The sequence below is a fragment of the Lepus europaeus genome, chromosome 15 (assembly GCF_033115175.1).
Source record: "Lepus europaeus isolate LE1 chromosome 15, mLepTim1.pri, whole genome shotgun sequence".
Classification (NCBI taxonomy): Eukaryota; Metazoa; Chordata; class Mammalia; order Lagomorpha; family Leporidae; genus Lepus; species Lepus europaeus.
The window spans coordinates 74,766,370-74,838,159 of record NC_084841.1 but is presented as its reverse complement, the minus strand read 5'-3'; the positions used below and the strand labels follow the sequence as shown (position 1 = coordinate 74,838,159).

The 71,790-nt window shown below is 45.4% G+C and overlaps 1 protein-coding gene across 1 annotated transcript; it reads left to right on the top strand.

The window, feature by feature from the left end:
• The first annotated feature begins 49,484 nt into the window (after positions 1–49,484).
• Positions 49,485–70,622, top strand: RGMB (repulsive guidance molecule BMP co-receptor b). Its single transcript, XM_062212363.1, has 3 exons — positions 49,485–49,623; positions 54,245–54,753; positions 67,228–70,622. Exons 1-3 carry the CDS (start codon positions 49,500–49,502, stop codon positions 67,894–67,896), a joined length of 1,302 nt encoding a protein of 433 aa, XP_062068347.1. The 5' UTR covers positions 49,485–49,499; the 3' UTR covers positions 67,897–70,622.
• The last annotated feature ends 1,168 nt before the right edge of the window (positions 70,623–71,790 follow it).

Here is a 71,790-nt window from a genome sequence, read left to right as displayed (position 1 = left end):
CCTTGCATGTTCCTCTGAAGAGAATTCATGTTTTTATGGAATTAAAATTAGCACTTCTCAAAATGTTTCAGAACTCTTCACATAGATTAGGTCCCAGGTATACTCATCCCATGGAGGGCTCTTGTAGTGAAAACACAATTAAGATGAGCAGCACCAGGGCCAATCATGAATACTTCAATTCTCACCTCTATTTGCTACCTGCTGTTACTGTCTGATCATGATTTTATTCAACACAATGTTTCCCCAATATTCAAGTGAAAATATGGAAGGTGAAGCATAATTTTTATTTACTGAGTACCAAGACTGAGTGCAGATACTATAAGCCCATCTAGTCAGTTTAGAGAAATGTTCGTATCTCCCAGGGAAGTCTAATAAAATAATCTGTGTTGTCCAGTTTGCCATAAAAGTGTATGTAGAAAATATTGGACAGAAACTTAATATCCACCATTTATGAGTAAAGACCAATTAAAGGAAAATTTGGAAGCCTCTATGCGTTGTGGTTGTATTTATGGCTTTATGCCATATTTTTGAAATAATAACCAAGATTCTTTGGATATTATGAACCACCCATTTTACAGACGATGAAATCAAACTGAGGAAGTTTCATCATCTCTAAAATCATTTAGAACAAAGTTAAAATAAGTCCATTGTTTTTTCTATTACACCACCTTTTTAGTTTCATATTGGCTTTGGGTGGGCTATTTTTATATTCAGAACATGTAAAAATATCTAATCTTCTCATCTTGAAGGTAGCTTCACCTTACAGAAAAATAGTGTAGTGAAAAATCATCACTTGGTTCTGTGTTTTGCAACTCAACAAAAATTAATTTAGGTATTGATCTTTGCTTTATGGTCCCTTGAAAATCTTTAGCAACATAAAAAATTAGGGCTGCCTATGCCCAAAGAACAAAATTTCTTTCATTTGTAGAAGAACGTCAATAAATATGCATCAACTTGATTTGCCTGTTTAATTTGAACCTATTATTACATATCCTTGGTTGCTATGTTTTTCAAGCTAGGAAAAAAATGACTTGAAGCTTTCAACTTTTAAATATTTTATGGAAAGTTCAACGTGCTTTTTGTGGTGAAATACAAAAGACAATGACAACTTGACCTACCAGTAAATAATTTTGTATTTTACTTTAATTATGACTCACAAGTCTTCAATTCCAAGCTTAAGAAAGACCTACAAAAATAATTGGTAGCACTTTTCTCTGCCATTAATGCATCATAGATTGAGTATTGTCTTATGTCACTTAAAATCAGTGTTAACAACTGGCCACATTGGAGCAGTGTAATACATCTGGGAAATGTCAGTCATCAACTATTACCTTAAAAAAGCGTGCCTTGTGTGGTATTTTGAGATGTAATTGATGCTGTCCTCTCTGCTTACACACCCTTGTCTCTATTTCCCCATGGAGTTTTTAATAGAATTATAGATGCAGCCAAATGATACAGAAGTTCCTAAGTAGCACCTCAACAACCAGAATTACTTGGCTTAGTTAATATTGTAATTACAATAATCCTTTAATCCTGAGGTTTTTCTGGGTACTTCTCAACTGCCTGAAGTAGAAAAACTTACAATTTTATCTAATGAATGGAAAAAATAATGTAGGAGTTTGCATTAATTATTTATCTCATGGGCAGCTGCAGCTTCTCTCTTGCATCAGGTCCTCGTTACAACAATCTCCAAATGAATTTGGGGGATATTTTTTGGCCTATCATTGTCTCTTTTTTTTTGTCTGCTTTTTTAAAATATTTATTTATTTGTTTGTTTGAAAGGAAGAGTCATAGAGAGAGAGAAAGAGAGAGAGAGAGAGAGAGAGAGAGAGAGAGAGATCTTCCATCCACTGGTTCACTCCCCAAATGGCTGCAATGGCCGGGGCTGGCCAGGCCAAAGTCAGGAGCCAGGAGCTTCCTCCAGATCTCCCACATGGATGAAAGGGTTCAAGGAGTTGGGCCATCTCCCGTTGCTTTCCCAGGCACATCAGCAGCGATGCTGGATCAGAAACGGAGCAGCTAGGACACAAATCGGTGACCATATGGATGCCAGCAGATAACAGGTTAAACTGCTGTGCCACAGCACCAGCCCCTGCCTGCTTCTTCTTAAAGGAAAATGCATTGGACATTTTCACTTCTGCTTCCCTCATTCTAATCCCAATGCCCAGCATGGAGTACACATAAGACAGATTCAGTGAAAGAGTGTGAGATATTTATCACAATATTCATATAACTTCTGCTATGGAATATCTACTTTAGCAGCAGAGGGTACACAGGGTCAACACCTGGTCCTGAGTAGATGGACAATACAGTACAAGAATGGTTCATGCATATCAGTCATCTTGCAACATATATGAGCCAACTTCCACTTGTGATTGATTAGATGCTATAGTTACAGTGTGAGTTGAACAATAATTTCTTCAGCAGCAGTAAAAGTTTTGAAGTTCTGCCCTTCTTATTTTAAGCAACAGTAAAATTCTAGTATGATAAACAATGCATGACATTTGTGGTGCTCATTGTGCTACTATTTGCTTTGATTCCTAAATTTTATTCACTTAAGGCTTTTGTCATATATTTAGATGTTGAAATAGCAGCATTTCCTCAGAAAAAGTTCTGATAAAGATAGGTTTTGAATATTAATTCCTGATGTATCAATAATGCATTGGATGACCCTGATGGAATGAATTAATTTTTTTTCTTGTTGACTGGAATAATTTTGGACCTCTTGTCTAAAAGTGTGAGAAATGAACAAACCCACTTTTTTAATTTGCCACAAACTACATGAATGCAAAGTTAGAGAGCAAAAAAAAAAAAAAAAAAAAGTTCAAGAATTAGGGCAGGCATTCGGAGCAGCAGTTAAGAAGCCTCTCTGGATGCCAGCATCCCATACCAGAGTAGCTAGGTTCAAGTCCCAGCTCTGCTTCTATTCCGGCTTTCTGCTAGTGTGCACCCAGGATGGTGATGATAACTCAAGTCTCTGCCACTCGTGTAGGAGGCCCAGATTAACTTGCTGGTTCCCAGTTTTGACCTAGCTCACCCTCAGCTATTGCAGGCATTTGGGGAGTGAGCCAGCAGATGGAAGATTTCTCTTTTTGTCAATCTCTGTCTCTTTCCAATAAATAAATAAGATTTTTAAAAAAAAATATAAAAGAATTCTGGCAAACAATTTTTCATGGGAAATTATGGCTGCTAAAATTCTCTTATGATCTTAGTCTTCACATAAGCACTGTTCTTCATTTCAACTATTTTGATTTACAATCTTTTAAAAACACTGATATTCATATTATTTTAGTCAACAGAATTTAAGTGAATATCAGATCACCCTTCTTCTGGTCTTATGAATCCAGGTCACCAGAGTTATCTCTGTCAACTTTCACAGAGATGTGGCAGATACATACTGGATCTATGCTGATCAAGGCAAACTCTCCAAATTATTTTTAAATTTTACCCCCCAATGGCAGCTTTGATTTCATTCTGTCTCAGAAAAGACAGCTCCATATCAAAACCACCACTCATTATGAATGTTGGCTAGGTACAGCCAATGTCTTAGTATAGACAACTATAACCATGAGTAAGCCTGCAATATTTCAGTTGCACTTTATTGAAATGATTTTTTTATAAGCCAAAACAAGGACAATTAATTAAGCAATGTCCTTAAAGACTCCCGAACTTCAGTAGAATTTAATCATAGATGTTTTGGGGCCGGCACCATGGCTTACTTGGTTAATACTCCGCCTGCAGTGCTAGCATCCCATATGGGCACCAAGTTCTAGTCCCAGTTGCTCCTCTTCCAGTCCAGCTCTCTGCTGTGGCCCGGGAAGGCAGTGGAGGATGGCTCAAGTGCTTGGGCCCTGCACCTGCATGGGAGACCAGGAGGAAGTGCCTGGCTCCTGGGTTCGGATCGGCATAGCTTCGGCTGTAGCAGCCATTTGGAGGGTGAACCAACGGAAGGAAGACCTTTCTCTCTGTCTCTCTCTCTCTCTCACTAATTCTGTCAAAATAAAAATGAAAAAATAAAATCATAGATGTTTCTAAGACTACAAAGTAAAAAATTATTCCAAATATATTAAAACAAAAATATATTAATAATAAACCTATTTCCTCAGAGTATTTGTAATAGAAAACAGAATTATGTAACAAAGTACATGCAGCATCTAGACCATGTCTAGTGAGAATTATTTATTGTTCAGAGCATAGTGTACTTTTTACTTGTGTCAAGATGTAGCTGGTAAATTTATTTTGTATGTTGTAGAAAGATAAAGGGAAAATCTTGGTTATCATTTAGAATTGAAATCCAAATACATCTTTGTACATCACTGGGTCTTGCTCCCAGTCACACTCTTTTCTCCCCTTATATGAGGGGACTTCATGAAAAATGGAATTTAAAAATACATCTATTTTGGCGCAAAAAAAATTGAAATCCATGTATAGCTTTTCATAATATTCATTTTCTGTGAACTGCTTGAAGATCACTTGTGTGCATATATTTTGGTTTATTTTTGTGAAATAATTAGCTTATCTTTTTTTTTAACTTTTATTTAATGAATATAAATTTCCAAAGTATAGCTTATGGGTTACAATGGCTTCCCCCCTCCCATAACTTCCCTCCCGCCCGCAACCCTCCCCTTTCCCGCTCCCTTTCCCCTTCCATTCATGTAAAGATTCATTTTCAATTCTCTTTGTATACAGAAGATCAGTTTAGTATATATTAGGTAAAGATTTCAACATTTTGCCCATATAGCAACATAAAGTGAAAAAACTACCATTGGATTACTAATTATAGCATTAAATAGCAATGTACAGCACATTAAAGACAGAGATCCTACATAATTTTTTTTTCAAATTAATTAATTTTCTATGCCATTTCCATTTTAACACCATGTTGTTTTTTTTTCATTTCCAATTCTCTTTATATACAGAAGATCACTTCAGTATATAATTAGCAAAGACCTCATCAGTTTGTGCCCACACAGAAACGCAAAGTATAAAAATACTGTTTCAGTACTAGTTATAGCATCACTTGGCTTTAGACGACACATTAGGGACAGATCCCACATGGGGTGTAAGTACACAGTGACTCCTGTTGCTGATTTAACAATTTGACACTCCTGTTCATGGCGTCAGTAATCTCCCTAGGCTCTAGTCATGAGTTGCCAGGGCTATGGAAGCCTTTAGAGTTCGCTGACTTTGATCTTATTCCGATAGGGTCATAGTCAAAGTGGAAGTTCTCTCCTCCCTTCGGAGAAGGGTACCTCCTTCTTTGATGGCCCCGTTCTTTTATAAAAAAATTGTTTTATTTTTTTATTTGAAACACAGAGAGAGATTATCCACTTACTGGCTCATTTCCCAAATGTCCATGACAATCAGAAGCCTGGAACTCAATCTAGGTCTCCCATGTGGGTAGCAGGGACTTAAGTACTTGAGCCATCGTCTGTTGCTTTCCAGGGTGTGCATTGGCAGGAATCTGGATCAGAAGCAAAGCCGCTAGGACTTGAAGCAGGCATTCTGATGTGGAATGCAGGTGATCCAAGCAGGGGCTTACCTACTGCACCAAAAACCTGCTCCTAAACTTATCTTTTAATTCCATTTTCCATGGTCTTTTCGAAGTACCTTTATGTGCATAGCTCAACTTGACCTTAAACTGTCTTGAAGTCAACACCAGTTCTGCACATGAAGGGAGAAACTGTGCCTTTGATCAGAGGCCCACACTTTCACAAGAGGGAGAAAGTAATGAAAAAGAAGGGTTACACAGCTGTCAGGAGGAAAATATTTTTAAAATACCAGAAATATGTAGAAAATCTGAAATAAAACATCCTGAAGCCATTTTTAAGGCTCATAGTTATAGTTCTAAATCATTACTGAAAAATATATTAAGTCCAAAGCATTTTGAGTGGATTTTTATTGTTAATTCATGTTGAACCATCCTGAAAAAAGTTTCAGAGCGATCTCCTGTCCTGCTTGCCCAGGAAATACCTGGGTTAAAGAAAAATCAACTTCATCAATAAACATATGCACTCATGTGCCAACATAAAGGTGGCAAACTATTAGATTCTCTCAAATCTGTACAAAAACAACAAATCTAGCAGCATACAGGCCTCCTAGCTGTCTGCCTCTCCTCACACTGGGGTTCTTTTACTGACAAAAAGCTATGATTTGTGCAACCAAAAAATGTCAGTTCCTAATTCGGATGAAACCGAGATGAATTATACATGGATCATTAGAAGCAGTGTGGTCCACAGTGAATGAAGGACTCAACAAAATTCAACCACCAACTGGCTGAGTGCTTGGAGCGAGTCAATCACCAACCCATGGCCTCAATTTAAGCATTCCAAAAGTGGGAACGTACAGAGAGATAATTATTAATGTATGCCTGCAAATTACTTTGAGCTACTCTTAGTAAAAATATCAAAGAGAAAGCAGTCCTAATGTCTATAAGCATTATAATTTAGTTTCCTTTTCAGCCTAAGCCTAAATGCAGTTCTCATATTTTTCCTAGCCCCCTGAGTCGAGGTTGCCCCACTTTTCCTGTCTGCTATATTCTCAAAATGACCATTTCTAATGATTTGTTGGTCATTTCTTACAGAATAGTTTGCACTATCCCCTAGCTAGATAGAACAAACAGGAGTAGGAAGAGTTGTCTCTGTCATTATAACATTAGATCAAGAAGTGGAAAGGTTCCAGACAAGGTTAGAGATTAGGGATGCAAAAGGAAAAAAAAAAAAAACTGGAATAAAGAATCCCCCAGGGGACAAAGCCGCTGCCTGCAGTGCCGGCATCCCATATGGGCACCGGTTCTAGTCCCGGCAGCTCCACTTCTGATCCAGCTCTCTGCTATGGCCTGGGAAAGCAGTGGAGGATGGCCCAAGTCCTTGGGCCTCTGCACCTGCAGGGGATACCCCAGAGAAGCTCCTGGCTTCTGGCTTTGGATCTGTTCAGCTCCGGCCATTGAGGCCATCTGGGGAGTGAACCAGTGGATAGAAGGCTTCCTCTCTCTCTCTCTCTCTCTCTCTCTCTCTCTCTCTCTGCCTCTGCCTCTCTGTAACTCTGCCTTTCAAATAAATAAGTAAATCTTCTTTTAAAAATGTATTATCACAAAAATAAATAGTTCCCTGATATTCTCTGGAAGCTCTGTGGCTGCCTCTGATTTTAAATTCTGATGTCCTTATGAATATCTAAAATCCCAGAGAAGGAATCAGCGGCACAGCCAATTAAGCCACCACTTGTGATACAGGCAGCCCATTTGGAGTGCTGTTGAGTCCCAGGTGCTCTGCTTCCAATCCAGCTCCCTGCTAATGCAGCTGGGAAATCAGCAAATGATTGGCCCAACTACTTGTGTCCCTGATACCCATGTAGGACCCCAGGATGGAGTTCCAGTCCCCTGGCTCTGGGCAGGCTCAGAACTAGATGTCATGGGCATTTGGAGTGTGGACTAACAGATGGAAAATCTCTCTGTCTCTCTGTGTCTGTGTATGTCTGTGTATCATTCTGCCTTTCAAATAAATAAATATTATAAAGTAAAATAAAGTCACAGAGAAATTCAGTCGTAGACTGAGGCTGGGACTAGGTATAGCAGAAAAAAAAAAAAAAACAGAACCTGGAGATAGACACAGAGAGGTAGTTCAGCTGAGAAACCAAATAGCTGAGAATCACAGAGTTCTCAAGTTCTACACTGGACTAGAATGGCAGTCATCAGATGAAATACTATGCATGCAAGCTGAGCCTGCACCTGCATTCCCAAACTGTCTTCTTTGGGGAATACCCACGGAATATTGTATGAGTACTAAGAAACCAGTGGACTTGAAGTGACTGAAAAGATCCAGTCTCAATGATATTTTAATTTAAACCATAGCAGAGAAATTTAACTTGAGCTACAGAAAAATGTAAGACAAATAAAATGTTCAGGAACCAAAGTCTGCTTATCTTGGGCATTCTGCAAATGGCAAACATTGGGTTATAGTAAATCTTATGTCATTTATTTGAGACCGATAGTCTACATTTTGAATGTGTACCACCATCCTTTCATAAACATCACAACCAGGCTGTTAAAACTTTTTCTTCCCTCATCCTCCTACCAACAGAAAAGCTGAACAGAAAAAAACAACCTGGGCAATGATAGGTAATTTAATTTATTTGTGTCCATGTTTCAGTATGAAATGTTGAGACCGAAGGAAGTGGGGGATGGGGAGGGGAAGGTTTAAAAATAGTAATGAACAATGCATGCCTGTTGAGGGTCTAGAATGGCCAGCCACTGACCGCTAAGGCTGCCACCCATAACTGGAAATATTGAAGCGGTCCAATTTTGAGTACTCTCATCCCTAGCAGAAGTCCATGGAATGCCAGCTGTCATTGTTTTGGCATGGACAGTATTGGTTCTTCTGCTGCCAAGCCCACACATCTCCTTTGCCTCCCTCAGCTATTTTTAAAAGCCTGCTCTCCTTACAGCTCTCCCTGCTGCCTCCGAGGTGCAGTCCTTTCAAGACTTCCTACCTAACTTGTTCATGCTGCAGAGAGAATGAGCTACAATTGCTGAACATGAGAGGAACTGTCCTTTTTCAAAAATTCTAAAGGCAATATAAAAAGATTCCAGGACATGTTCTTGGCCCACGTGTAGCCCTGTGGGACAGACAGTGTACCACAAGGTATCACAAAGAGCTCAGGGAATGCTGTCAGCAGCACGGTGATGTGAATGGCGCCTCCGGAAGTTGTAAAATCGGGGCCTCTGTCTGCGTTCATAGAAGCACAGAGTCTAAAAATCATAACACTGGTTCTCCCTTCTCAAACATCTTCCTGGACTGCTTTTAAGTTTTTAGAATTTCTTTACTTGGGAGGCAACGAGGAAGAGAGAGACGGAGTTGGCAGAGAGAGAGAGTGTGTACCCACCTGTTGGCTCACATGCCCACAATAGCTGGAGCTGGAGCTGGACCAGGCCACAGACAGGAGCCAAGAACTCAATCCAGGTCTCCCACGTGGGTGGCAAGGACCAGTTACTGGAGCCATCACCACGTCTGTGTTGGCAGGAAACCGGAGTCAGGAGCCAGATGTGAGTATGGGACAGAAACACTGCAAGGTGGAACACCACAAGTTTCTTAACCATTAGACTTAATGCCCAACCCATTGTTTTCTTTTAAAAAGAAGTGTGTAAATCACTCGTTTCATTTCAAGTTGTACAGAGGATTTCAGTAGAATACAATTTCCATATTCTTTAATGATACATTTTCAAAAGAATTAAAGAAAGACAAATCTTAAATATCAAAGTACTTCAAAAAGAAAAAAGTGTTTAGCTTATTTGTTTTGTTTTTCAGTTGATATATTCGGCAGAGCTCAATAATAAACCTCTTTATTTTTAATGTGCAAATGTACAAATTGCACTTTCTGAACAGAACATTCCAATTTTGTAAATATTCTTCACTAGCTTATTATGTCGAGTGACAGTTTTAACACTTCAAGTTAGATCATTTCAGAGTCTAAATGGTTCTCCTCACATCTACTAATCTTAAAAGGAAATGATTGAACTTTGTATTGGGTTTAGTTTTGCCTTTTCCAAATCAAGTTAAATATAGGTCAATTATTTGTAGATGCTGTTGTAAATTTGAAACGATCTCTCCAAACCATGACCCCTGTTATTTTTAAGAGAGTAAAGGACTCTGGAAGTGATAGTCTCCTTTCCCTACCCCCTCAAGCAATCCTGAGAATAAAGTCACAAACAGCTCAAAAATCTCATAGCTCCTCCCCAATCTGGAGGAAGTAGTCAGGTGAGAAGGAAAGGCAACGGACGTAGAATATCCTTCTAGATTCAAACCCTTTTCTCCCCAGTAGAACTCCCTGAATCACCAATCTGTTTGTCTCTCACTTAAAGAGAATCAGAAGATCCATATAGTGACTTCACCAAAATAATTGTCTCCCACCACAAATGCTTAACTGAATTAGAAAAGAAAAGGGAAAAAAACAAAAATACATTAACATTCTAATCGACCTGGTAAAAGAAAATTTAAAATCCTACAGGAAGATCATCTTCTTTGTTGCCATTAAATAGCACCAGGATCACCAAAATGTTGACCTGTAGCCCCATGCCCCAAACGAAGGCAGAGAGAGAGAGAGAAAGATGGGTACAGTGAGGGCTAATGGAAATGAAGGTGCTGCAGAGCCAAACTGGGACATTTGTTCTGACACAGGGTAACAACACTCTGGAGCCCAGAAGCACCTCCCAAGGGGTGGGATAGGCATCTGGTAGCAATCATCTCCATGGGGACACTGGAGGACTCGAGCTATATCCCATGACTCAATGGATTCCCTGATCCAGGACCTTCTGCTAGGTTTCATTACCCCAGTGCTCAGCCCTGTTGGGTAGGACCCTGAGAACACTCATGCACAGTTATCTTCTCCATGTACCACTAGGCTCACACGGACTGTGGCGTGTTGGGCTCTCACCAAAGGACAGAACACAGCTTGACCAATGCTGGTTCCTCAGTTCTTACCTCACCAGCAGAGGAAATTCATCAGCCTGGCTCCCACATTCAGAGTGTTCCAAACCAGAGATAAGCACAAGTGTCCTTATTTTTGCAGACAGCTTCAATTTTCTAAATATTTCTTCTGAGTCCACTGCCTTCCGTTGATTTGGGGAAAAGGGAGTGAACCACTCTCCCTAACCAGCTCTCCCCTTATTTCCTATGAGTTAGAGAGGAAAAGAAAAACCACAATATTATCTACTCCTAAACAACTCCCTCCAAAGAAGCCACTTAAATCTCTAGTCTCCTCTCACAAAGACTATGGTTGAGTGGTATGCACAGATCTCTAGAGTAACATCTCAAACACATGCTACAGAGATATAGCCAGCACAACAGGTTTGATCACAAAGGTCTTAGCATTGGCACGTCCAGTGTTCTAAAGAATCAGAGAAAATCCTACCTATTGTATAAGCTATTTGAAATCCTTTGTCTGTAACATTTGTTTGTAGCCACATATTTGCATCTTTTTAAAAAAATTGGATAATAAGCTTTCTTTTTTTTCAACTTTTATTTAATAAATATAAATTTCCAAAGTACAACTTTTGAATTATAGCAGCTTTTCCCCCCATAACCTCCCTCCCACCAGCAACCATTCCATCTCCTACTCCCTCTCCCATCCCATTCTTCATCAAGATTCATCTTCAATTATCTTCATATACAGAAGATTAACTTAGTATATACTAAGTAAAGATTTCAACGGACTGCACCCACACAGACACACATAGTATAGAGTAATGTTTGAGTAGTAGTTTTACCGTTAATTCGCATAGTGCAACACATTAAGTGTAGCCACATATTTTCAATTGGCCTAAGTCACATTTGTTAAACCAGCACATCTTGCTTGTCTTCAAATATTAAGAATAGCATAGTACATAACTATGCTATGTTCTCATAGAAGGACTATAGGTTTCAGTCTTTTGATTTAACGAGTCACTTAAGTATCAAACAAGAGATTCCTTTTTTTTTTTAGGAAGTTAAAAAAATCAATTGTTGGTAATTTTACTGATTTTTAATGCCATATAAACTGAATTTTCTTCCATCATTTCATATTTTCTTTTAAAATACCAAAAGAGGCAAGACCTGTTAAATGCCATATAAACTGAATTTTCTTCCATCATTTCATATTTTCTTTTAAAATACCAAAAGAGGCAAGACCTGTTAAATTATCTTCGAAATGCCAGGCTTTCTTTTCAAAACTAAGCAAAAAGCCACTGTGGAAGACACTATGGAGATACCTCAGAAATCTGAATATAGACCTACCATATGATCCAGCTGTCCCATTCCTGGGAATTTACCCAAACCAAAAGAAAACAGCATATGAAAGAATTATCTGTGCCCCCATGTTCATTGCAGTACAATTCACAATAGCCAAGATATGGACTCAACCCAGACGTCCATTAGCTCTCGACTGGATAAAGAATTTACGGTATATACAGACAATGGAGTACTACTCAGCTGTAAAAATAAATGAAATCCTGTCTTTTGCAACAAGATGAAAGCAACTGGAAACCATTCTATTTACTGAAATTAGCCAGTCCCAAAAAGACAGATACCATATGTTTTCTCTGATCCGGGGTAACTAATAGGGTACTTGAAATGTAATATATTGGAGTGAAATAGACATTTTGAGATTCAATGATTGTTTATAGCCCTTGTCTCTTCCATTGAGGAGCAGTGGTTGTTATATATGTATGTATGTTTGTATGTAAGTATATACATATATATGTATATATATAATATTTGTTGAACTATTTTACTTAGTGTAGAACAGTTAACCTTACGATCATTAAGTAAACTGAAAATAGATCCTTGTAAAAGTTAAGAGTGAGAATGTGAGAGGGAGGGGGAGGAAGGGTTGGAGCATGAGTGAGAGGGAGGGTTGGGTGGAAGTGTCACTGTGTTCCTAAATCTGGATATATGAAATACATGAAACCAGTATAACTTAAATAAAAAATTTTTTTAAAAAGTAAAAAATTTGAAAACTAAGTAAAAGCCTTGTATCTGGACCAGGTGCAAAGGCTTACATCCACAGGCTTGCAGGTAACATTGCAGACAAAAATTAAGGAAGCACATCATCGATCTGTGCCACATGACTTTTAGTAAGGCAATCGCTTTCTCCATGCCTCATTTTCTCAAGTATGCAAAAGGTATGCCAGAGACCCCCTCAAAATGCCTATCCCCCCTCCTCTTTCCAGGAGGACAATGAAATGTGGTGTATGGCTGAGTTCTCAACAATATCATATGAGCAACAGGGATGTGCAGTGTGCATGTTCATCTCAGCACAATCTCCCGTGGAAGCTCCTCTATGCTCTCTCGTCTTCCGACTCTAGAACAGAGGTGACCCCTAGGGAGACTTTGGCAGCCCTGCTGGCTGAAAGTAAGCCATGTGCTTCTTTCTTTCCAAAGATACAAACACTGTCTGGACCACTCTGCTGCAGTGCTGGTGCCCTTGATGAACCCCCCAAGTGAGCTGGCTCCCCAGATAAATTCCCATGCCTGTGTGGCCCTCATGCCTATCTCTGCAATTTGCATGAAAGGCCACAGCCTCTCTGTAGTGTCTGTTTTTCTGAATAATCATGACAGGACAGGCCACACCACCTGGAAATGGGAGCCCTGTAGGGTGAAACTTGACCATAGGGAAACATGAAATAGGGACGATTCAGGACAAATAATTATTCTCCTTCTTCCCTTCCAGGGATAGCACCAAAGTTTCATTTTTTTATTGTAGGAGCTGGCTCTGTGGTGTAGTAGGTTAATCTTCCACCTGTAGTGCCAGCATCCCATATGGGTGCCGGTACTAGCCCTGGCTGCTCCTCTTCCAATCCAGCTCTCTGCTATGGCCTCGGAGAGCAGTGGAGGATGGCCCAAGCGCTTGGGCCCCTGCACTTGTGTGGGAGACCGGAGGAAGCTCCTGGCTCCTGGCTTCAGATCGGCGCAGCTCCAGCCATTACGGCCATTTGAGGAGTGAACCAGTGGACAGAAGACCTTTCTCTCTATCTCTCCTTTTCACTGTCTGTAACTCTAGCTTTCAAATAAATAAATAAAATCTTTAAAAAAATAAAAAATAAAAAAAAGATTTTTTCTGTAAATCCTCCAGAGAAGTCTTGAACACACAGCTATGTCTCATAGTAGAGCTATATAGCCAGTGCAGAAGTCTTGCACGGTATGATCATGTCACTTTCGGCTTTCCTTGGCTCATCTGATAAGACGTCAGAACCTCTGCCAGTCAGTGTGATGATTCGACCTCCTCACACAGGCTTCTTATAGGACAAATACATTTCACATCGTGCTTGAGCCACCCTGTGTTCTTGAAGTTTAGAAGTTGGACTTGATCCCATGCTTTCCTGAGTGATTAAGTAACTCATGGCTGGAATTCACATCTCAGCTTTTGGCTTATTTGTAGGGTGACCTTGGAAAGATTATTTAATATCTGTGGCACAGCTTCTTGATCTATAAAATGAAGAGTCACAATTTTCTCTATTAATGAAGATTGTGAGGAAGAATAAATGAGGTAATATATGAAAACCTCTTAGAGTAGTTCCTAGCGCAGAGTAAGTGATCAATAGCTAATGACTTTTATTATCATCATTATTGTAAGGTTTGCTCCAGTTATAATTTTTTTATGATTCTTTGACAGTTCTACACCACCATTCAAAAGAACATAGTGGGCCGGCGCCGCGGCTCACTAGGCTAATCCTCCGCCTTGCGGCACCGGCACACCGGGTTCTAGTCCCGGTCGGGGCACCGATCCTGTCCCGGTTGCCCCTCTTCCAGGCCAGCTCTCTGCTGTGGCCAGGGAGTGCAGTGGAGGATGGCCCAAGTGCTTGGGCCCTGCACCCCATGGGAGACCAGGATAAGCACCTGGCTCCTGCCATTGGATCAGCGTGGTGCGCCGGCCGCAGCGCGCTACCGCGGCGGCCATTGGAGGGTGAACCAACGGCAAAAAGGAAGACCTTTCTCTCTGTCTCTCTCTCTCTCACTGTCCACTCTGCCTGTCAAAAAATTAAAAAAAAAAAAAAAAAGAAAAAAAAGAACATAGTGGTCCTTCTGCCTTTGTTTTATGGCTTTTCTCCCTCACATTTTCTCCCTGACAGTGTTCTCTTCAAAAGGGGAACCTGTACAATCATTGGTAGGACAAACTCAAAATACATATATTATGGACATCTCAGAGTAAAAAGTTAGGTAATTCTGGAGCCGGCATTTTTGCTCAGTGGGTCAAGCTGATGCCTGCATCCCACATGAACACTGTTCAAGTCCCAGCTGCTCCACTTATGATCCAGCACCCTGCTATCACACCTGGGAAGGCAGCAGAAGATAGCCCTAGTGCTTGGCCACTGCCACTTACATGGGGGACCAAGTTGGACTTCCTGTCTCCTGGCTTCAGAATGGCTCAGCTCTGGCCATTACAGCCATCTGGGGAGTGAACTTTCAGATGGAAGATATTCTCTCTCTCTGTTTCTCTCTCTCTATCTCTCTCTAACTCTGCCTTTCAAATAAATCAGTCAATCCTCTTTTTTAAGTAGTCACGTAATTCAATGACACACATCCTCAAGTTACTTACTTCAGCTTACATAATTAGCACAGCACTCAGACTTCTGTAGATAGCTAATTATTAATTCCTACTGTTTTTACCTTGTCCCTTTGTCCTCTACTAGAGGAATAGGAAAAAAAGATTCCTCCTTACTCTTTAGAGAGAAATTCTGTACATTTAGATTCTTCTAATATAATCCATTTCTAGGTCAAAATTGTACCTTTAATGGCCACTCCAGTCTTAGCTAAACAAGTGGCCCTGCAACACTCAGGCCTTCTGTGCTAGGTTCTTTCTTCCAACATGTCTTGAAGAAAATGTCCAGTGGGGACTTTTCTACCTCTTGTCTCCATTGCTTTCCCTCCTGTGGCTCCAGCTGTCTTATTCCTTTTTTACGTACCCGCTGTATTTACTGTTCTTTATTCCCTGTTTGTTGGTGTTTCTTAGACTCCTGCATTCCCATATGTGCTGTTTCTATTCTAGAGTGGGGATATTCCAACTGTGTGTATTTCAGGGACAGAGTTATTTTCATCACGGAAGTACACTTCATGTATTATTTTCTGTGATTTAGTTCTTTTGTTTGAAGAGTCAAACTGGTTAGCAGTATTTCGATGGAGAATATATTTATCTTACTACTCAGAATATTTGAAGCAAGAGCAATGTGCTGATAACTCTAGGTCCATAGCTCTCAAAACATGAATTTTAAATGAACAGAAACTTTCCCTGTTGTGAGAAGGCGATGCACTTACTAAAAGGAGCAAGGACACAAATGAATGTGCTGCAATTCTGATTGTGCAAAAAGAGTGACAGAAATTTCTAGAAGGACTGAGAGGCCACTGCGTCTTCTGCTTCCTTCCTCACCACTCCTGATACCATGCTTCTGCTTTGGTTCTGAGTCCAGGTTCAGCAGCCATCTCCATACATTAGCCATGTTGTTTTCACATGTAACTTAAATTGTTTTGAGTTTCAACATCCCACTAAAAAATGTTAAGAACTATCTACTTCCACAGGTTGTTGAGAGGATCAGATATGATAATATATTTAGAATTTTCTAACAAATGACCTCTTATATGGTACATACTCAACAATATAACATGTGGGTTCCCTTCCGGTCCTTGATCTTCATCTGTCTGTAGATAATTGACACTATGAGTCAGAATGGAGTATGATCAGAAAAGCTGGAACATATCTGAATGCAAGTAAGGAAGTAAACTATTCTCACCATTTATGTTTAAGGGCCCTGTGGGGAACTGGACTTCTTACACGGGTCTGCTTTGGCAATTCTAGCATTTCTGTAAGGAAGTCAAACCCTACATGAATGGGTTTGCCCTCTTTCTAGGTAGGGAAGGGTATAATCTGGCCTGGAAATCTCTCTATTTTTTTAAATCATTGAAAATTTCTGCATTTACTTCTCAAAGATGAAGTCAAATGCATTAAGAGATGCCAAACAAGTAGAAAAGGGACTGCACTGCAAGATGCTTTCTCATTATTGACAACTAAATGGAGATGGAAATGAAACCGCGGTGGGGGGGGGGGGGGGAGGCTGGGTGTAGACCAGTTAGTCAAGTGAAGGGAGAGTGATTAACATTCTAAGCAATTTCTAACCAAGTCAAAGCAGGGTTTCACTATTTGCTAACAGTCCCTGGGGCCCTTGGTCCAGTTGGGTTTTGTTGTTGTGCTTGTTGTTGTTTGTTTGTTTGGTCATTTATGTATTTATTTATTTGAAAGGCAGATTTACAGAGAGGGAGGGAGAAACAGAGAGATCTTCATCGGCTGGTTCACTCCCAAAATGACTGCAATGACTGAGGTGGGGCCAGCCCAAAGCCAGGAGCCAGGAGCTTCATCTGGGTCTCCCACTGTGTTCAGGGACCCAAATATTTGAGCCATCTCCTGTTGCATTAGCATAAGCTGGATCAGAAGTGGAGCAGCCACAGCTTGCACTGGCACTCATATGGGATGCCAGCCGCACTATAACACCAGCCCCAGTCCAGTTAGTTTTGACAGGTTCTAACCAGACTCCTCAAAAAATTAAGCCAAAAGCTACTTCCTGTGCTACAAACAAAGCATCTGGGGCTTTTTAGCTTTCATATTTTTAAATGGTAAAAAAAGGAGTTGGGTAAGCAGTAAGGTAGAGAAGTTAGTTAGTTATGTCTTTGTATCAATGTCTGCCTGGTTGAACTGTGTGTGTAGATGTATAACATCATCCCCATATATAATCTAACCATCCCCATCTGTATGGAATTATACAATCACAATACAAAAATGCTTCAAAAGACTGCAATGTATGATCATGTCTCCAACAGGTCAAGCAGTCCTATACCAAGTAGTGTCTAAGTTATGCACATAGCTGATGCTCTTCTGCTTTCAGATCTAATAACCCAAATGATGGTGAATAAATCAAAAATCGCTTTTATTCATGAGATTATGCCCATTCCAATTCAATTAATATAAAACATTTATTGTATTCTTTTATCATGTGCAAGGCAAGAGCATGTGTATAAGGTGTTCATTCAGTTTACTCAAGTCAAACCTGTTTGCTAGTGAAGACAAGTAGGTGATCCAGTTCATAGAGAACTGTTATCTGATCACAAAGTGATTATTTAACTCTGGAACTATAAAGACAGTCATTCCTTGGAGAGAAGGAAGGCCAAGCAAGAGAGGCTGACTCCATTAGACAACCCCATCAAGCTCTCTGCCTCCACCCAACTGATAGAGAAATTCAGATCCCTAATCAGTTGCCTATAATTCTGAGCTTCTGGAAGCTTCAGTGAGGTAGAAAGTGTTTCTGATTTATTGCCATGTTTTGACAGTGGCCTTGGTGGCAGAACCCAGGAGCTTGGCTTCTAACCTTCACAGGGCAGCTGCTATTATTCTATTGCCTTGTGCTCATCAGTCTTATTGTTTCTAGGCTGATACTTTATAAACCTTATATTCCCTGCTTGCAGCTTCCTCTAAAAAAAGTCACTTATAAATACTTCTGAAAAAATGCCTATTGCTGTAAATAATTTTATATTAGATGAATCTTGGCTGCCCAAAAATAATAGAAGGGAAAAGAAAAAGAAACCTGGATGGAGTCAGCATTATGCTGCCACCTGCAATGCTGACATATGGGAGCTGGTTCCACTCCTGACTGCTCCACTTCCAACACAGCTCTGTACTAATGGCAAAAACAGTAGAGGATGACCCAAGTTCTTCAGCCCCTGAACACACACAGGAGACAGCAATGAATCTCTTGGTTTCAGTCTGGCCTAGGCCTGGCTATTGTGGCCATTTAGGGGGTGAACCAGCAGATAGAAGATATCTCTCTTTATATATATATATGTATATATATAATATATTATATAATATAATATATATTACACTTTCAAAAAAAAAGACAGAACTGAGGAGTTGATAGATTTTGTTGCCTACATGTTAAAAATACAGAGGTTTCCCTTTAAACTTTCCCCAGTTTCAGTCACCTGCAGTCACCTGCAATCCAAAAATATTAAATAGAAAGTTTCAGAAATAAACTGTGTAAGTTTTAAGTGAATTTTATCATATTGCTATGATTGTCCTTATTATTGGTGATTGTTTTAAATATTTTTTAAAGATTTGTTTATTTATTATTTAAGAGCTAGAGTTACAGTGAGAGAGAAAGAAAGAAAGGTCTTCCATCCACTGGTTCACTCCCCAGATGGCCACAAGGGCAAAAGCTGTGCCGATCCAAGGCCTGGAGCCAGGAGCCTCCTCCAGGTCACCCACAAGGGCTCAGGGACCCAAGGACCTGGGCCATCCTCCACTGCTATCCCTGGCCACAGCAGAGAGCTGGATCAGAAGAGGAGCAAGCCGGGACTAGAACTGGCACCCATATGGGATGCCGGCACTCAGACCAGGGCTTTAATCCACTGCACCACAGTGTCGGCCCCTGTTTTAAATATTTTACTGTGCCTAATGAATAAATTTTATAATAGTTATATACATAGAGAAAAAGGCATAGAAAACATAGGGTTCTCTACTCTCTGAGGTTCCAGGCCTTAGAGGAATGTTGGATTGGAGGAAGCACTGTATGCTTCTCTCCCTGAAGTCAGATAGTTGATATGACATTTTTTAACTTCTAAATTTCTAAGAACTTGTCCCTTGGTTCTCTAGTGTATCTACATGTGCATAGCTATGAAGCACAACCTCTGAATGGAGCTGCTAATGGCATGACTGTAAATATGAAAAGCTAATGAGAAAATAAGCTGTAGAAATGGGAGAATGGATCGTATCTGAGGTGAAATTTATTTTATCAGAATAAAAATGAACTTGAAATAGTGCACATAGGATTTAAAAGTGCAATGAGGTGCAATCCCCATTTAATAATAAGACATCATGTCTTCTGTATATAAAGCTAATTAAAGCTGAATCTTAGGCCATTACAGGCTCACTAGGCTAATCCTCCGCCTGCGGCACTGGCACCCCAGGTTCTAGTCCCGGTTAGGGCGCAGGATTCTGTCCCGGTTGCTCCTCTTCCAGTCCAGTTCCCTGCTGTGGCCCGGGAGTGCAGTGGAGGGTAGCCCAGGTCCTTGGGCCCTGCATCCGCATGGGAAGCACCTGGCTCCTGGCTTCGGATCGGCGCAGCGTGCCGGCAGCAATACACCAGCCATGGTGGCCACTTTGGGGGTGAACCAACGGAAAAAGGAAGACTTTTCTCTCTCTCTCTCTCTCTCTCTCTCTCTCTCACTGTCTAAATCTGCCTGTCAACAATCAATCGATAAATCAATAAATAAATAAATATATAAAAACTGAATCTTAATGAAGAATGGGATGGGAGAGGGAGTAGGAGGTGGGATGGCTTGTGGGTGGGGGGATGGTTATGGGAGGAAAAACTGCTACAATGCAAAAGTTGTACTTTCAAAATTTATATTTATTAAATAAAAGTTTTCTAAAAGAAATAAAGGAAGGAAGGAAGAAAGGAAGGAAGGAAGGAAGAAAATAAACTTTATTGATGTAAAAAAAATAAGACATCATGAAGCCAAAATTGGTAGAAAGGATGTAAGGTCAAATTCATGTTAAAAAGAACAAATCAGGGACCCACTGATGATCTGGCTCGCTCCTGTCAGATCTGACTCTCCAGCAGATAACAACGACAGTCACGTGCTGCATGATTATTCCAGTGAGGGATGGACCACACACTCATAAACCACAGGCTATAAACCATTCTGAACACTATAGATGCCTTGAAGCCTACAAAGTCTCAAATGATAAAACTATCAATTAGGTATTCTTTAAACTATGAACATATTCTTCAAGCAAAAAGGCTAACTAAGAACATTTTTAGACAAAAGGAAACAAAGCAAAAAATCACCAGCAGGTCTGCAAGGCATGAAACAATGAGGAAGGGGGCAAGCATTGTGACAGAGGTAAAGACACTACTCACAACTCCCACATCCCATATCAGGGTGCCAATTCAAGTCCCAGCTGCTCCAATTCCAATCTGTCTTCCTGCTAATGCACCTGGGAAAGCAGTAGCTGTTGGTCCAAGTATTTGGGTCCCTGTCACCCACATGGGAGATCCAGATAGAGTTTCTGGCTCCTGGCTTCAGCTTGGCCCAGACCTCGATATTGCAGCCATTAGGGTGTGAACCAGTGACTGCAAAATCTCTCTGTCTCTCTGTCTCTGTCTCTGTCTCTGTCTCTCTCTCTCTCTCTCTTTCTCCTGCTCTCTGTCACTCTGCCTTTCAAATAAATAAATATGTACAAAAGAAAAAAGAAATACTAAAGGATGTTTTTTCTGCCGAAGGAAATGAAAACTTTAGGGAAGAATGAAGAAAATGAGAAAAGGTAAATCCCCAGGTAAATATGAGTATCTCTTCCTTCTAATTTCCTTAAAACACATAACTTATTTGAAGCAAAAATAGTAGCAGTAGCTTGTGGAGTTTAAAAATACAATGGAATACAAGGATGGGGTAAATAGACCTCTGTTACTGAAAAGTTTTTTTTATTTCATGTGAAGTGATACAATATTATCTCTAAGCAGATAAGACAATGAAAAGCTAAGGATGTATATTATAGAGTAATACAAAGATTACAACTACAAAATTATTCTAAAATTATCTGAACAAGCACAAATAAGCAGAAAAGGAAGAAACAAACAAACCACAAGGAATAAAATACACATAATGAAATAGTAAGCCTATATTCAACTAGAACAATAATTCCATCAAATATTAGTGTTTTAAATAAATAAAAGACAACGATTTCCAGGATAAATAAAATTTTTAAAATCTAAAGAGATTATAGATTATATTAAAAATAAAGATCACAAATGAAACATGTTAATGAATGGAAAAAGACACACTGTGCAATTGGAATGCATAAGGAATCTGAATATGCTGTAATTACCAGACAAAAGACATCAAGAAAAAGATGTTCTGAAGGATTTAGCTCATCAGGAAGATATAATAAGAGTTTCTCAAAATACATAAAGCAAGAACTGAGGGGCAGGCCTGGTGGTTCAGATGCAATTTGAGATGCCTGTGTCCTATATCAGGTATCTGGATTTGATACCCAGCTCTGGCTCCTGACTTGAGTCCTGCTATTGCCACCCTGGGAGGCACTAATGATGGCTCAAGTAACTGAGTTTCCAACTCCCACATGGGAGAAGTCGATTGTATTCTCCATTTCCAGCTTCAATATGACCCAACCCCTGGCAGATGCAGGCATTTGGAGAGTGAACCAATGGATCAGCATGTCTTCCCTCTCTCTTTCTCCTTCTCTCTCTCTCTCTCTCTCTCTCTCTCTCTCAATATCTCTCTCCCCCCCTCTGCTTCTCAAAGACACTTTTAAATAAATTTTTAAATTTAAAAACTTATAAAGAAAAGGGAAATAAAAATTCTTCCATCTTATTCAGTGATTCTAATATGTCTCATAGCAAGTGATAAAGCAGACCCTCCCAAAAAGTTTAGTGCAATCATATTTGGTCTGATTAACACTGTCGGACACATGGATCTAATTGGTACCCAAGAAAGCAACTATAAATATGTGATTAAAACCGTAAGACAAGGGAGGATTATTTTCTTTCTTCTCTTTTTTAAAGAATTATCTATTTATTTGAAAGCAGAGTTACAGAGAGGCAGAGGCAAAAAGACAGGTCTTCCAACCACTGGTTCACTCCCCAGATGACCACAACAGCTGGAGATGAGCCAATCTGAAGACAGGAGCCAGGATTCTTCTGGGTTTCCCACACAGGTGCAGGAACCCAAGGGCTTGGGCTATCTTCTACTGCTTTCCCAGGCCATAGCAGGGAGCTGGATTGGAAGTGGAACAGCCAGGACTTGAACCAGCACTCATATGGGATGTCAGCACTGCAAGCAGCAGCTTTACCTGCTATGCCACAGTGCCAGCCCTAAGGGAGGATTATTTTCAATTCAGGAAAAATGTATATCAAGATAGAATTTTTTTTAAAGATTCATCTTATTTATTTGAGAAGCACAGTAACAGACACAGAGGGAGAGACAGATAGAGAAGTCTTCCATCTGCTGATTCACTCCCCAAATAGCCACAACAGCTGGAACTAGATGAATCCAAAGCCAGGAGCCAAGAGCTTCTTCTGGGTCTCCCACATGGGTGCAGAGGCCCAAGGACTTGTGCCATCTTCCACTGCTTTCCCAGGCCATCAGCAGGGAGCTGGATTGGAAGTGGAGTAGCAAACCAGCATCCATATGGGATTCCAGTGCCAACGGCAGAGGCTTAATCCACTATGCCACAACGTCAGCCCCCAATTTGGAATTTTTTACACAGTTAAAATCATTTAGGAGTGATGGTGACAGAAAGGTATTTCAGACATTCAAAAACTCTGATATGTCACTATCCACAGGCCCACACTGAAAGAATGATTAATACTTTACCCAAAAACATAAAAGCAACACAGGCTAATGAAATGTTAGCTATTACGATATCAAAATAATAATAAATGTGTGCATTCTGAATGGTAAAATAAAGCTCTACATAAGTATTATATCAAGGAAAGATATATGATGTTTACTTAAAGTACACTAATACCTTTGTCATGTTCAAGAAAATAATAGAAACTGAACAATAGAAACCTGTTTCTAAAAAGATCATACTTAAAACTTACCTTAATATTTTAAGAGTCACACTAAATAAAAATACAATTAAAGCTTTCAACGATCAAAGTAGAAAAACTTTACAGTCTAACAGAAAGCAAGTGTGCGCTCATCCTGTGAGGCCCACACTGTTGGGATGCTGGGCTGCGGTGTTCAACAAGAAGCACCTGAGATAGTTTCAGTGCTCAGGCACAAGCTTTTAAAGGGCAGGCAAAGGGGAGTAGCCAGTTCAGGGTAGCAACACTGATTCTACAGGATAGAGCTGATACTGGCACTGCTATGCTTCTCCGATCAGCTTGAAGGTCACGAAGCCCACGTAGCCTTCCAGGTGTCCTTATGGGTCTGGACCACATCCAGCAGCTATTTATCTAGCTGACAACTACAAGGCCTCTCAACAGGAAGTGGGGGTGGGAGAAATGTACCTGGGGCCCCTGCCACCTGCCAGCAGTCAGGTCATGTGTGGGTCTCACTGTGCTGAGTCCTCAACCAGGGTTTTTCCCGGGGGGCATGGTGTCGCCTCTTGACCTCCTGCATAGACTAAGCAGACAGTCTTCCAGCCAGGCACAGGATCACCTACAAGCAAGAATGAACAAACAAAAGAACATTACCACAAAATACAAAGATAGAAGAAATGAGTCCAAACATTCAAATTATAAAAATTAATTGGTCTTTCTTTATTCATCTGCATTCCACTTTCACAACACCTAAGCAAAGCAAATTCAAATTAAAGAATTAAAACTAACTGAAAAGAAATGGAAATACTATCCAAATACTAGTCCTGCAATAAGCTTGAGTAACAATGGTGATACCCAGCAAAGGTCAAAGGTCATTAACCAAGATTAAAAAAACTCTATAGAGTAGTAAAATGAGCAGTCTTCCAAGAAGATACACTATTCATTAACTCATGTACACTTAGTAGCATACATAAATGAGAGGTTTTCCAAAAATCCATGAGAAATGCATATCATGAAACAATTATGAGTTTTTTAAAAAATAAGTTGTATCAAAATAAATGTATCTTAAAATTTCATTTTTCCATGAAAGAAATAAAATCTTTCCCTCATATAAAGCAAAAAATTTAACTACTTTTATTAGAAACACACATTAAGAGGAACTTGTTTCCACTGTAATCTCAGGAACTGACTAGTTGTGGGACCCCAAATACATCAGTTAAGTTCAGTTCCCTCTTTGTGAAATGAAATACTCATGCTTGTCTTACTGAATGCAATATATTTCTTCAATTTTTATTTACATATTTTATTTATTTTAAAGGCAAAAGCTATTCAGGAATCTCCTTTCCACTAGTTCACTTCTCAAATGCCTGCAACAGCCAGAGTTGGGCGAGGCTGAGGCCAGGAACTGGGAACTCAATCCAGATCTCAATCCACATATATGGCTAGGTACACACACACACACACACAGTTGCACATATGTACTTATATATGTTTCCGTGTAGTTATATGTATAGATACTAGTAAACATGAAAGAAAAATATATGTTACAAGATCTTGGAACCATCAGTTGCAGAAGCCAGTACAGGAGGAAATAGATAAGTAAGATAGAGGAGCACAAAGGCGTGAATGAAAGGGCTATTTGCACAGATCTGTATCCAGGGGGCACAAGGAAAAATTAAGATAAACAAAAAACCATACTTTTTGTAGCTCACTCTACATAAATCATATAGTAAGGAGCAGGTAACCTTCTTGGCTATTTTATAAAGAGGCTGTTATCAATGTTAAGACAGGCATAATCCTTTGCTCTAATGTGTTCCCTGAAGCCTTTTTTTTTTTTTTTTAAAGTAGGTTTTGGCTGGATTGTGTCAGATCATGCCACAAGTCATTTACTTTTGTGGAAGCTTTGCTAAATTTCGAAGCCCAGGATGAGCTATATAGCAAAAATCTGTAAAATTTGACAGTTTATATGACAGATGAAAGAGCAAAGATCCACCTTCGGTGCGCCAAGAACAGAGGGAGTTAAATAGTGATGCACTTCGTGGAGACAGCTGTTGAGCTCTTTCCCCTCCCTTTGATCTGTCACCAGTGTGTTTGACACTCCTGCAGCTTAACAGATAAACTTTGCGATTCCCAATATCTCCTCGGCCCCTGGGATTTTTCACTGAAAATCTGTTGTTGGAAAGGCTGAGGACTTGCACAAAATGGCTTAAAGTGTCGGGTTCCTGGGAGCCAGCATTTAAATCACCTTCTCTGCCTACACCACTTCTGGTCCAGCTTCCTAAGGGACAACAGATGATGGCTCTAGTACTCGGGTCCCTGCTGTCCATGTGGGAGACCCGGGCTGAATTCTGGGCTCCTTAATTCAGCCTGACCCACCCTTGCCTATTGCAGGCATTTGGGAACTGAACCAGCAAATTAAACAGTTTTCTCTGCCTGTCTCTCCGTGCTGCTCTGCTTTTCAAGTAAATAAAAATAAATAGATGAGGCTCCAGTGCTGTGGCATAGCAGGTAACAGCTGCCACCTGCCTTGCTGGCATCCCATTTGGGTGCCTGTTAGAGTCCCAGCTGCTCCACTTCTGATCGAGCTCTCTACTATGGCCTGGGAAAGCAGTGGAAGATGGTCCAAGTCCTTGGGCTCCTGCACCCACGTGGGAGACCTGGAAGAAGCTCCTGGCTCCTCGCTTCAGATAGGCACGGCTCCAGCTGTTGCAGCCATCTGGGAAGTGAGCCAGTGGATGGAAGACTTCTCTCTCTCTTTATCTCTGCCTCTGTAACTCTGCCTTTCAAGTAAATAATAAACCTTTAAATAAACAAATATTTAAATAAATAAATAAACATTTTTAGGGGCCGGCGCTGTGGCACAGCGGGTTAACACCCTGATCTGAAGTGTCAGCATTCCATATGGGCGCCAGTTCAAGTCCTGGCTGCTCTACTTCTGACCCATCTCTTTGCTATGGCCTCGGAGAACAGTGGAGGATGGCCCAAGTGCTTGGGCCCCTGCACCCACATGGGAGACCCAGAGGAAGCTCCTGGCTCCTGGCTTCGGATCGGCGCAGCTCCAGCCATTGCATCCAATTGGGGAGTGAACCAGTAGATGGAAGACCTCTCTCTCTCTCTGCCTCTCCTCTCTATGTAATTCTGACTTTCAAATAAATAAATAAATCTTTTAAAAAATAAAAATAAAAAATAAACATTTTTAAAAATCAGATTTCTGGCTCTGAAAAAAGCTACCATCTAAAGCCGACAATATTAATAAGGCCAAAAGATTAAAGTATGTCAGTGCAATACAAAAAAATTACTTACTTAAAGATAAAAGAGGTTAAATATTTCCTTGCCTGTGAATTTCTAAAGTAGGATTTATATGTTTTTCAGGACCAGTACAAAGTAGGTATTCAGTTCTCTGTTGTTGGATAGAATTGAATTAAGAAGGTATTAGAGTGCTTAGCCAGATCTAATGTGAAAAGGAAAATACTAGAAAATCCACACGGTGCAGAGAATTGGAAACACCCACATCCACCCATGTTCCTCCTGGCAACAAGGCCCTGACATCAGCTCTCCTTCCCTCTCAAACATGGGCTCCTGCCAAGACCCCACACCCAGCTTGGGGTTGGGGAGAGTGTGTGACACACATCTGAGCCAATCAGCATGTTACAATACCCTGGGCCATATTTACTGGCTCAATGATCGACACAGCAACCAATGAGAAACAAAGACATGCTTCTGCAAATCCAGAGACTAAGGTTCTTGCTCTTTTTTTTAAGGTTTATTTATTTGAAAATCAGAGTTAGAGAAGGGAAGAGAGAGAGAGGTCTTCCATCCGATGGTTCACTCCCCAATTGGCCACAATGGAAGGAGCTGCGCTGATCTGAAGCCAGGAGCCAGGAACTCTAGGTCTCCCATGCGGGTGCAGGGGCGCAAGCACTTGGGGCATCTTCTACTGCTTTCCCAGGCCATAGCAGAGAGCTGAATCAGAAGTGGAGCAGCCAGGTCTCAAATCAGCACCCATATGGGATGCCAGCACTGCAGGTGGCGGCTTTACCCACCATGCCACAGCACCGGCCCCAGTTCTTGCTCTTATGTATGACATTTAAAAACCAGATAACAAAAGATTGACAGCTGCTGATGATCATGAATGAAGTCAAAAGTGAATTAAGACAAAGTGGACACAGAGATGGTAAGAGGTTCTCCAGCCCCAACTGGCTCTCGTTGAGCCCCTGCATTCAGCTAATCTAGATATCTGCTAGTTTGTGGTTCTGGTCTACTGTTTGCCGTGGCTCACTTGGCTAATTCTCTGCCTGTAGCGCTGGCACCCTGGGTTCTAGTCCTGGTTGGGGCACCGGATTCTGTTCCGGTTGCTCCTCTTCCAGTCCAGCTCTCTGCTGCGGCTCGGGAAGGCAGTGGAGGATGGCCCAAGTGCTTGGGTCCCTGCACCTGCTTGGGCGACCAGGAGGAAGTGTCTGGCTCCTGGCTTCGGATCGGCGCAGTGCGCTGGCCGCAGCGGCCATTTCGGGGGTGAACCAATGGAAAAGGAAGACCTTTCTCTCCATCTCTCTCTCTCTCACTGTCTAACTCTGCCTGTCAAAAAAAAAAGACAAGCAAAGGGAACCAGAAGAATTTTTCTCTGTGTCACACAATTTTTAATTTTCTCTGCTCTCACTAGATCTTATTACTATACCTCTTCTTTGCTTCTCTCATTTGAGAATCACAAGTGTCATCTTTATTTTTCTGTGATTCTGTTCATTTCACTCTCCAATGGACTGGAGATGCAAAATTGTCTTATTCATGTGTAAGCCTGTCTCTCCTCAGGAGCTCCCTCAGGAGAGCAATTACAGCTTATTCATTTTGTATGCATAGTACCTATGTGCCTTAATTTTTTGAAACATAGTAGGTATTCACAATAATTTCTGATATAAGGTGGTGCTATGGAGAGGTTATGAAGGAAGCGCATATAGATTCAGACTAGCTACTTATTTCTATTGCAGACCACCTGGCTGGACACCTCGGTAGCCTCATATATAAAGTAGGCAGAATAATGTTATCTTCCATGATGCCATAAAAATAGTGTTAGATGACTAACTTAAAAAAGTCCCCAACAATTATTCTTTAATCACATTTCCAATAAACAAGCAAAACATAATGAAATGTGGTGGAGGGCTAGTCAAAAGCAAAGAGAAAATCAAACTGAAGAGATACCGTGAATGCAAAAACAACATATTTTGGCAAAGGACTAAATAGAGTGAAGAGTGCAGATAATTAAAAATCACAAGATTTGAAGATGCAGGGATGCCAGTGACAACTTCATTATATTGCAGAAAATAAGCAGAGCACATGTCATCAGCTTGTTAGCAAATCCTCCTCCAAAGTTCCAACAATGTAACTGGCATTAGCAAAAGTGAGCTTATTTAACTACTGAGAATGTGTTGATTAGTTGGACTCTAATTCTCTGTTGGGGCCTCCATTAACCATTCCAGTAAATAATTGCCCAAATTAGTGGTAAGCATTGTATTCATCAGTACACAATTTAATGAAAATACACAGCGTAAGGTAAGAAAAAAAGCAACTGCTGACACCCAAAGTGAGATCATGCTACCCCACAGAAATCACTTTAGTCCTTACTGGAGACCATTCCCTGCCGAATCACCTGAGTCCCAGGCCTTTCCACTGAACCCATATGGTGATGTTTTCTGGCTGGAACCACCAGGAATAAATCTAATATCAAAGTGAAGTGGTGTGCGGCATGAGTGGGAAAACATTTTTCTGCCAACAGCCATTTGGTTATTAATAACAGCATTTGTGGGCCATACAAAATTATCAACTCAAAAATTAGCCTGCTGAGGCCAGCGCTGTGGTGCAGCGGGTTAATGCCCTAGCCTGAAGCGCTGGCATCCCATATGGGTGCCACTTCAAGACCTGAATACTCCATTTTTGATCCAGCTCTCTGCTGTGGCCTAGGAAAGCTGTAGAAGATGACACAAGTCCTTGGGTCCCTGCACCTGCATGGGAGACCCAGAAGAAGCTCCTGGCTCCTCGCTTCAGATCAGCATAGCTCTGGCCGTTGCAGCCATCTGGGGATTAAACCAGTGGATGGAAGACCTCTCTCTCTTTCTTTGCCTCTCCTCTCTCTGTGTAACTCTGACTTTCAAATAAATAAATAAAATCTTAAAAAAAAAAAAGAAAAAAGTGACATCACACTTTAAAAAAAAATTAGCCTGCTATAAATATACTGAATTTCAATTTGCCATGGCAAAGCCAGACCAAATGATTTCACCGGACTTATACAGCCCACAGGCCAGAGATTCCCCATCAAGTAAGTTAACCCAGTGACGTCTTTTTTTTTATTACTAGAAAAGAACTAAACTCATTATGAGAACATATTTCCACTGACAGTGTGGGTAGTGTTAATACAGGTCAATGTAATCATTTGTAGATTAGCTAGAGTATTAGCCACATCTCTGTTCAATCAACATTAATCTGTGTACCCAGATTTAGACAAAAAGTATAGCATATTGGCTGTAGACTCTTTGATGAATGGATATTTATGGATGGCTGACTTTTTTTAAGCTTGAGTTCATAAGTTTATACAACCAAACTCATTTTAATTTTGTTGGATGGAACACTTTCCAAAATAAATACTTAATACATGACTCTTTCAATGCAGATTATTAGAGATACAAGTTTATCGTTATAATTAACAATCATTAAAGACTTAAATATTTGAATGTCTTTTATCCTAGTATTTTCACTACTAGAAATTGGCTTTCACATAATAAAGTTGTCCAAATACTTTACTATAAGAACATTCATACAAACTTGATTTCATAAATGATTTATTTATACAGTGTACACTCAAAAGCCATTAAATAAGTACAGATACATGATTCATGAAATATGCAGTATTCACAATATTTTTACTAAGTGAAAAATGACAATGAATAAATCACATTAATTTTTATTATGATAATTATGTAATGATACAATGATATCCTTAAGATCCATCGGTGAGCATAGAGCTGTTTGCTCTCCAAAAATCCCAGGAGCCATTATGGCCATTTTCAGGGCTTGTGCCTGGTTCTTGAGATGCTTTTGCCTTTCCTCATTACTATAAGGCTGTTGGCTCTGTCTTCTCAACATTGACAGTGTACCTGTTCATTGTCATAGACGCATGAGATAGAACAGATGTCACCTTCTAAGTGTTCCAGTCACCTGTAGACAACCCAGCCAAGATGCCATCTAGCTGAAATTGGCGCCCACTCCCTTACAACAGTTCACTTCTTCCAGCTGCCTATTCCTCCTCTCAGTTTTGTCAACTTCTTATCTGTATTAAATCACAATCATCTTTTGATCAGTCCTAACTTTTGAAGCCATTCGTATCTAAACCCATTCCAAGTTATAGGTCTTCTAATATCTGAAAAGAACTGTCTCAGCACCCAAAGTTTTTCTCTTTTCCTTCATTTTTCCTTCATTCAATGAATTTTCCTTCATTTTTCATTCATTCAATATATGGTTACTAAGCCCATACCAATGGTTACTAAGTTCGGCACTACTCTGGATATTGGGAAGAAATAATAATACCAAAAGGGGCTGGTGTTGTGCTGCAGAATGTTAAGCCACTGCCTGCGAAGCCAGCATCCCATGTGAGTGCTGGTTCGAGTCCTATCTGCTCCACTTCCCATCCAGTTCCCTGCTAATGCACTAGGAAAGCAGCAAAAGATGGCCCCAGTGCTTGGGCCTCTGCATTCACACGGGAAATGCAGATGGAATTCCAGGTTCCTGGCTTCAGCCTGACCCTGGGTGCAGGCATTGCAGCCATTTGGGGAGTAAAACAGCAGCTAGAAGATTCTCTCTCTCTCCCTCTCTCTCTCTCTCTCTCTCTCCCTCTCCCTCTCCCTCTCCCTCTCCCTCTCCCTCTCCCTTCCTCCCTCCCTCCCTCTCCCTCTCTCTCTCTCTCTGCCTCTACCTCTCTGTAACTCTGCCTTTCAAATAAATAAACAAATCTTAAAAACACACACACACACACAAACAACTAAGATCTCTGCCCTCATCAATCTTATGTTCTAGAAGATAATGAATGAGAATAAATAAGCAGGTAAGACATCACAAACACAGTAAGGATCAGGAAAAACTAAACAAGCTTTTGTCCTGGAAAGGTATAGGGAGAAACTGAGTGCATAGAACAGGTTCTCTATCTGAGTAGAGACCTGACAAGTTTCTCAGGGGGGGAAAGCCAAGAGAAAAGCCCCCAGGGCAGAAAGAACAGCCAGTGAATTCACTGTCAGATAAGAAACTCTCTTTGTGATCAAGGAATATGAAAGAGACAATTGTGGCCAGGGAGGTGAGAAATGGTGAGAGATGGGAGAAGTGGGAGAGGTGGGAGAGGTCCCCAGCTCTGGATCCTGCAGAGGCTTGGCCAAAGTCTTTCATTTCCTGCCACATACAATGGTAAGTCACACACATGATAGTGATAAAACCTGATGCACATTTTTTTTAATCACTCTGGCTTGCCTAAACACTAGGAATTCCTGTAACCATTTCTCAGAGGAATGATTGCTTCTCTAATCTTGCTCCAGTTTTTCTACATTCTTCTGCGGAAGGGAGCCCAGAACTGAAAGCCGTGCTTTGAGGATGATCTAATCATTTACAGTAAGCTGAAATAATCACCTCTCCTCCTTGGAACGTTCTTCATTTACTGCAGCTGAAGAGTCAAGATTTCTTTCATGGTTTCCAGGGTTAGAAACCAAAAGAAAGAAGAAGATTGTTAGAAACAAAAGTAAATAAGCTCTGCTTGAGGTGGTCCTCAGCCTTGCTAGAAACACCTGGGGAGCTTTTGAAAAATCCCCGGTGTCCAGACAATATCCCAGACCAATTAAATCAGAACCTCTGAGGGTATGCCTTTAAAAGTCCCCAGGTGATTTTGTTAGGCACCTCACAGCCAAACCCATGACAGAATGCCTAGCACTGTACTTTCCGAACTTCAATGTACAGAGGAAACATTTGAGGAGCTTGTTAAAAAGCAGATTCTGATTCAGAATCTAAATAAATTTCTAAATAGCTTCCAGGTGATAGATTTGCTGCTGGTTTAAGAAGCAAACTTCGAATAGCAAGGTGATTGGCCCAAAGCTTCCCATAGCATGCACCCAGTCACCTGGAGGGCTGGAGGCTGGATCCCACCTCCTGAGATTGTGTTGCAGAAGGTCTGGAGAAAGTTCTGAGAATTTGCATTTCTAACAAGGTATGGGGCCATGCTGGTGCTGTTGATCCAAAGACTACACTTTGAAATCCATGAAGCCATTCAACAGGAGAAGAAAAAAACATGAACCACAGGCTCTCTAGTCTGGAGAACAGACTTTATCATTTCAACTTTCATTCCCCAGAAAGCTTTCATCTCTTTCCACTCCCCCCTCAGTTCCATCTGGACATACTGTTACTGTATGTTCAGCACAGGAAAATGCTAGCTAAAAGGCATTTTATTTTGGAAAGAAGAAATATGACAACGACAGGCCAGCAAATGTGCATTGAATAAGGAGAGGGAAATGAATCTGAAACACTGACACTAACCCTGAAATGTCTCATCACTAGGACAAGTGTATGCTAAATTTTGAATTATTTATTTCTCATAGATTTTTAGCTGTAGCACACAACCAGCGTCCCTGCTTAGTAAAAACTTGAATCTTCTGCATTTTGAGTGTCCATTGTGCACCTGCCTGTCTGTTCTCTTGTTTGTTTTGTCCCAATGCATATGTGTCTCTTTCTTGGGTATAGGATGCATAATGCAAACTAATAAAAATATATGTTACTGAAGTAGGGAGAGTAGAGTTCTGTAAACAGAAAATAAGGTGAATTGTTCTTTAAGCACCAAGCACTTCAGTAAGCATATTTATGAAAAATATTCTGCCCTTAGGCTCATCTGCATACCAAAAAGGTGACAGATATATTATACCTCGTCATTTATATATATTTCTGCTGTGACATTCTCATTTCCTTTTTCGACATCTTGTTCCAGGATAATTATTTAGATTTTATGAGTAAAGCGTGTTTAAAAGAATGAACCGGAAGTCTGTTTTCCCTATACAAACCTTACTTAATAAATATTTTTTATTGATGTCCAGAAATTTCAAAATAATATTTGATCAGCTGTCTATAAAGTAGATATTTAAAAACTACCCAGCATTCTTCCAGGAATTCGTTAATAATTCATACAGGCCGGCGCCGCGGCTCAATAGGCTAATCCTCCGCCTGCGGCGCCGGCACACCGGGTTCTAATCCCAGTCGGGACGCCAGATTCTGTCCCAGTTGCTCCTCTTCCAGTCCAGCTCTCTGCTGTGGCCCGGGAGTGCAGTGGAGGATGGCCCAGGTGCTTGGGACCCTGCACCCCACTGGAGACCAGGAGAAGCACCTGGCTCCTGCCTTCAGATCAGCGCGGTACACTGGCCGCAGCGGTCACTGGGGGTGAACCAACAGAAAAGGAAGACCTTTCTCTCTCACTGTTCACTCTGCCTGTCAAAAAAAAAAAATTCATACAGTTATGATATAACCAAAGCCTTTGTGTAAAACCCTAAAACAATTATGGCACAATTCACCTCAAAATAGCATGGATTTTTACAGCTCTAAATTATAGTATGAAGCTGCTAACTGCGAACTGCATACTTGTCAAATCAGTTGGGAAGGTAGGTGATGGGAAAGCTCCAAGTATTCTATCAATTACCTATTATTCTCAGAACAAAGAACAATAATAAAGGTACATTGAAACAATGTAACAGATTTCTTCTCATTTAATTTAAAATATAGAATAATTTTTTTAGATTTATTTTATTTATTTGACAGGTAGAGTTACAGACAGAGAGAGAGACACACAGAGAAAGGTCTTCCTTCCGTTGGTTCACTCCCCAAATGGCCAGCACGGCCAGCACTGCGCTGATCCGAAGCCAGGAGCCAGGTGCCTCCTCCTGATCTCCCATGGGGTGCAGGGCCCAAGCACTTGGGCCATCCTCCACCACCTTCCCGGGCCACAGCAGAGTGCTGGACTGGAAGAGGAGTAACCAGGACTAGAACTCGGTGCTCATATGGGATGCCGGCACTGCAGGCAGAGGATTAACCAAGCGAGCCACTGCGCTAAGCCCTAGAATAATTTTTAAGCTTCCTGATTAGAAACATCCTCTGGAAAATAACAAAAACAACAGCAAAGCTCCTTCAAGCTGCACTTTATTGTTGTTGTTTGTAAAACAGAAGCAAAAGATTGACTTAGAGACTCACTCATAACAAATCTATTCTGGAAGACTTACTTATAATAAATCTACTCTGGCAGAAACTAGAAGTTTCGCATCAGAAAATGGGATGTGATTGACATCTTGCTTGACATCACTCTTGACAGTTTAGGAAAATCATTGAGTTACCATAGTCCTGTGCATAGGAGTATAAAAAAAACTAAAGAATATTCCAAAACTTGGATTCAGTGTGTCAAACGTTAGAAAAGTTTCATGATTTCTTTATTGGCTCACTTACCAGGATTACCCACTGCTGACTGGCTGCAGAAATCATGGCTGGACATGCATCCCCAAAGTTACCAGATCATGGGTATTGCAGGTGCACACAGTATAATTGTTTTGTTGTTTGTTTGCTTTTAAGTGAGTCTGTCTTTGAGGACAATGCTTGGGAACAATTAACATTTTGGTGACAAGAAAAGCAAAATGACCAAAGGCACCTGCAGCCTACATAGGTTTCCACAGCCAGTACTGTTTGTCATTTGTTCTGTGTCTTACATCCTGGAAATAAGAGAAACTAAAATTAAATGTTTGGTTAGATGACATTGCTATAAGATAGCATACATTTGGCAAAAATTCAAACCCAAAAAGTAATTATAAATGTAAGTTACCCTGACCAAGAGGAAAGGCTACTTAAAGTTCCACAGAGGTGCTATTGGAAGCCACTATTGTTTGATGTTTTCATTAAAAATGGAGATGTTAATACTCATTAAATTTATGAAAGATTAGGAAAGTTACAATGTCTTTGAACATTAGAGTCAAAATAGGATACAAGCCTGCAAAGTTGTAAGAATTGATTTAAAACAATAAAAACGATCAAAAAAGGCAAAGTGTGAAGTGGTTAATGTAGAATATGGTGAGGGGCCGGTGCTGTGGCATAACAGGTGCAGCCGCCGCCTGCAACAACAGCATCTGCTATGGGAGCCGGTTCGTGTCCCTGCTGCTCCACTTCTGATCCAGCTCCCTGTTAATGTGCCTAGGAAAGCAACAGAAGATGGCCCCAGTGCTTGGGCCCCTGCATACATGTGGGAGACCTGGATGAAGCTCCTGGCCAGGCTTGGCCTGACCCATTTCTGCTTGTTGTGACCATTTGGAGAGTGAAGCAGCAGATTGAAGAGCTCACTCACTCTCTCTGTCTCTCTCCCCCCCTCTGCCTTTCAAATAAATAAAAAATAAGTACTTTAAAAAAAAAGAAAAAGAAAATGGTGAGTACTACAAAACCCTAATAAGAGCAGTACACCAAAAAAGCATAAGAAAAATGAAAGATGTCAATCATATGTCACTAAAAAAGAAATGCTGTAATACATTTTCTTATTCATCAAACATAGCATTTAACACAATTGAAAGAATTTCACTTGCATTACTTTGGTTTAGTACCAAATGAAATTTTCAGTTCACTCTGGGAGTATTATATAATCAGAGACAGACTAATTATATAATTCAGCAGAGACTAGCAGACTTAATAAAAGGCTAAGAAAGAAACACCTTCACTGCAAAAGGTACAGGAATTTGTTAGTCTAGAAAAGAAGAAAGTAAACAGAAAATGATAGAACATTTGTATAATAAATATAATTGGGAAGTAGTACAAGGTACAATGAGTAAGAAATTTTTTAGAGTCATTGAAATGAGTTTGAATCCTACTTTTCACCTTTCCACCATCCACAGAAGATACTCATAAAAGCATGATTGGGTAAAAGAGTTTCCTCAATTTTCTAAATTCCCTTATCCATAGAATGCAGAAAATAATAGTATCCAGGATTATAAAATTGTTGTGAGAATTGAGATAATATCTTTATTACAGAGTTTACATTGCTTTATGAGTCTTATTTTCTTCACAAATTAAGAGATTTTAGTTAGTGGCCGGCACTGTGGCATAGCTTGTAAAGCCACTGCCTACAGTGCCGGCATCCTGTATGGGTGCCAGTTCGACTCCCGGCTGCTCCACTTCTGATCCAGTTCCCTGCTGATGCACCTGGAAAAGTATTGTAAGATGGCCCAAGTGCTTGGGCCCCTGAACCCACACACATGGGAAACCCAGATGAAACTCCTGTCTCCTGGCTTCAGCCTGGCCCAGCCCTGGCTGTGGTATACATTTGGGTAGTAAACCAGTAAATGAAAGATTTCTCTCTCTCTCTCTGCCTCTGCTCTCCCTCTCTGTAACTCTGCCTTTTGAATAGATAAGTAAATCTTTAAAGAGAGAGAGAGATTTTAAATGATACTTTTCTTTTTTTTAAGATTTTATTTATTTATTTGAAGGTAGAGTTACAGACAGTAAGAGAGAGAGAGAGAGAGAGAGAGAGAGAAAGGTCTTCCTTCTGTTGGTTCACTCCACAAATGGCCACAATGGCCTGAACTGTGCCAATCCAAAGCCAGGAGCCAGGAGCTTCCTCCGGGTCTCCCCTGTGGGTGCAGGGGCCCAAGCACTTGGTCCACCTTCTACTGCTTTCCCAGGCCACAGCAGAGAGCTGGACTGGAAGAGGAGCAACCGGGACTAGAACCGGCGCCCAATGGGATGCTGGCGCTGCAGGCAGAGGATTAACCTAGTGCGCCACAGTGCCAGCACCTAAATGATGCTTTTCTAACACACACACACACACACACACCAAAAATAGTCAATGATAGAATAGATCCCAGGGCCCTCACTGTGGCTCAGTGGGTAAAGCCACCTCCCGCAGTGCCGACATCCCATATGGGCACAGCTTTGAGTCCCGGCTGCTCCACTTCCAATCCAGCTCTCTGCTATGGCCTGGGAAAGCAGCAGAAAGTGGTCCAATTCCTTGGGCCCCTACACCTGCACGGGAGACTGGGAAGAGGCTCCTGGCTCCTAGCTCCTGGCTTCAGTTCAGTGCAGCTCTGGCCAAACGGCCAATTGGGGAATGAACCAGCAGATGGAAGACTCTCCCTCTCTCTCTTTCTCTCTCTCTGCCTCTCCTTCTCTCTGTGTGTAACTCTGGCTTTCAAATATATAAAAAATCGTCAAAAAAATAGATCCCAAATGTGGCTTATTTTAAAGTCATCTTTTCCCCCCAGAAAATAAAGGGAAGGGTCAATTTCAGATTCCTAAACCTGCAAGCAAGGTTTATTTATAATATCTGTTACATTTCACAAATGCCCTTAGGTGTTGGATTTCAGTTAACACTTATCTTTTGTATCTTTTATGCTTAAATCTAAATTCTAGCATTTCCAAATTCACTACATTCTTTCTACCTAGAAACCTCTTTATCCTCACCCCTCTCATCCTACAAAATATAATTTGCAGTCTATTTTTTTTAATCTCTCCCCTTAGGAATCCCCATATCTTATAATTTCATTAACCACTTTGATCAAACTTTGTGTTGAACACCATATGAAACATATAGTTTTCTATGAGGAGTATTGGGAGGGTTTGGGGAAAAATCTAGACCAAGAACTTGTTGTGGTGTAACCAGATGCACCATTTCATGTATTTTGTTATGTGTAATTATCAAAAAAGGTTTTTAAGTATCTCTAAGAGAATCTATTAATTCAAGGAGAGGTTTTTCTAGGTGTCTACAAGAAAAAGAATATATGACATGTATGGGGAGGTGAAACATGAAATAATTCCTGGCGGGCACCTAGCAGTCTTTACTGAATCATGAACCCTATCATTGAGATATGGAATATCTGAAATGTCAGATGAAACCTCCAATTATATGAAAATGGATAATTTAGCAGCACGAATGTTGTCTGTAAGATAATTCTAATTGAGAAACCATTAAAAACTCAAGGTTACTAATTAAAGGAAAGTGTATTAAATCTGTTCTCCCAAGATTAAACCATACATTTTATAAGCATTCAATCAGACCAAGAAAGTTCTTTCAAATCTTGACAAGTGCTAGTGGCAGAATCTGAGTTGAGAATAAAGGAGACTCTTTAGTTGTTTATTTGAAAGGCAGAGTGAGAGAGAGAATCTTCCACCTACTAGTTCACTCCCCAAATAGCTACAATAGCCAGAACAGGGCCACGACAAAGCCAGGAGCCACATGAGTGACTTGGTCCATCTTAGTTGACTTCGCAGGCTCTTTAGCAGGAAGCAGGATGGGAAGCAGAGTGGCCAAAGACTCTAACCAGTGCTCTGGTATAGGATGAGGGTGTCACAAGCAGAGGCTAACCCGCTGTGCCACAATGCAAGCCCCTGCCTTCCTGAATGCACAGTATGGTTAATGACAGGTACAATATTGTAAAGCAGGTCTCTAGAACTCCTTCTCCTTGCTCACCTGAAACGTTACACCTATTGATCAGCAGCCCTCCATTTCCCTCTCCTCCCAGCCCCTGGGAGCATCATGCCTTTCTTTGGTTCTTTGGATTGTATAGCCTTCCTGTGAGTGGAATCATGCAGTGTTTATTCCTCTATGACAGGCTTATTTCATTCAACCACATTTTATTTTCACCATATACCTGCATATTTCAGAATGTCCTTCTTTTTGAAGGCCAAATAATATTTCATGGTATGTATGTATTTTCATTATCCATTAATATACCAACAGTCATTAAGTTTCTTTCTACATCTTGGGTACTGTGAATATAGGAGTGCAAATATCTCTTCAAGATCCTGAGTTTAGTTCTTTCAGATAAAAACCCAAAGTAAGTTTGCCAGATCATATGCTGGCTCTTTTTAATTTGGGGGGAAACCCCATGCTGTTTTCATAATTTCTGTAGCATTTTGCATGCCCACCAACAGTGTGCAGGGTTCCAATTTCTCACATCCTGGTCAATATTTGGTGCCATATATATTACATATATAATATATATAAAGCTGTATATATATTACACACACACACACACACACATATATATATATATGTATGTATAACTGCAGTCTTGACAACTGTGAGGTGATATTTCACTGTGGTTTTAATTTGCAACTCCCTGACGATAAGTGTCCTTGAGCCTCTTTTCATACATATATTGGCCATTTGTGTGTTGTCTTTGCAGAAATATCCATTTGGCTTTTTAGCCCCTTATTTAATCAGGCGATTAGCGTTTTTCCATTGAGTTGTAGCAGTTACTTACATGTTATGGAAGTTAACCCCTCATCAGAAAAAAATGGTTTGCAAATAGTTTCTTTCATCCTGGAAGTTGCCTTTGTGTTTGTTTACTGTTTTCTTTGTTGCATAGAAGTATTTTAGTTTGATGTGGTCCCACTTGTCTATTTTTGCTTTCGTTACCTGTGCTTTTGTTGTCATAGCCATGAAATCATTGCCAAGACCAATGCCATGGAGCTTTTCCTCTGTTTTCTTCTAGCAGTATTGGAGTTTCTGGTCATGTTTTAAGTCTTTAATCTGTTCTGAGTTTTTTTATGTTCAGTTAACATATGGGACCAATCTCCTTCTTTATAGTGGGTATCTAGTTTTCATAATACCATTTCTTGGGGAGACTATCTTTTCTTTATATTCGAGGATTTATTTCTAGGATCCTTATTCAGTTTCATTGGTCTAATTATCTGTTATTATACAAATAGCATGGTGTTTTAATTATGGTAGCTTTGTAATATATTTTACATATATACATATTTCATAATATTAAAATTTTCTACCTAAGTTTCCTCATCTATAGAAGAACAATAATCTGTTCTTCAGAGAGAGGCCGTGAGGGAGCAATTAGTTGAGAGCCAAACACCATGTGGAGCTCCTGATTGTAGCTAAAAACTACTTCCATTCCTTATTTCTCTGAGGTTTAGAAACAACCAAGATCTTCCTCACTCAAATGCCAAATGTAATTAAAGGATTCTGCCTTTTGTTAAAAATCCTCCAGGAAATGGTACTTTATGCCCCCCGCTTTCTGTTCTGTTCCTTGAACAGTCCATGAGTGCTCCTTCCTTGAGACCTTGACTTCTGTTGGGAATCCCGGCCTTGCCCCGTGTTCTTACATGATTATTGTATTCAGGCCTTTACATGGTATCTCAGAAAGTCCCTTCCAAAAATGATGGCTCCAGAGCTGTGATGTGTCACAGCAGATTCAGCCACTGCTTGAGAAACCAGCATCTCATATTGGAGCGCTGGTTCAATGCCCGGTTGCTCTACTCATAATCCAGTTCCTGCCAATGCACCTGGGAAGGCAATGGAAAATCACCAAAGTACTTGGGTTCTTGCCACCCATGTGGCAGACCAGGATGGAAGTTCTGGCTCCTGGTTTCAGCCTGACCCAGACCTGGCTGTTGTAGCCATTTGGGGAATGAACCAATGGATGGAAGCCTTCTCTGTGTCTCTCCTCTCTCTCTGTCACTTTGCCTTTCAAATAAATAAATGTTTAAAGAATGGTAGTCCTTTCTCATCCCTTGCTACTCTGTGTCATATGCTGCCATAGCAACCTGTTCCTTAAATTCTATAGCATTATTGGAGGTGCTTTGTTTATTGATTGTTTCCTATGGACATCCATGGAGCCTTCTGTGTTTGGTTAACAGCATCCCCAGCATGTAGAGACCCACTGGGTTCAACAGTGGATATTCAAAAAACATTGCTGAAGGAAAGAAGAGTAGACTTTCTATTTGCACACGACAGAGTACAATCTCCTTTCTTTGGCAGGGAATGAGGATGGTGACTGCTTACCAGGAGGCCTGGGGGCAGCTCCTTTGCCAAGCCCCCACTCCCTAGGGGGCAGAGGGAAGGGAAACCACCTATTTCACACGGATGCCTGGACCAGTCATGCATTCCTCACATTCTTTGTTGATGGACAGTCTCAGCTGGGACAGCTGAGGAGCACATTAACAACCCAGCAGCAAGAGCCCCAACCCCTGAGAATCTCCTCCTACTCCCAAGCTCTCCTCTTCTTTAAAGACAGTCTCCACGCTGCATGCAGCCAGAATTCTCTCATGCAAACTTCCTGTGAACATGCACAATTCTCATGCCTTGTTCCTTCTCTGGCTTGGGTCTAACCTTGCATCTGGCATAAACGCTACCTGGGCCTTCTTGTGTGACTCAGAAAATTGAAATGATGTGGTGACAAAATAGAAGAAACAGAGATGAAAAGGAGGCTGCTCAACACTTTTGTACTTCTGACTATTTGAACTGACTTCTTTGGTCCCATTATTGTTTCAATTTATTAAGTTAGGTTAGTTAGGCATAAAAATCTATCATCTGTATATTCTAATACACCTAGATGGGGTTTTTTTTCTATTTAAATTCTTAATTGGTAGTATTGGTGATTAGAATAGAGGTTATCAATTTCACATATGCCTTAATTTCAGGATACTTTAAGGATTCTGGCAATATTCCATTCTGTCATGTTTTTATCATGTTCTTGATACTGTGTATATGGGTAAGTGCAAGATTAAAGATTTTGTGTCTAAAAGAAACTATGAATTATGACAGTCTAAACTGGTATACAGATGGGCACCATCACATTTATTTATTGCTCTAAAAAGATTCTTTTCCAATTTTGTAAAGTTCATTTTTAGAAACCAAATGCAATATAAAAGTGTGAAAGTCCTTGAAACATGTTTTTCCCTCTAAGGATGCATATTGAAGACCTAGAAAAAACATTGTGTCTCCCTGCGTGTCTGTGTTTGGGGGGGGGGGGGTGGAGGGTGCCTGTAACAACTCCAACTGTAATCAACAAATACAACAGGGAAAGACCAGCTCTGCTCTTTCTTGGTGAGCTCTTTTACACTGTGCTGCATGGCTAAGAGACTCCTGAGAAGAGCTTCTGTAATAGTTAAGAGAAAAAAATTTCTCCCAATGCTTCAAGGATTTTATTGCCTATTCTCTTTTTTACTCACTTATTTCTTTATAAATGTTGACTTTACTAATTTAACATACATTCGTTTACTTATTTTAATGTGTAACTATGTGCAAAAAACCTGCAGAATCATACTTCAGAGTTGCAAGATTTCTTGTGAAAGTCAGACACACTTTACTGGGTTTTTGTTTTTTAAGATTTATTTATTTATTTGAAAGGCAGAATTGCAGAGAGGCAGAGGCAGAGAGAAATTTTCCATCTACTGGTTCACTCTCCAGATGGCCGCAACAGCTAGAGTTGGACCAATCTGAAGCCAGGAGCCAGGAGCTTCTTCCAGGTCTTAGCAGAGATCTGGATCAGAAGTGGAGCAGCCAGGACAAACCGGCACCCATATGGGATGCTGGCACTACAGGTGGCACTTTACCCGCTATGCCACAGCGCAGGCCATGCTATGCTGTTAGAATGTGATAGTTTTCATCTTCTGAGAGACATTCTTTTATTTCTTTGAATTTTCCTGGTTCATTGGCTATGTGCCCAGGACTTTCACTTTTAAAATTCACAATTTACCAGAATTCCTTATGTTACCTTAATTATCACATTAGTTGATGGCTGAAGGTAATTTTCTTGTATCCTTGTACAGAGGGAAAAAAATAAAGCAAATCCTCACCCTTTTAAAAGTGCAAGTAGGTCTTAGATCCTTTATGTTTCTACCCAATTTATACACTGATCTTATAAAGTGAAAAAAAAAAAAACTTTCATGAACTTTAATAAGATTTGACTAAGTAAAATATTTTTTACAAAACCACATTTAGAAAGCGGAATTCTCTCCCACTATTATATTATAAAATACTTTTCCTTACCACTTTTATTAGCAGTACTACTAATATTTATAATAGCGTAATTTATTAACAATAATCCTCAAACAGTATAAGCAAATAAAGGAATTATTAAGGAGGATATCAATTTCTACAACACATGCAAGGAAAGCAAAACAAGGACTAGAAAACAGATCCACATGTTTCCTGCTGAGATGAGGCCCACAGTTTGCACAAATAAAAACTTAGAAAAAGCAAGCCAGTTACACTCTCAGCAGCTGGGAGGTCGAATTATCCACTAGCTGAGCTTCGTACAAGCTCAAGTTCTGTCGTCTTTGCATGGATACTTGGAAACTGGTGCAAGTACATATTGTATTAGCAGTTTCCTTACAGTCAATAGAGAAATGGTAAGTCGATTTCACTGAAAAATGACTTTTTGCCTCTCTTAGAGTCCCATTTTTGGCTTACTTTGATTAGTGTGAGAGAAAAAAAGAAAAATCAAAACAACATGATGGGGGAAAATTGTAGTGCACTGAGCAAGATAAACAATTTGAGAATAAAAACAAGCCAGGTCTTTTTACTTGAACCTTACTGGAACATTTGAGGTGGAATTAGAAATATAAATGTTTTAGCATACATGAATGGGACAATGGGAATGTTGAGGTTGATACAAATGAAGGTAACTGTGATACAGTTAGTAACCATGAATTGTATTCTTGAAAATCAGAGAATGGAGCCGGCGCCGCGGCTCACTAGGCTAATCCTCCGCCTTGCGGCGCTGGCACACCGGGTTCTAGTCCCGGTCGGGGTACCGATCCTGTCCCGGTTGCCCCTCTTCCAGGCCAGCTCTCTGCTATGGCCAGGGAGTGCAGTGGAGGATGGCCCAAGTCCTTGGGCCCTGCACCCCATGGGAGACCAGGATAAGCACTTGGCTCCTGCCATCGGATCAGCGTGGTGCGCCGGCCACAGCGCGCCTACCGCAGCGGCCATTGGAGGGTGAACCAATGGCAAAAGGAAGACCTTTCTCTCTGTCTCTCTCTCACTGTCTACTCTGCCTGTCAAAAAAATAAAAAGAAAAGAAAATCAGAGAATGGTTATTAAGTATCCTCACATAACACTTACCTTAATCCCCGCCATATAGCCATGCCACAACGTATACATATTTCAGTCACGTTGTGCACAATATATATGATTTTTGTCAACTACATTTTTTAAGGAAAAGCAATATAATTACACAAGCTCACAATATTTTCCCACCACTATCATTAAATGAAACTTTTTAAAAGCGTGCCTTGCTACAAAAATGAAAAAAAAAAAATCCTGAAATTCTGCTGTTGAAATTAAGCGAGGCATCTGTAGTTTAGAAATTAGTACTTCCATTACGAGAGTTCACCCTTTTACGCCTTTGCTGCAGCGAAGAGTCCACAGGAAACAGAACTGCAGGTCAAAATTCCTATGTGGGCTCTGAGCTGAAACCCCTGAGAGACATCATGAGATAAAGGAGAAATGCGATGTGTGCTGTGATGAATGCATTCACATGGTGACTGACAAGTTAGCATCCAGGTTCCACTGACCAAAATCACATGGAGATGGACGGGGCAGAAGAGGTTCGGATGGCTTGCGCCCATCGTCCAAAGCCAGCAGAGCCGGGAAGTGGTGGATGACTGGGGCTGCATTAGAAGCATCGGCTGGGCTGGCTCCCTGGGCTGGCTTTGAACTCTTGTTCATCATTATTTTATGCTGCACTCCACTTTGTATTGGTGGAAGGGAAAAGAAAAACACAGGAGACTAGCTTTTAGCTTCTAAATCAAAGCTCTGCTTTGCTGATTGCCGGAGTGGCTTTTCAAAGGCAAAGCAAGTGGGGGCATTAGAATTCCTTGTTTCTCTAGACCAAGAACTGAAGTACCGTTATTTTTTTAAATTCTCAGTAGCAAAAAAGAACATATTTCAATGTATCTTACATTTACCTTGAAGCAGCCTCTGTGGTGGTTCCTTTTTTTTTTTTTTTCCAATTTGATTGGCACTTGCGGAAGATAAAGCAAGGTGGGAAAACACTTAAAAGGGAGCCTGCAGAAGGGTGCGAGGAGGCGTGCATTGTCACGGAATCTCAGAACCGAGAGGAGCTGTGCCCCTGGCACACCCTGACTCAATCCCGCACGCAGGTGCCCGGGGAGTCAGGACGGCCCCTCCCTCGGATCGCCCTCGTGGACTGCCCGATGCTGCCCCCAGCGGCAGCCCGGAGAAGTGCGAGGAGGCCGCGGGGCGCGGAGCGGGCGCGGGGAAGCTGCGGGAGGGTCCCGCAGTCCCCTCCGAAGGGAGCCGCTCGCTGGCCCCACGCAGCGGCCCTGGAAGTTCGGCCCCGGCCAGGAGAGCAACGGCTTTGTTTCCCGCGCCGCGCCGTCCGCGCGGCGACTGTGGTCCCCGGAGCATTCCCCGGGGCTGGCTCCAACTCCCAGCGCTTCCTCCTCTCCTGGTTCCCACAGCTTGGCCCCGGACTCGCTCGTTTATTTATGTTTGGTTATTTAAGAGGCTGAAAGACAGAGACGGCCGGGCGGCCAGGCAGGCGGATCTCGCATCTGCTGCCTCGCTCCCGCACTCGCCCGCACCCAGGAACTCGCTCCGCGTCTCCCGCGCGCTGGCGCAGGCACCCAGCCACCTGCTAGCTCAGGTCCACGCCGGGGCCGGCCGCGGGGACCCGTCCGCGCCCCCAGCCCCCATTCGGAGACCCTCGTGGGGAGAGAGCGCGCGGCGGGAGAGGCGCGGTGCCGGCGCAGGACCCGGCGTGGCGCGGGCCGGGCCGTGGCGGCGGGGGTCCTGCGTGCACCGGCGCCGTCGGGGGTCGCGCCGGCAGGGGGCGGTGCGGCGCGGGGCGCGCTTCCGAGGAGGGGGCGGCAGGCATTTGGCTCCTCGCCCTCTCCCCTAGGTGGCAGAGCGGGCGCAGCCCCCGGCCCCCGGAGCTCGCCCCGAGTCGCCTCGCCGGGCGAGCGCCCCCCACCCCGAGGCGGAGCCTCCCCGCCGGCGCCCCGGGCCCCGCGACCCCCCACCCGCGCCCGGGCCGCGTGGCTTGCGGCTTATTTTCCCAGCTGGCGGGCGTCGCGCTGCAGACAAGGGAATGCCTGTGGTGAGTTGTTTATTTTGTCGGAGTTTGCGGTGGGCCGGGGGGCCCGCGGGGGGCGGGCGGCGGGCAGCGGCCGGCGCTGCTTGGCGTTAGCTCTCCGTCCACCTGTGTGGTATAAATCAACCAGCCCCGGGGTGGCGGGGGGCCGGCGCGGGAAGAAGCCCCCTGTCCCCCCTCGCGGACCCGGGGCACCACCTTGGCCTCTCCGTCTTGCTCGCGGGCGCGCCCAAGGGCAGGCGGCGCCCGGGGCCGGTGGACAGCCTGCCTGGGACCTCCACCCCTGGGGCCGGACCCCGTGCCAAGAGGGGACGGGGGGTGCGGTGGGGTGGGGGTGTCGGCTCGAAGGGCGCCCGCGACATTTGTGGGCACTTGCTCTGGCGGCTTCTCCGGGGCGCTGGGTACCGCGAAGTGGGGATCCTGCCCCCCCACCCAGGGGGCTGCTGGCCGTCGTAGCCGCGGCTTTGCTGTCTTTGCCTGGAAGGGGAAAAAAAAAAAAAAACCTAACTACATTAGCGAGCTGGTAAAGCTTTTAAGGCCTTCTTGGGAGTGAGTGGCTGGCTAATGAGAGGTTAATTTTGTTTCGAAGGCAAGGCTGCGCTGGTTTCCTGAGATAAATGGACAGGAAGCGCATTACCTCCGCGCGCTGGCAAGCGGCTCCCAAATGCTTTTTGCACCTGCCGCTTCGGGCGGTGCGGCCCGCGGGGACCGCGGGGTGCGCGCGGGGGGCGGGCTGCGCGCCTCGCTCGGCGCGGGAGCCCGGCACCACCGCCCGCACCCCCGCACACACCTGCCTCGGGGGGCGCCGCGCTCACGCCGCGCTCGGGGGCTCTTCTCTCACCCCCAGGTCCTGCGTGTTCCGGAGCTCGCGGGCCCCCTGCAGCAGCGGAGGGGTTAAGCATGACGTAAGTACGAGCCTGGAGCCCTGGGGGCCCGGGCCGCCTGCGCCCCAGCCCGCAGCCGGGGAGCCCTCCCAGGGGGGTCGCGAGCCGGGCCCCCAGCCCCTTAAGTCCCTGCTAGGCAGGCAGAGGTGGACGGTTTGTTAACTCTGGGGCTGGGGGAGACCGGCGAAGGCGGCAGGTGCAGGTGCAGGCTCAGGAAGCGGCGCCGCATCGCGCGCGTGGAGTGCACGCCCTGGCCGCGGTCGGCTTTGCCGGGGTCCCCAGAAAGTGCGGTTCTTGTCTCGCCCCCAGACCCAGTACAAGTGGCGAGGAACCGGGGGGGATACTTGCGAGTTGCACGACTCCTTGGAGTTTTGCAGGTTTTTTTTTTTTTTCTGATTAAAATAGCAAACTTGCTCAAAGTCGTCGATGGCGTGTGCGGTGCGGGCCTGGCCCACGGCTGCTCCTCCGTGGGGTACAGGCCGCCCCCTCTTCCCCGGCACGGACCCGCGAGGCCGTGGGCGGACCCAGCGTCTTGAAGACGGGGGACCACCTTGCGGTTTCGTTGTGAAAATTAGCATTTTTCTTCTAGCGGCTGAACGCTTGTGCGGCAATAAAAAGTGGATTGTTAGGCTTATAAATCCTGAGCTTGTCAGATTTTACAACAGGAGCAATAAAGCGCCTCGCAGCGGCCCGGGGCCCCGACGCCGGGCTCCGCCGCGCCTCCGGGGCGCCCTCTGCCGGCCGGAGACTTGGGGCGCGGCGGGGAGCCCCGGCTCGACCTGAACCCCCGAGCCGCCGCCTCTCGGCCAGGTGTCCTGAAGTGTGGCCAACAAAATGGGGGGCTCCCGCCGTAGGGCTCATGAAGAGGAATTTTAAAATATATATATATTTTTTTACTGTCAAGGCTTTGCTAGCAAAGCACTTGCAGACACACAGCGTCCTGTTCGACCATGCTATTTTTAAAGGACATTTAGCTGCATGTCACCGAGGTGACTGTAGATAGGAATTGAGAGAGAGGGTACTTTTTTTTTTTTTTTTGGCTCTAATCGTTTTGGGTGCGCGGCCTTATCTAACGATTTCAGGGGCTCCCCTCCCTCCGCGCCCCTATCAAAAAGCCATTTCTGCAAGGCAACCCCGGAGCTATCGTCAGGAACGAGAAGCTTGTGCAGAAGGCTCGGCTAGTGAAAAGGTGTGTTTGCCGCCTGAGTCACGCCGCTGTGGCATAGCAATGAAAAAGTTAGAGCAGGGACCCAGAGGCTCGAGCAGCGCGCAGGCCGGTGGGGCGGACGGCTGCCACCACCGCCCCCAGCCCCGTCACCCCGCTCCCCCGCCGGATCCTCCGGCGAGCTAGCCGCGCGTCCGCGGTGCACAGGAAACCTCTAACCGGAGGTCCCGAGCTACGTGGCGGGCAGGGCTGCCAGCGGCGGCCCGGGGCCCGGGAGCGCTACCCACCCGCGGACGGCGGGCTGCGACCCTCGTCGGGCCCCTCTCCTAGAGCGAGCGGCCGGGGTGCGTTTTCTCCACCTCAACCCCCCATCCCCGCCATTGCGCTCGGGGGCTCACGCACGGGAGGCGTGAGGAGAAGCCAGCGAGCAGCGCCCGCCCGCCCGCCGCGGCGCGATCCCGCTGCCTGCAAACGCACCCCGCGTTCCTCCCGCCGCCCCCGGGAGGGTCGCCCCCTCTCAGACCCCCACCACCGCCGCAGCCTCCTCGCCTCAGGAACACCCCGGGCCGCAGCACCCGTCCTGCCGGCTGTCGCCGAGCGCCCGCTGCGAGGCCGGGGCTGGGCCGGGGGCGCGATCGGCCGAGGCGGGACCGGAGGGGCTGGGGCTGGGGGCCGCCGGGCGGGGAGAACCGCACCCAAGACTCCGGCTCGCCGTCATTCACGGCGAGGTCGGAGGCGGGGTGCTTTGAAACGCCGGCGAGAGCGAGCAGGCGCTGCCGCCCGTTTCTATTGGGCGCCAGGAAACAGTAAATCGCGGAAGAGAGGAGGGCGCGTGAGGGCGGCCGGGCCGAGCGGACGCGCAGGCGGCGGACGCGGAACTCGCTTTGCCCTGAGCGGACGGGAGGCGGGACGAGGTGCGGGGGCGGGAGCACCGGGCCCTGCGACTGGCCGGCGGGGTCCGGCGGACCCGCGCCTGCAGCCAATGGAAAGCGGGCGAGGGGCGTGGCCCAGCGCGGATTGGCGGGCGACGGGAGGGGCGGGGCGTCAGTGCGGGGCTGAGATTGATTGACCGCCCGGGCCGCCGAGCAGAGGTCCTGCGGCCGCCCGCGGCTGTTGGCCTGCGCTGGGTCGACCCTCCTTGGAGGTCCACGCCCGCCCAGCCCACGCTGGCCGGGGGCCGGGGCGCCCGCGCGCTCGCGGCTGGTCTCGGCGGCTCGCTCACGGTCTCTGTGTGTCTTCTCCCTCGTCCCTCCCCGGCCGCCGCGATGCCGCTACGCCCTGTTGCCGCCGCCGCCGACTCGCTCCGCCCGGGGCGCGCTGCTCGCTGCGGCGGTGGCGGCGGCCCGTCTCGGTCGCTGGCCTGAAGGAGGAAGAAGAGGAAGCGAGACGCGCCCCCCAGCCCATGCCGCAGCCACGGGCCGGGACCCGCCACGGCGCCCGCGCCGCCGCCGCCGCCCTCGCCGGAGCCCCCGAGACCTGCATGGACGGGCATGGGCTTGAGAGCCGCACCTTCCTGCGCCGCCCCCGCCGCTGAGCAGCGCCGCCGACCCCGGCCCTGCCCGCCGCCGCCGCTGCTGCTGCTGCTGCTGCTCGGCCTCGGGCTGCTCCACGCAGGTAGGGGCGCGCGCGGGCTTTGTTCCTCCCCGGGGGCGGCCCCCCGCGCCGCCGGCTCGCACCCGGGCCGTGAGGTGGCCGGGGGCCCGGGCTCCGGATGCGGGGCGGCCCTCGGCGGCGGTGTTTACTGAAGCTCAGGGCTCGGATCAGGTTTCCGCCGCCGCCGCCCGGGCGGGCAGACAAGGAGCCTTGTGCTGCTTCTCTCCCGGGGTTGGGGGTTGGCGGTGAGGCGATCGCGCCCTCCCGGGTTTGCAGACCTGGGACCCCCGGACCGAAGGAACGGGAGCTCCCAGGGACCTGGTGGTGTGTGTGGGGGGGGGGGGGTTTCTCCCGTGCATTGATTTATTTATGTATTTTTTGCATTGGCTTCTTTTTAATGCGGCCCGGCTCTGCGGGGCTGAGCCCTCGGTTCGCGTTCCCCTGGCGGGCGAGCCTGCAGCCGGCCGGGCCTGCCGGCGTGTGCTCCGTGGTTTTTGAGGTCGTTTCCTTTAAAAAAAAAAAAAAATCCAGGACGCCGAGGACAAAAACACGTGCTTTTTTTTAGGAGTTTGCCTAAGACAAAAGATTTTTTTTTTTTTTTTTTTTTTTTTGCAATGCCAAAACCGAAAGGGGAATTCTTAGTTGGAGAACAAGCTACTGCCTACGAGGCCTCCCTTCGAGGCCTTTCTCGGCCCCCGGGCTTACAGGACAGCGGTCACGACGCCCCGAGCTGGAGAACCGTGAATTTTAAAGCCGTGGAGTAATTTTTATTTATTTATGAAGTCTCGCCGGGCGCGCTGAAAACCGGGGAGGTCTTTTCAAGTAATGGAAAAAATGTGGCATCGAAGGAGACGACTTAATTTACTTTGCGGAACTTTGCGTTGTGATGTAGCAGCTGCGTGTTAACGCTGTCACTTGGGGAGAAGTCTCATTAAGAAGTGGGACAGGAGGTTTCAGAACGATTAGGGCTTCACATGAAGTTACTTTAGAGCCTTAGGAAAAATTGTCAGTCCGCAGGCAGTGGCGAGGAACAGTTTGCTTGGCTCGGGGAAGGATAATATTCAGAAAAAGTATGTGCCCCGTGGAGCTCAGCTGTGCGTCTGGTGAGGTGGGCCCTGGGTGGTGGTCCTGGTACTCGGCCTGCGACGGGGTCTGAGTGTGGCTCCCCGAAGCTAGCTCATGAAAGGCCTAAGAAACCCTTTGAAAGGTTTAGCACAATGCAGGTGCCCTGGTTCAAGAATCTGGAATGTGAAGCTCATCTCAGCGTGGTAATGCGCCCTTCCTTCCTCTCCACTGACCCCGACCCCCAAGTGCTGTCGTTGGCTGATTTCTGTGGACAACCTGTTGCCCTGGTGTGGTTAATCTGCTCCTGGGAGAGAGGGGGCTCCTCTTGCGGGATCTCTTTGAAGAGTGGTGCTGTGGAAGTGCAGGGAGCCCAGCTATAGCCTTCTGCAGATGGACCACCATATGTTTTACGTCTGGATCCGTATCATTCGCCGCAGCACCCCATATGGCTCTGCATTTCACTTAATTCCGCCTCGGCAGATCTCATTTCTTTCATTATAAACCAGTGATCGTGCTGCACATTTGCCCGGGCAGCCTTGGCGTTAGGAAAGCTGTCGTGAGTGGTGAGGCCTTTTTTGTCTGATTCATTAAAAAGTGATGAAGTGAAAGCTCTGGATCCACACAGCCTTCAGCACTTCCAGGAACCGGCATTAGAAGTGCCGGCCCAGGGATTGTAGGTGTTGTGACCCCAGAACAGAGATCAGACTGCAAATTTGGGATTCTGCCCTTGGGAGACGGCTTTTGTTTATGCCATTTTTTGTTTTTGTTTTCGTTTTGTTTGGTCTTTTCTTTCAAAACAAGCAAACCTCTGGGATTCCTCAATGGAGATCCAAGATGGGAGTTACTTGCTTACTCATAGGCTTCGTTCTCGAGGTGGTTTGTGCTCTGCACTGTCTTGGCATTTTGACAGGAGGCTTATGTTACCACCTAGAGCAGGCACGAGTGTGCTGTCCCATGATGAGGTCGTGAAGCCTGGCTCTTTCTGGGTGCGTGCTACAAATCAGTCATGATTCCGGAGCCTGCAGGCAGGCGCTGACCCTTCCCCAGGGAGCTCCCTCTCCCCAGGGAGCCCTCGGCCTTCCAGTCTCACCGATTGAAACCTTCCCTAGAACAAAAGAACACTAGGAGTTCTAGTTCGTGTGAGATTTTTTTTTTTTTTCAAAGTCTTCAGCACCTCCCTGCGATTCAAAAAGCAAAGAGAGGTGGAGCCAGTGGGGGAGGAGTGAGACAAGGCACCAGGAATCTAAATACTGCTTTTCTTCCCTTCTGAACAGTTGCATCTGCATTTGCATGCCGTTCTTACTTTTGATATTTTATGACTATTTGAAATAATTATAAGTAAATGTGTGCCCGGATAGATTTTATAGACCATAAAAAGAACAAATAGGCACTGCAGGTTTAGCGGAAACTTCTCGGGCTGTCATTTATTTGTAGTCTGAGAGCTCTTCAGTACTAGGTGGTCTTGACCCTGGTTGTGTTTCCTTGTTTGCTGTGACTGATTTAAAAAGAAAAATAACTAGTTAGTGAACTCTCTGTCAGATCCGCTATTGCTGGAGTCAGGAAATTAAGGGACGCAGGATCCAGTGGTGGAAAACCGGGAGATTTGAGGCAAGCCACCGCATTCTGGCTTCACATTAGCTGTGTGTGATCCAGCCAGGACAGGGCCTCTTATAGTCCTTTGCCTTGGTTTTCCCATCTGTAAAATGGCTTCAAGGTCTTTGTGGAGTTTTGATTGGTTGATTGTGTTGTGTTCTGCTTTTGATAAAAATAGCTCGACTTGGTCTGCTTTGGAGAGAGGAATTCTAGAACTCCTGGCGCTCCTTTGTCAGCTCTGCCCTGAGAAAACACAGAACAGTCCAGACACATGAAGCTCTGGGTTTTGTTTTGTTTTTAAGTGATCTAGTGACTGCTATAAATTCTCAGCTCCAAATATAAAAATGTGTTTTAATCTGTTATTCAGCTTAAAGTGAATACAACATCCAGGTTACAGTGTTTTTCCCTCCTTGGGATTTAAAAATGACAATAGAGTTCTCATCAGAGGTTGTCACCACCCACCCTTGTCTTCCAGCTAAAGCCAGACCCAGAGATGACAGGCCATTTAATTCAAATTGAAAAGCAGTACAGTCCAAAGTGTCTGACACAATATCAGGATCAGTAACTGATCAGTCTAACTCAAGTGAAATGTTAAATCTTGACATTTGCCTGAAGTTTATTGCTCCCACATTTTAAAATCATTACGCAGTTAATAGTGAATCCACTGACTCTCACTGTTTTCCTCATCCAGAATACAAACCATAGGATGCGTTGTACCGGGAGAAGGTCACGGGGTTCCTTGTGCCACAGCCTCGTCTCCAGAACCTGAGATGTGCAGGGCACGAGAGACTCCTCCATAACCCAGAGACCTGCAAGAGGTCTCGAGGAGCCAAGAGTTCGTTTCCGTACAGTCACACATCCACCAGAGGAAGGCGCTTCTCTTGTCACCAAGTCTGTTCTAGCGTCACATGACTGCCCTACTGTTGCCAGTTCTCGAGTTTGTGTACCTCTGTACACTTTTAAAGGTTTTGCGAATTGTTTAAGAAGCTAGTGGCAAAAAAAGAAAAAAGTAGTGGTATTTGGAAATATTTTTTTTTCCAATATAAGGCAGTAGTACTTGGGTCTCCATTACTTCATTTAACTCATTATGTTTGCATGAGTTACGAGGGGAAATGGGGGTTACAGGTGCTCCAGGGAATTCTGGGCTTTGTAGTGCTCTAGTTCTCTTTCTCAGACATGCTTGGGATCATCTGTGCAGCAGGATTTCAGTGTTGCCCTTGTATCTGTTTTGACCTGGGGTCCTTGTTACGTGAAATTTGGAAGCTCAGGCCCCAGGCTGACAGAGACGGGGATTTATTAGGAGAGAAGCTAGGCGGATCCAGTGGGTCACTTTAATTATTTTTAGCAAAGCATTTGCCTTTGTAAGAAACCAGGAAACCGTGTCTGTTGACGTCGAGTTTGTTAGCAGACAGGACTCCGGCAAGACAGAGTAGCGCAGCACCTGGATCTTCTGTTGCTGTTCTTACCCTGTAGCCATACTGCAGTCAGGGAAAGGTGGTGATTTTAACCAGTCGGCCTGTAATTTAGGGTTTTCCCCTTTCGTGGTTTTGCGCGCAGCACTGCTTTTACAATGCTTTCCGAAGCAAATTACTCATGCCGTTCTCGAAATCAAAACCAAGTTCGTTCGTGTCTCTGATTGGACGTCAGAGCAGAGGAACCATTCTCAAAATCTGTGAACAAGCAGCAGACCTGATCAGCTATTACATTTTCTGTTCCTTTGTCACATGAAGCCAAGAACCCTGGGCTCCACTCGATCCACACAGGCTCCCGGTTCTGTGCCACCCGTGAGCACGCTGCCTTAATGAGCCGCGGGCACGTTTTCTCCCAGTGGCTTAATTTGAGGAGAGGCATGGGAGCCCGCTGTCCTCCTCTTTCTCTGAAGGCTTCTCAAAATAGGAGTGCACAAGCTGGAGCACACGGTCCCCCAGGGAGAACTGCATTTTCTCCTGCGCTCACACATGCCCTCCTCTCTCTCCTCCCATAGGTGACTGCCAACAGCCGGCCCAGTGCCGGATCCAGAAATGCACCACGGACTTTGTCTCCCTGACTTCACACCTGAACTCTGCCGCCGACGGCTTTGACTCCGAGTTTTGCAAGGCCCTGCGCGCCTATGCCGGCTGCACCCAGCGAACTTCCAAAGCCTGCCGTGGCAACCTGGTCTACCATTCCGCCGTGTTGGGGATCAGTGACCTCATGAGCCAGAGGAACTGTTCCAAGGATGGACCCACATCCTCTACCAACCCCGAAGTGACCCACGACCCTTGTAACTATCACAGCCACGCGGGACCCAGAGAACCCAGGGGACGAGACCCGGGCCCGCCCAGTTACCTTTTCTGTGGCTTGTTCGGAGACCCTCACCTGAGAACTTTCAAGGATCACTTCCAAACATGCAAAGTGGAAGGGGCCTGGCCCCTCATAGACAACAATTACCTTTCTGTTCAAGTGACAAACGTCCCCGTGGTTCCTGGGTCCAGTGCCACCGCCACGAATAAGGCAAGTGCGCTTTTCTCTTTCTTCCCCCGCCTGCCCACTCATCACTTTCACAGAGTTGATTACTCAGCTTGCGAAATGTGATATAGAAGGCCTAGCTGAAAAAGGAAATGCATTTCTTTTTTTCTTCTTGAGAAGCAATCAACAGTGGATAAAGGACTGAATAAAAGTTACTTAGTAAAGGAATTTTCTGAGAATGTAAAGTGTGGGTCTAAATATAAAAGAGTAATGACTTGAAGAACAGAAAGTCAACAGTGGGATTGAATCCTCCAGGGAGGGCAGGCAGGCCTTTCCAGTGGGGAGGCGGGGTGGGAGAAGGCGCACTTTTCACTGATGTCCTTTTTTGAGTGCGCATGCGTGTGACTCTTCTTGGGGAAATCCACACTGAGATTTTCAGTTGACTGAAGTGGGTGTTCTGAGCAAAGAAAGCTCTGAAGCCTGAGGCAGCGACCCATCGAGAAACGCTGTTTTATTGGAGATTTGGAAGCGGCAGTAAAATGACATGGCTCTAAGCCAGCTTCCCAGCAGCGACCCCACAGCGGCGTTTTGGTCGCCAGCCTCTTGTTGACCAAGGAGGTTGAGAATCAGATGTTGCAGAACAGTTGCTGTGTGAGCTCTGTCCTCTCAGGGCCCGAGGCTCAGCCCCAAGCTCAGGAGAAAAGTGGACAGAGTTGAGCTGTGCCTGCGCTGCCTTGCTTACAGTGTCTAGGGGTCCGTGTTGGTTTTAAAGAAAGAAATCCTGTGCAGAGATCCTTAAAGCAAGCTGCAGGGCACCAGTGTCAGTGCAGGTAGGTAGAGAAGACCTGGCAACTGGGTATCCAGTTGCCAGTCACTGCTAATTCAGTCGTTAGAAAACAAAGAAACGATTTTCCACTAAAATAGGGTGAGTCCCACGTCAACCACCTGCTTCCCCGTCTTCCTGACCCACAAAACCACTCGTACGGACCACCTCGTTCTGCTTCATTTTCTGTACTTGTCCTCTCTGCTCAGGAGTTGGTTCAGACCAAACTGTAACTGACAAAGATCAAGCTTTTGGAATGCTTAGGACTGTCCTTTTGATACCCGAACACCAAACATGTGTGGCATATTATTTTAAATGATTGCTAGATTATTGTACTTGGCACTCAGTGGAGGGAATTTTACAGCACCTCAGGAGCTATCTGGAGACACCCCCGGGGGTCACAAATCTGAGATTAGAAGGCAGTGCTGTAAACAAAGAGGACTGTGAACACTGGTCCACGCGTCCTAGGGGGATTCCACAGTGTTTATACTTGGACTCCCAGCGAAAGCTCAAGTTTGCCTTGTGCCTTCTCAAATTCTGCAGCCCCAGATAGTCTTGCCTTCCCTTGGTTTTTATATGTGTGTAAATAATATTGCAGCTTACATATTAGCAGTAAGTTATCTTACAGAGTTATACAATCTCGAAGCTATAAGATAATGACGGGAAAAAATCGCCATGGCCTCAGTCACAGGAGCCCTAATACCTGAGAACAGCAGTCCTTGGGTATCAGGAAATCCCAGAAGGCACTGTGGGTGAATGAAGAAAGTGTCCATCGGTTGAGCATGTAGGTGACAACTTGGAAGAGCAACCTTCCAGTAACTGTACAGATGAATGAAATAGTTGGTGGTTAGCACGAGCGTAGGGTTTTATTTCTCACACCTTCCTTCCAGTCTCATGTCCTTTGTGTTGCTCAGCTCTTCAGAGTTGTAAATGTTTTACTCATTATGGAGAAGGTATTTGGGGATAACCAGTCATTTTATGAAGTTCAGTATCATGTAAGTGGAAGTTTACACTGAAGTACTTAAGGTTATTTCATTTCAGATGTTGACTCTTAACATTTCTTTTTATTTTCTAAATAGAAAGTACAACTTTGTTTTCATCCTCAGCTGTTTGGTACAAATCAAACGTTTGTACCCATCCCACAAAGGAGAGGACAAGGGGGTTCCCTGACATAAATCTAAGTGGACAGTGAGAATGCTCGGTGTTTAATTGCACCGTTGGAAAGTATTTCCCCACATCTGGCGACCATGCTGTTCAGCAACAAATTACTCTCTGGCTTCACGGCCTCTAGGAGCTGTTGGGGGTTTTTCCTTCTGTTCCTCGTAAGCATCTGGAAGGTGACTGCTGATGGCCAATCTCAGTGCGGCTGTGGCCTGTGCTGGTGGAACCAGGCAGAGACCTGACTCCCCCAACACGATTTCCTTTTGCCCACTCAGGGCCAAAATAAAAGCTTCAAAGACTCTTAAGCATGAAAACACAGTGGCAAGGAAAACAGAAACAATAGGAGGCGAGACGTTAAGTTCCAAACAAGATCTGATTCACTTCTCTTATGACCTACCATGATGCTTAAAAAAAGAGGACTTGGGAAAGATTTGTGTGAGAGAGAGAGTGCCCCAGCTTTCACACACAGCCCGTGGTCAAGTGACACAGCACTGCCCACTGAGGCTGTCTCGAGCCACTCCTTGTGTGGTCAGGCACGTGAGCCATGTGCTCAGTGGCACTGAATTTAAAGATGGACTGACGGTTGTTGTGCTTAAAGCGTCCGCTCACTCAGCGCCTTCAGATCCAGGGTTTGTGCTCAGTGAGGGCACTGGGACAGCTCGATGCCCGCCATCTGCAGCCTAGCTGGCTGAGCCCTTCCCTCATCACAGAGAGACCAGTGGGAGAAAACCCCAACAGCACAAGGAAAGAACAAGGAGTCGTCTGCGCTCGCGGGGCCATTTGATGGCCTAGCTGTGTCTTACACGTTTAAGGCGGGTGGGCCTGGGAGTGTTTGCCGGGTGGTTCTGGTGAACACACGTGTACCTTCTCAGGGCCCCCCAACTTGCTCACACCTGGACCGGCCTGTCACGCCCCCTCTCTTTGGGAGAGCCTGTGGCAGTCGGGCCCCCTTGTCACAGGTTCTGGGTGTTACCGAGCGTGCCGTTTCAGCTCCCACCTTGGGGGCTGCAGGAGTTCTGAAATACTGCAGACCTGGGCCCAGATCCACATCAGCTCTGGGCCATCTTCCCCACATGCAGCTGGCAAAGGCAGCTGCAAGCACTTGGGCTCTGGGGCAGAGGGCAGTGAGAGAATGGCAGAGGTAGCTGTGGTAGGAAGAAGAGGCAGCATTCGCATCAGGGGAGGAGGTGGCCCACGCTCTAAGCTTCCCAGAGGACTCGTGTCCAGGGCTCCTGTGCCTCATGTTCAGCAGGGGATGCTCGCATGTTCGCTTTGCCAGACTCCCCCACTCTGGTTCAGCTGCTTTTGTGTATCATCGTGTAGTGTGCTCATTGTGGACCTGTAGAAGCCAGCATCACAGGGAATTGGGAAGTCAGCTTGTGTTAAATTTTACACCAGTCTCTCAAGTGCATTTAAAATGATTGCTTTTCATAGAAAAGTCAGAAGTTCTTTATTGTGCACCCAAACAACAGCAATGTCTCCAGTGAAAGTATTATTACTACTAATTTGCATGTCTCTAGGTGTATTTCCCTCAGTTGTGAGGTAAGCCTGCCCTCCTCCACCATCCTGACATTCTTATCCTTAAGTCTCAGTAAAAGAAAAAGCATGAAAGGAGATCTGGTGGGGGGTGGGGGTCAGGGTGGCTACAGGTCCTGTCCCAGATGTTCCACTTCACATGAGTGACAAGTGGTTCACCTTCAGGCAGTTTGCATGCAGGAAAGGGGGACGGGGTGGGCCCTTGCTGCTGGGCCAGATGACTGAGGGCCTGGTGAGTGGATGTTCTTGGCACTCGCGTGGGCAGCACTTAGGTCCTGCTCAGGCACAGTAGGAGGCCTTGCCCTTCGGTTTTAAAAGTAAGAGTACTTCAAGAAATTTGTGGAAAATGAGTTAAAAAGGATCGGTTGATTGTGGCAGGCACTAGGCCTGGTGGCTAAGACACCTGCATTAATATCGGCGTACCTAGGTTCAGTGTCCAGCTCCAGCTCCAAGTCCTGGCTTGCTGCTGATGGCAGACCCTAGGAAGCGGCAGTGCTGGTTCAGGTGTTTGGGTTCCTGCCACCCATGTGGGAAACCTAGATTGCCTTTCCAGCTTTATCTTGGCCCAGCCCAATCCCTTGCTGTTGGCAGACATTTGAGGAGTGAACAAGCACTCTCTCTTGCTCATAATTTTTTTTTAAACATTTATTTATTTATTTGAAAGAGTTACACAGAGAAAGGAAGAAAGGTAGAGAGAGGTCTTCCATCCTCTGGTTCACTCCCCAGTTGGCTGCAACAGCTGGAGCTGTGCTGATCAAAGCCAGGAGCCAGGAGCTTCTTCCAGGTCTCCCACATGGGTGCAGGAGCTCAAGGACTTGGGCCATCTTCTGCTTTCCCAGGCCACAGCAGAGAGCTGGACCAGAAGTAGAGCAGCTGAGACTTGAACTGGCACCCATATGGGATGCCAGCACTGCAGGCAGCAGTTTTACCTGCTACGCCACAGCACCAGCCCCGATAAATAATTTCAATTAAAAAAAAAAAAGGACAAGTTTGTTTTGGAAAAAAAAATGGAAATCCTTGCATACAAGAGGCTTTGAAGAAGTTTGTGAAAATTACAAATTAAAAGAAAAAATTGCATGGGTTTCAAATTATTTTGTGCCAAAATAAACTTATCTTATGTTCCATGAACTTTTGAAGTATACCCACGTGTGTAAACTTTAAAATTCCCACAGCCACTCTTCTGAATCTCATTCTGGAGCGATTTTCCTATGTGTTCCGTTGACAGATGACACCAGAAACTCAGTGTGGTTTACACTTGGTTAGCACCTGCCTCCCCTGGTTTTCCATAAGGAAGCATCCTCCTATCCTCCTTCTCGTGTAGGCTCCTGGAGTCTGAGGTGGCCCCATTCCTCTCTGATAGCCTCTGGCGTGTAGTTAGCATTGCACAGCAGCACGTGGGCACGTAAGCCCGGATTCTGGATCCTTCCCTGTTAGCTGCAGAAGCAGAGCCAGACGTGCCTGCATTGCAAAGGCTTCCAGCTGTCGTCAGAAGTCTATCTCTGGATCAGGGTTTGGAAACCGGCCCTCTCTTGACCCCATAGTACTTTTCTTTTTCTTTTTCTTTTCTTTTTTTTTTTTTTTTTTTTTTTTTCTTTTTCTATTTGAGGCTGAGTTTTTGCAGCACAATATGGTTTCAGATTCTTCATGGAGATCCTGGGATCTACACAGCCATGATCCTTCTTGTTTGTGTGGTCTATGAGAGAGTCTTCTCCCGTTCGCAGTCTTGTGTTTTGGATGTATGGACGCTGCTCTTGCCGGCAGCATTGTTACAGAGAGGACGAGCGATGTTTTTTTTTTTTTGGAAATACAGAGGCCTTTCCTTCCTGAAGGCGCAGACTGACCTGCAGAGGCATTGTAACTCTCCTCACGATCTAAGATTGCGTTTCTTTTCCTTATGATTACATTTGTTGCACAAGGCCATTCTTTCCATTGCTGTGAGAGAGACTTGCTCCTTATCTTGATCCTCCCCCCCTTCAAAAAAAATATCCTACAGCGTGTTCATACCGGGTGAGTGAAGCATCCTGGGAACCGGGAAGTTTGCAGTTAGAGCTCCCTGCTGGACACAGGCACTATTTTTAATTTCCTCTGATGGGACATCTGATGAGAGGGGTGCTACACCTGGAACTCTGAGGATTAAAGGCCCCGGGGTGTGTGTGTGTGTGTGTGTGTGTCTGTGTGTCAGCGCACACACGGGAAGGGCTGAGTGCCACCTCTGCTGTGGCTTCCGTGCACAAGTGACATCTGCGCAGCCGGTGGGAAAGCGTCGAGGCTGCATGGTGTAAACCCGGGCGTTTCTCAGGGTTTCTTTGCACAGCAGTAGGGAACGGCATTCACAGGCTGCTTCTGAGCCATTGTTCCTTGGCAAGTTGAGGCAAGGGCGGAGGGCCAGGAGAGTGGGCCAGAGAGCTGGGTTGTTGCAAAGGCCTGCCCCGCAATACCACCCGGGGCACAGCCCTCTCCGCCTTGGCTCACAGGTCTCTCGTTTTACTCCTGGGATTTGGCACAGTCTCCTCCCTCCCTCTTCTGCCTGTGTTTGCTCATATTCCCTTACCACCCAGCAGGGCCTGGGACCCTGGCTCCCACTTCTGCAGAGTTGTTGGTCTCTGACTTAAGACCAAAAGGCCTCTTGGAATTTGATTATCCCAGGGAGCAGCTCTTAGCTTAAATTCATTGGTCGAGACCCCAACTCATCCTTAAAAAAAATTTTTGATGAACGCCTGTGGCCTGTGTCAGACATTCTTATTCTCCCAAAGTTTACTTCTTGCCCAAAGAACACAGAAACATTTTAGAAGAGCAGAAATCAGCCATCACTTGGGCGGCCGGGTTCTCATCGGCATTCTCCTGGCTCCCCCATAGCTCTGGTTCGTTAGAAGGTCTTGGGGTCTGGGTTCTAAGGTCTGAGGGTCCAGGAACGACTTAGGTGGACTTCATGTACCCTGAGTAAGTTGCCGGGAGGGAAGAGGACCTCTAAGTGCGCGTGGGGAAAGAAAGCAGGGGAAGAGCAGCAGGGCGTGGCTCGCGCTGAGCCCTGAGTGTGAAAGGTGGTTCTGTGAGTGGAGGGGTCCCTCCTTGCTTGCTCTTCCCGCTGCGGTTTGCAGCCGCGGCACACGGACGGGGCTCTGGGTACGGAGCCCTGTGCCATCTTTCTGCTCTCCCTGAGTGCGCCGCTCCCTCCATCCAAGCGCGGTCTGGAAGGAGGAGGAGACCTTCAGAATCCCCCGTTGGTGAGTGACATCCACCCAAGGCCTGGCCTAGCTGTGGGCCGCTGCTGCTTTAAAACGACTGCACTCTTCCTCCTCCGTGGTTTAACCCCCAGGCACGAGGCCAAGTCTGATCCACAGCTGAGAGTCAGAACTTGTTTTTCTGTCACACTTCCAGATGTCTCTCTCCCTGCCCTGTAAAATTTTCTTTCGGGTCAACATTTGCAGGGGAAGGGGCGAGAAGGAAGCAGCGGATGGTGGGCACTCCTCTGTGCTGGCCCCCAGGGACAGCCCGCTCCGGTGTGCCACGGCGAGCACCGCCACTGTAGCCGCGTTGTCTCTGTTTGTTTTGACTGCAACAGAGCTTGCTGTTGTGAATGTTGTGTTCTGGGTGGGGTGACGCCAGGGCTTCTCACACTGCTCAGCTTGTCGGTGGCTGATTAAGTAAGGAGAACAGCAAACAGGCATCTGAGAGGCAGACCTTGGCCGGGCTTGCGGTGGAAACGTGGTGCTGTTGGGCCTAGAGGGACTTAAGGCCAAACTGGTTCGGCAGAGAGAGGCTCCAGTTCTCTGGTTATTTGAAGAGTTGGAGCCAAAAGTACATTGGGCCAATTCCAGGGGGGCTGGGAGGCGGGGTGGTTGTTCATGTAAGGAACATGGCATGTGGACTGCAGATAGAATTGGTGGGACAGCGTTTAATCATGGGGTGATTTAGGTGTGCGTGCACTTGCACAGGTGTGTACACGTGTGTGTCTGTGGCATTGACAGCCACCCCTCCCTGCCCAGGCCGCGCGCACACAGGAGATCGTTTCGTAGCGTTCCAGTTAACTGGCCTCATGAAATACACGCTCCCTGCTTCTAACCGCTTTGCCCCTGAGTTCTCAAGGGCCTTCTTTCTTTCCTTTTAAGCCCTGGGGACTTGAAATTGAACCAAGAAGTGACAAGGTGTGAGTGCATTGCGGGGACCCAAGAGACCTTTCACTGTTGCCCTCACCTCCCAAAGTTGAAAAAAAAAAAAATGATCAAAGAGGCCGTGATTTCCTAAGCCCCCCTCAGTCTGGGGAAGAGCTGGGCTGAACCTGGGCCCAAGGTTGTACCCTGGGGCCACAGGCCTCCTGCCCTCATCAGAAGGGAGAGGCCCAGAGACAAGACCTGCTGGGGCAGATTCTCTCAGCAGTTACTGCCTCCAGCCCTGGCTGGCTCTCTGCTTTGCGAATGCGCTCTGGTCTCAAAGTACACACACACACACACACACTCTCGCGCACCATACACACACACACACATGCCCGCACGCACTCTCACCCTGTGCCAGTACAGCAGGAAGGCGGCAGGCGAGCCGAGCGGGAAGCTCCCTCTGCCGTTGGTGAAGTGGCTGCGACTTGCAGGCCTCGAGGCCTTTCCTCTCTGCATTGCTCCACTGTGCAGCAGGAAGCTGGCCAGTGTCCCTGTCCCGGCACCCATGTACGCCGCCCGCCTGCCTCGTTTTCAGCGTTCAGAAGTGACTCTAGTCTCCTTCAAGCCCTGCAAGGAGTAGAGTCAGAATTTAACCCGCCACTCACCTCGTGCACACATGTGCTGCCTTACAGTTAGTATTTTGTCCTAGCTCAAAACAGCTGCGTAAGAGACTGTTAGATTTGTGGGTCCTACGTGCAACTTCCTGTAGGTGAGACATGTGCTCTCTAGGCTGTGACAGGACATTCCAGTTCGTTGACTTCACTGCTGCCTAAAAGATTGATTCCCCCAGGCTTTTTTCCTTTTTTTTGGAAAATTATCAATGATATCAAAGAATTTCCCAGACCAATGTTTCTGCTGAAATATGGAAGAGATAAAAACCCACCTGGGTGTTGCCTGAAATCCCTCAGACAGGAAGTTAATCGAAATGAATGTGCTAGTTTTCCCCTCCTCCACAGAAGGGAGAGGACACAGAATTCTCCACAGAAGACCCCGCCTCCCAGCCTGGACACAGAGGCTCCACCCTAGCTGAGAACAGCACCTCTGGGCACCCCGGGAGGGGGCCGTGGGGAAGGGTGTGTCGAGGGCAGGCACAAAGGAAGGAGCCCCCAGAGGCTCTGGCTTCTCCGATCCAAGCTGAGTGTCTTAGAGATGGCCATGGTGCACGCGTGCTGCCTTCCTTCTTTGAAGCATCCGCCCCTGGGGTGAGGGTCGAGCAGAGCTGTGCTCTCCGTCCCCCTGTGCATCTCCTGTAGGATACAACAGGGCCGACGTCTCAGCTAATTACATGAAATAAAATTCATTTTATCTTCTGATGACAGAAGTAGAATTGTAACCAGGTCCACGTCAAAGCTGGGGCAGTTTCAGTTCCGTTTCTTGAACCTGACCTAAGTGGGGAGTAGTGTGCGTGTCCTTGCTCCTGGAGGTCCAGCCCTGGGACCTGGGCCTTCCGTGAGGGCCCTGCACGTGCAGCACCGAGGGGCCTGGTCAGCCTGTCTTCCATGATGCACTCTGCACAGGCGGCTAAGAGTGCAGTGTTGTTGTGCCATGGCCGTGCCTTGGGAAGATGGGTAGGCAGTGTCTGGGTTTTCCTCTTTTTTATTGAATTTGTTTTTTTTTCTTTGTCCTGGTGGAAGGAGAGGCAGATGTCCTGGTGTCTCACAGCAAACCTCCCTGGGTTCTTGTTGCCTTGGCTTGTCGGAAGGTTGGTTTGTAGCTGCTGTGTTTCTCTTCCTAACAGACCTTGTGGGTGGTGAAGATCTCAGGGACTGAAACATTAAAAATGCATGAAGAGGACTGGAGTAGTTTGTCTGAGGTGGGGGAGGCTGAACAAAAGGCATTGATGTTCTAGAATGCACAGAAATGCCATCCATCAATAATAAATGGTGTGGCCTAGAGCAGATGTGCCAAGTTGACTTATTATAGTATGTGCATCAGTCCGGAGCTGGGATCTTTTAAGTTCTTTGTGAGAGCTCCTGAGTGTCATTTTGAATATTCTCTTCAAATATAATAATGATCTGAATATTCTGTTCTCTGTGCTCTGATGGCTGCTAGTTGGAAATACGAGGAGTTTGTAATTTCCACAATTTCTTGTTCAGTGTTTTTGAAGTAAATATTGTTAAAAATGAGTAAATTTCGCTCTTCTGAAGATTGGCACTATCTGAAAGCGGATTTCTTTCCCTTTCATGACTGAGCGCTCTTTTAAGAGCCCGTGCCATCATCATGAAGAATGCAATTGATTACGAAGCTGGAATCAGTGCTTCCTGTGTTTTCACACTGACTCCGTCTCCTAGTCCCTGTGTGCTTAAACTAGGAAGGAAGCCCCGGAAAGGCCACTCTGCTTCAGGCTGTGCGGGAGTAACTGTCACTGTCACTCAGCAGGGAAGCGCAGCGAGAGGAGTCATCGTTGTGTCCCCCCCGCCCCCCGCCTCTGGCAGGTTGGAGAGACAAAAGTCTCTGACTGACGGACCTGGAATAGTTTGTGTGACGGTGGAGCAGAAGTCGTCCCGACCTGGTCTTTCAGCTCTGTGCGAGTCACAGGACAGCAGAGGAAGCAGTGTGGGCAGTGGCTGGAGGGGCTCCTCAGTGCGAATCCGTGTGCTTAAGCAGCAGAACAGAATTATCCCACTCATCTAGCATTGACCCTTGCTCGCCTTTTGGGAGATCTGTTTGGGATGGGCTATCTCTGCTTTGTTGGCCCAACAAAAGGAATTCCTCTCCCCCTTAAGTACAAAAAAGTACTTAAGTTCTTGCAGAGAAGGCCAAATTGGTTTATATTTGATGTTGGTTAGGCTGGAAACAAGTTACTTAGCTGGTGTGAAGGAGTTGCTTGCATCTTTGAGTCTGAGTGTTATGGTTGAAAATGAGGATAGCAGTTCTGTATTTAAAAAATCTTTTACTAATTCATATTTTAGCCATTTGTGTTGTTAACCTTGAACTTTTTCAGGTGCAGAATTCACTTGAATTAATCTTCACCTCTATGGGATCCTTGCATGCTTTTAAAAAGCACTTGTCAAATTGCCTTTAAAGCCACCACATAAATCTATTTTATAGTCCCATTAGCTATCTAGCTGCAAACCCCCAGCCACCCTGGAAGGGCCCATGGCTGGATGCACAGCAAATTTCCTGCAATCATCCTCTGGTACACCTCCTTGGGGTTGTTAAGAAGGTGTTGAAATGTGAGAAGGCTGGTAGTGAAATCAAATTGTGACTCAGGGTCATTAGGCAGGGAGCAAACCCGGCCTTTTCACAAGGCATTGTCTGGCTTGCAGTTGCAGCTGCAAACAACGGATATGAATTTAACCAGTTGCTGCGGTGCAGCCGGTTCAGATCTGGCTTTATAACTGGCTGAAGTACAATGAAACGGCTGGAAAATTCCAGTCAAGTAACACCAGTGGGAACATGTGGAATTAAATAGTGCGAGCAAATGCTGGCTGAGGTGGGGGAAGACTTCAGCCGTCAAGCTGAGGAGGTGGGGAGGCCTGGTTGTGTGTGTGTTGGGGAGGGCAGGGCTGGGAGCATTTTCTGGCCTTTTTCACAAGGGTCTTTTGTTTTGATTGGCACTCTGCAGGAGTAGGGGTTCCTCCCTCCACAGTAACTCAGAGTGTTGGGCCTCCCTGTCTGAAGTCACCTGATGCCTTTTTTCTTTTTCTTTTTCTTTTTTTTTTTTTTAAGAAGGAAGAAAAGAAACTGCTAAGCTCTGACAGTCACTGTCCCAGTGCAGGCAGGAAAGGGGGTTGACTCTGAGCCGTCGCTGTTGCTTCCTCCTCCATGAACTGTGTGCAGAATTTGGAGGCTTCAGCGTTGGCTGGGGACGGCCTTCTGAGGAGTTAAAGACCGTGGCGCTGTTTGGGGAAAACATTTGCTGTAACTAGGCTCGGGGTGTTCGGTCTCTGCCAGTGCCTGGGAGCTGTGTTTGCCAAGTGATCTCCCTGTCACAGGGATTAGCCAGTGATGTGAAACATTTGATTAAGGGACTCAGGGAAATCTTGCCTTGCCCACGTGATCAGTAGCTGTTGCCGGCGCACCGCCTGCTCTCATATCTGTGCTAAGCCAGGGTGCGATGATGAGGGTCACACACCAGCAGTGACCCTTTCAGACAGCAGAGTTCTCCTGGTGTATGGGGCATTAAGCCCCTGAAGTGTTTGTTTGTTTGTTTGTTTGTTTAAAGATTTATTTATTTTAATTGAAAGAGTTACAGAGACAGGTCTTGTATCCACTGGTTCACTCCCCAGATGGCTTCCACAGCCAGGGCTGAGCCAGGCAAAGCCAGGAGCCAGGGGCTTCGTCCACAGGAGTGGCAGGAACCCAAGCCCTCAGGCCATCTTCCACTGCTTTCCCAGGTGCTTCAGCAAGGAGCTGGACCTGAAGTGGAGCAGCCAGGATTCAAACCAGCGACCATATGGGCTGTGGCGCTGCAGGCTGGGGTCTAACCCACTGCACCACAAGCCCCTTAAAGTTTCTGTGTAACTTAGAAAGGAAGCTTTTTCTTTCTTCTCAGATCCATACCATGTTTCATGTGTTTGGAAAGTGACATCAATTACCAATCAGTTACCAATAAAACTTGCCCATTTTGCAGTAACGACTCTGTTCTCTGACCGACAAAAGTAAAGCTTCTCTTGATGCACATTCCTTGGGCTTATATTTTATATATATATGCATATATATATATATACATATACATATATAAAATTTTCCCTAAAAGAGTTGCCATGGCTCTGTGAGGCCAGAGCAGACAGGCTGAGCTGGGTGATTCTGTCCTAAGTGAAAAAGGAACTCCCCCTGCAGAGGCTGCCCCTTTGCACCTGCCATCCACCCTGCTAAACCTTGCTCGTGTCCTCCCCACAGATCACTGTCATCTTCAAAGCCCACCATGAGTGCACCGAGCAGAAAGTGTACCAAGCTGTGACCGATGACCTGCCAGCTGCCTTCGTGGATGGCACCACCAGCGGCGGGGACAGTGATGCCAAGAGCCTGCGCATCGTGGAGCGCGAGAGCGGTCGCTACGTGGAGATGCACGCCCGCTACATAGGGACCACGGTGTTTGTGCGGCAGCTGGGTCGCTACCTGACCCTGGCTATCCGCATGCCCGAGGACCTGGCCATGTCCTACGAGGAAAGCCAGGACCTGCAGCTGTGTGTGAACGGCTGCCCGCTGAGCGAACGCATCGACGACGGGCAGGGCCAAGTGTCCGCCATCCTGGGGCACAGCCCGCCTCGCACCTCCTTGGTGCAGGCCTGGCCCGGCTACACACTGGAGACGGCCAGCACTCAGTGCCAAGAGAAGATGCCGGTGAGGGACATCTACTTCCAGTCCTGCGTCTTCGACCTGCTCACCACTGGCGATGCCAACTTCACCGCCGCAGCCCACAGTGCCTTGGAGGACGTGGAGGCGCTGCACCCGCGGAAGGAGCGCTGGCACATCTTCCCGAGCGCCGGCAGCAGCGCGCCCCGGGAAGGCAGCAGCTTGGGTGTCAGTCTAGGACTTGCGGGCTTGATCCTTGTTGTGTTTTTGTAGGGGTTGTCTTTTTTTTTTTTTTTAATTTTTTTTTGTCTATAACAAAATTTTAAAATATATATTGTCATAATATATTGAGTAAAAAGAGTATATATGTATATACCATGTATATGACAGGATGTCTGTCCTGGGACCCTCACCAGATTGTACATACTGCGTTTGGCTGTTTTCACCTATGTTGGATGTAGTGTTCTTTGATTGTATCAATTTGGGGTTTTGTTTTTGTTTTTTTGGGTTGTTTTTGTTTTTGTTTGTGTTTTTTTTTTGTTTTTTTTTGTTTTTTTTTGTTTTTTTTTTTTTTTTGTGAAATGTTTTATAATGTCCCTGCCTGGGGACCTGTTAGAAAGCACTTTATTTTTTATATATTAAATATTTATGCGTGTACCTGATTAACATGTATAGTACGTATACACAGACACCATACGCAGCGTGCCCCTTGATGGTGACCAGTTGTTTGTAGCTGTTCCCGGCTGTTCCCTCCTGCCCTTTCCCATTGCTGCTGAGAGGCCAGCGTGCAGTTCCGCTGGCTGAGGCCTGGTGGCGCTGCCTCCCTCTGAATGTCCCCGCCCCTCCGTCTGCCCTGACTCCACAGGGAAGGATCGCTCACTGCCCCCTACGGGTGCTTTCGACTCTAAAACACTGATTTAGGGAGCCATCTCCCTATCAGCTGTCACTTTTTCAGAAGGCGGAAGAATTAACAATAGTCCCTTTCACTCTCAATTCAAGGCTTCTATCTGAACACAGATGTCGTATGAGATTGAGTCGTAGGAAGCTGCTGTTTTTGTAGGTCAAGAGGTCTAGTGTTGGCAGTTTCATAAACACCAGGTCCCTCCCTAGACCCCAGCAGCTCTCCGACTTGTTCTTATCCTCCCTTTAAATTGTAGTCCCTCCCTCTTTTAACTCTATTTACATTAAACAAAACATGAAACCATAAAGTAATCATGCCGGCTTGCTTTTTGCGCTGTCTGTAATTTGAGCAAGCCCATGCTCTTACCTTTCGCTTCCTCGGCTGTGTGAGCCCAGAACCAACAGAGCCCTCACTCGGCCTCACCTGAGGGATCCAAGCCCTGGGGTTGGCTGGACTCTCTCTCTGACATGGAGTTTTCCGCTCTGCGCTCCACCCTGCAGGCTGCACAGTCTGCCTGCGCTGTGGGACAGAGCAGGACACGGATGCCCGAGAGGCGGCCTTGACCTGAGTGCGGGGTGCAGCTGGGCCGAGTGCTGTCTCATCCAGACCTCCGTAACCAAACATGGTGCTTCCCAAGTCGTCTCTCTTTCAAATCAGATCCACCCCCTCTTAACGTCTGTGATTGACTGTTACCTGGTTGGTTGCTCCTGAAACTTGGTGGAATCCCTATGAAGTCCAGCAGGCTCTCCGTCCTTTGCCTCTTCCGTTGTTGGTTCTCCTGTGTATCCAAAGGAGAAGAGCATCGTGAGGCAGGAAGCGTAACTGAGAGTCAACTTCAGGACAGGTCAGGCCGTGTTGCTGTACAGCGTCTAGGTGGACGTGTCTTGTCCCAAGAAGAGGCGATGCACTTTGTACCTGAAAAATTCAAGTTGACGCAGAAGAGGAAAACAGGTAGTGTAGAGATTTAGGCCAAGGTCATGCTGTGTTCTTCGCCGCGTCCTAATGACCAGGGGCCCTGACCTGCAGGAAAGGAGGATGCCGTTCTGAGAAGTTCTAGTTGGTAGCGAGCGGATGGCTGTACAGCCACACAGTGGACTTGGGAGTGTGTAGGGAGGTTCGGAGCTAACCTGCGTAGGTGTGACACAAGGATGTTGGACAGTTTGGGAATACGGTGAAGGCACCTTGCTTCTTGCTCCTCAAGCTTCATCTCCCAGCAGTTGGAAACCTAAGCCTGGCATCCTTTCACAGAAGCTGGGCCAGGGCCCTACCTACCACCACCTCTGAACTGCGACTGCTGCTTGTGTTCACCTGCGGGGCCACGGACCGTGTTCAGAAGCGCTCGTTAGCTAATGTGTTTCCTGGTGGAGTAGGGCGAGGGAGGGAAAATCGAGGATCCTTTCAACCACTATTTTTGTGCAGATAGTATAGAAGTGAAGTGAAAGCAATAGTAGAACTATCTACAGCATCTGGGTTTAGAGTGGGTAGGTTACCTTTGCCTCTTCAGGGAAAGCCGAATCGTGGCGGGGAAGGAAATTGGATTCTTTTGCCATGTCAGGTAGCTGGCAGGATGCTCTCCGGCCTTTGGCATCTCTAGCAGTGGCTCCACAGTAGCTCAGTTCTCCCTTGGGAACCAGTGCCCCTGTGAGTGAGATGTTTAAGAACCCCCAAAGATAACATTCAGAAATAGCCAGTGTTTCTCTAGACAAGGGCAAGGCCAATCTCCTGTCCTAGGATTTCTAGAGAAAATACCGCTTGCAAGGTGTTAGTTCTTGAAATGCTGCTTGGCCAGGAAGGTTTCGGACTAGCCCAGCGCGTGGACTGGCTGCAGCTGTTCCCAGTCCCAGGGGAGTGTAAAACTAGAGGGGAAAATACTGCTTTTCACAAACGCTCCACATGGCTGTCTTTAAAAAGACTCAAAACCTGATTTTTTTTGTCCTCTGTTGTGCTTGGAAACCCCCCACAGTGTGTGGAGACTTTGCAAAGAAACCTTTAGATGTGGTTCATAGGTATATGAATAAGTATCTGTGTAAAACAGTGAGTGTGCAGTGTGTACAGACTTTAAATTATTATGCTAGAAAAATAAAAGTTACCTACCATGCTGTGGAATGTTTGCTCTGTGATTATAGCGACACCTGCTGGAAGAACTCCGAAACGGCCGTGGAACAAAGGGCAGTGGGGAGTGTGTGGAGTTTTCCCTTTGTAAGTAAGCAGTTGCAGATAAGCCAGTGCCTGTGAGACTGGCTCATTGGTATTGTCCCAAAGGTCTGTCTGCTAAGAGTTTGGGTCCCTCCCATACAACCTGCACTTTCAGCCTCTCTCCTGCCGGGGAGCGGGTGGGGGCCTTTCTGACTCTGAAAACTGGTGAATCCTCACTTGTCAGGTGTTCTAAAAGGGGAGTCACCAGACCCCAGCTTGGTCTTTGTTCCAGAAGCCTGCCAAAGGGGAGAGAGTTTGGAGAAAGAATGAAGACCCACTGTTGCTCTCACTAGATGGAATTCTAAGCGGAGCAAGCTGTGACTGGTGAAAAACACAGGCGGAGCTGTCCTGACAGTGTAACCGTTGCAGTGTGTGTGTGTGTAGCAGCGGGGAGCCGCACAGGATAGGGGGACAGCGGTCTGCTTAATGCGGATGTATTGAATGACAAAATCTGTGTAACACAGTCTGTGCTTGAAGTCACAAGTAATTCTTAGCCATGCTCAGTGCTTTTCAGAGACCAAGGGAGAGCTTCATTCTCTTAACCAGCAAATCTTCCCTTTGTTGTTAAAACTGTTGCGGCAGCAGCATTCTGTAGTCGCATCAGCTGGATTAGCAGAGTCTCCCATGGCTGCTGTTCTTCCAGAGCTCAGACGCCTGGCTGCACTTGTTCCTCTGATCCCACAAACAAATGGCAGTTTGCACGTGAACCAGGGAGCATCCCCACAGAGAATGTCGTCAAGACATTGAGGAGGAAGCAGTTCACGGTTCTGCCTTTTTCTTCTACTTCCATCCCTTTTCTGTGTGTCTTCCGAATGCCCAAGTCACATTCCTGCCATCACCATGACTTCAATGCTACTTGCCTTAGGAACCTACTGCTTTCTTTCCCACAAGTAGTGTACCGCTAGTAAGCAAGGCTTTTGACATTGCCAACTAAATAGAGTGGTGCGTTACTGTCCTATCCAAAATGGGATGGCATGGCTCCCTGCAGCGAGGGGCTGTGCTCTGAGTGGTGATGTCTTCAGGGCTCCTGTCTTGTGAGCAGTGTGCAGAGTGACAAGGAAAGCGGAGCC

Excerpts from the sequence above, each read along its gene's own strand:
- RGMB (XM_062212363.1), top strand. The coding sequence starts at position 49,500 with ATGGGCTTGAGAGCCGCACCTTCCTGCGCCGCCCCCGCCGCTGAGCAG. Across the intron at positions 49,624-54,244 it reads CCTCGGGCTGCTCCACGCAG|GTGACTGCCAACAGCCGGCC; the intron begins GTAGGGGCGCGC and ends CTCCTCCCATAG. Across the intron at positions 54,754-67,227 it reads GTGCCACCGCCACGAATAAG|ATCACTGTCATCTTCAAAGC; the intron begins GCAAGTGCGCTT and ends TCCTCCCCACAG.